Source organism: Amblyomma americanum, chromosome 5 (assembly GCF_052857255.1).
Source record: "Amblyomma americanum isolate KBUSLIRL-KWMA chromosome 5, ASM5285725v1, whole genome shotgun sequence".
In the NCBI taxonomy this organism is placed as follows: domain Eukaryota; kingdom Metazoa; phylum Arthropoda; class Arachnida; order Ixodida; family Ixodidae; genus Amblyomma; species Amblyomma americanum.
This window is the reverse complement of record NC_135501.1, coordinates 112343466-112415554: the sequence shown is the minus strand read 5'-3', so window position 1 is coordinate 112415554 and position 72089 is coordinate 112343466. Positions and strand designations below refer to the sequence as shown.

Here is a 72089-nt window from a genome sequence, read left to right as displayed (position 1 = left end):
TTGTTGCTGCCTTAGTGACATGGCACATACCCACGACGGGGGATAGGCCATGGGGTTCAGTGAGGAGGGCCAAGAAATGAGGGTTAACCATCCAGCAGCAACGCAGTACGAGTGTTATGACTATAATTATCTTTATTATCCTCATAATTATAATTCCAGTCGTCAATTATTCGTTTTCTTTGCGGCTTAGAGTGGAGGTCGCGTGTGGAGCTAATACGCCATGCAAACGCAGAGCAGTCGTATCAGCCGCAGTCAGCCGCGGAGATACGGCGTCCTGATGAGCGTGAGAAGTGTCGGCTACGGCGAAACCTAGCCGTACACAAAGCATACATGCTTCGCGGTCATGCCGAACATCGCCGCCAGATGACGCAGCAAATGTTCGAAAGTACCGCGAGCGTAAGAGGAATGCATAAGGAACAGTTGCCTCCTTGGCCGTGCCAGGCCCGTGGATATAACCGCCGCATGCTAAATGAGTTCTGATAGACAGTGAGCTTTCTGTTAAACAGCAGCGCAGAAGGCGCCGCGGGGACAGCTTTTCGCTGATTTGATCGTGTTAAGCAGTACAGATTAGACGCTGTAAATTTCTTGCTACCAAAGAGAATGAAAAAGTTTTTTTTGTTTTTAAGTGCCTTGATTTCATTTTTTTTAGGTTAGGGCGCTCGACTACTAATCCAGAGTTCCCGGGTTCGAACCCGACCGCGGCGGCTGCGTTTTTATGGAGGAAAAACGCTAAGGCGCCCGTGTGCTGTGCGATGACAGTGCACGTTAAAGATCCCAGGTGGTCGAAATTATTCCGGAGCCCTCCATTACGGCCCCTCTTCCTGTCTTCTTTCACTCCCTCCTTTATCCCTTCCCTTACGGCGCGTTTCAGGTATCCGCTGATATATGAGACAGATACTGCGTCATTTCCTTTCCTCAAAATCCAATTATTATTATTATTTAATTTTTTAAATAAAAAATTGGTTTTGAGAACAGGAAATGAAGCAGTAACTGTCTCGCATATCTCGGTGGACACCCGAAAACGCCGTAAGGGAAGAAATAAAGGGGAGAGTGAAAGAAGAAAGGAAGAAAGTGGTGCCGTAGTGGAGGGCTCCGGAATAATTTCGCCCACCTGGGGATCTTATCTTGCACTGACATCGCACAGCACACGGGCGCCTTTAGCGCTTCGCCTCCATCTAAACGCGGCCGCCGCTGCCAAGTTCGACCCCGGGTACTCCGGATCAGTAGCCGAGCGCCTTAACTACTGAGTCACAGCGACGAATGTTTAATTCCTTTGTAACCCGTTCGGGGCAATTGCGCTGACGAGCACAATCATTTCAACGCGACAGCGCTAAAGGTGCCGTTGTCCACAAAATCCAATGTTGGCGTTGTCGGCGTCGGCGTTGTGAGCGAAAAATCACAGCTCTGGAAGGTGGTCCTCAGACAGCATCCTAGGAGGCAGGTGGGGCACCTAGTTCACGTAACCCTGCGGCGTCATCACAACCTGCCCACCGGAGAGTGAGTAAACTGCCCACCATGGCAGGCAGCAGATAAATTAATGATTGGACTGTCAGGAAGAATGACTGGGCCGCACAAGGCCCACCGCTGGCAGCACCTGCCATCGCAGGGCATTCGTGCATCGCTTAACCCTTGCACCACTGCGCCAGGAGGGGTATGAGGACTCCCAGGGATCTAAGAATTATAAAGCAGGAAATGGCCTTCTGTATATATGACAATTAATTACGCTATCTATCATAATCTTAAAGCGTGGGTTAAGCGTCCCCTCCATTTCTCGGAGAAATGAAATTTGCAAAAACTGCTGCCTCGGGATCCCATCATTGCGATGACAGCGTTGTTGTTTCGGGAGCATTGTTGGCATTCCTGCCCCCTCCCTCTTTCCCACGCTCACCGGTAAAGTTGTAGCTCAAATAACTTCCTCGAAAGACCAACCATGCTATGAAAATTTCAGAAGCGACAGGGTATTTTGCGCCTCTCATTTTGTGAATATTCCGAAAAAAAGGCCGGTGAACAATGCTGTCTGAGGTGCCAGCCTTTGCCAGCCCTTTTTGGATATTCCGTCGGCAATGTAAACGTTGCGCTTCTGATGAAAGCAATCAACCCCTCCCATCTGCTTAATATAGCAAGACACAACTTCCGGGTACGTGGCGCTTATTTTGCAGCTATGCATCAATGTAAATTTCTTATTGTATGAATATTTTGTGCATATTACCTCTCCCCCTATCCACTCTTCCTGTCCCCTCACCTTTTTCATTTCATTTCTCCATTCTGCCTGCTATCCTTTATTTCCGGTGCCCCAGCTCAGGTGCTCCAGTATCAGTGGCAGATGCCGGGCCTAGCAAAATTGTTTTATTTTCTTTTTATTATTATTTTAATAAAACGACTTACACCCGCATTAAAAGCGTCTGTTTCGCTTCCACCAATTCTGATGGCTCATGAAAGATTGGCAACACTGTGGCGTTCCAGTTGTCACGCCACTGGTAAGCAGATATCTGTCCCTTTGCTCGCCAAGCATACTCTCGCCTCTTCAGCGGCTGGCCTTTCACAACGTCCTTCAGGAGGCTTTTCGGTTGGGGCAAACCGTGGCCGTAGCATCAACTTTTTTGGCACATAGATCATACAGGAGCATTGTGGAAGTAAAAAGTTGGAGTACAGCTCAGTGACTTCCTCAACTTTGCTGGAAAGCGGGAGGACAACTTGCCTAACGCAAGGCCGGGGTCTCGCTCTGTGGACTTTCCCTCACGAATTTTAAATTCACAAAAGTATCCTTTTGCACAGTGGGCCTGGGACCACATTTGTCATCCTGAACGGGTAGCCCGGAAAGCTGGAAAGGAGTTCCACCACCTCCTCAATTGAAAGTGACTTCCCTGTAAAAAAAAAGTCGTATTGTGAATTTCAAGAAATTACTCTCTGAGCAACCTATGTACGGCGGTAACATTCGGGAACCTAGCGTGCGTTGTAAAAGTAGCGAAATACCCACCGAATCCACATTGAACGCCACACTGGTAAAATTTTAAACTAGACTAAGAACATGCTACATGAAGACCGGCTAGATTAACTCTGCAGTCTATTCTAAATAGGAAATAAACTTTTTACATTTTCCCTTTATTCGGAAGTATTGCACTGAAGTGACAAAAAAAAATTAGTATCACTGCGGCACCCGCATTGGAGGAATGCGTAGGCATTAACGCCTCCTCAATTATCTCAATTAATTGTCATAATTAATCAAGCTCTATCTTCCCGATTTCAAATTTTCAAACTTGGCGCCATGCTTCGTTTCCAAATTTGGCGCCGCGCTCTAGCTCCACCCACTTCCTGTGTTTTCAAATTTGGCGTCACTTTTTCTGCAACCCCGACCACCTTTTGGATATTCTTGGTTCTAATTAATTAACTAATTATCCCACGTGCGCCTAATGATTTACCCTGCGAGTTTTTTTGATGCTCTAATGCCACCATTCTTTTTCTATAACTGAATTCGTTCGAACGTTATCATGATGACAAGCTCGTGATGACACGAAACTGTAAACATAGCCATACAATGCTTACGCATTAAACCCACCACAAAGTTCATTGGAACGCAAAGGCCAAAACAAATTTTCGGGCTTCAATCTACTGAGGGGGAAACTAATCACACACATATAGCTTTTGTGAAGAAGGCGGGCATTAGCCTAGCCGGGCTGCCATCGCTCAGGACGAGAGCCTGCTGTCCGTGACAGACGAGGAACTGTGTTTCGCCGCCGCGGTTACGACCCTTGACCTAAGCCCTGACCTAAGCCACCGTTACATTTGGTGGAGGTTCGGTCTCCCATACGCGTACCGCCCTGGAACTCCGCAGCCGTACGCTATACCAACCCCCGGTATGCCGGAAACGCCAACCACCAAACCGTGCATGCAGGTGGGTTTAACAGTCCTCTCTTCCGGCTCCCTCCGCCAGTGGGACCCCGCCCTATTCAGCGGGACCGACGACCACGATGCTGAAGACTGGCTTCCATCATACGAGCGGGTGAACACCTACAAGTGGGACGATACTGCCAAGTTTAACAGCGTCATCTTTTATTTGACCGGCGATGCCAACCTCTCGTTTCGAAACCAGGGTTGTTGTTTTATTCAAGCTGCCAAAAAGTGGGACGCTGTTGTCCCGCTGTCCCGCAAAGGGCCTACACCGGCAATGTGAAGAAAAAAAGATAGAAAGTTGGGCACCGCGAGCTTTTTGGCTATCAGGGAGAAAGCTGACAACCCGGCAGGCCTCCTTCAGTTCAAAAGGATGATGGTTCAGCTTAGTGGTTCGTCGATCCACTTTGCTGTGGCCGGCAGCTTCGAGATGGGAAAATTGTGCAGAAAACACGAGGTAAGTCATCTGAGGCGAAATGTTTTGAGCGGTATTATAGGTATCTCTGTCAACACTCCGACAGTGGCCTGCGATGAAGGCGTTCTATTTCGGCCTTGTTGTGAGTGAGCATAACGGCAAAGTAAAATTAGCACAGAGACATCCGTTCAGCAATGCACGTAGATTTAACCGCATTGCACGGCACTGTTCTACCAAGTAGCCTCGCGTTAAAACATACAGTGCCAGGTGTATAAAACTGAGCATAACAAGAGTGAACACATCCGACGGAGCTGTTTAGTATGCGTTTCAGGAAAGTTGGCAATTCTAAAGCAATTAGGGGTATTTAAATGACGAGAGAACTCAAAGTAAGGTCAACAGGCCTAATAAGGAGACAGAAGGAATGAGAAAATTCAGCACGCAAAATTCGGAGAAATAGCAAAAACAAAGCCAGTTTCGCGTTACATCCGCACAAAAAAAAACATTCTACAAGCTAAAAACATCCAAAACTAAAGTACATGTATCGCCGTCACCGAACCTTTTTGCAAAAAAGGTGCGGGTTTTGGACCAAGGGATCAGCGAGAAAGAAGCTGTCTTGCTGAAAATTGTGGTTTTTAGGGACGGAAATGACGCAGTAACTGTCTCACATATCTCCGTGGACACCCGAACCGCGGCGCAGGTGAAAAAATAAAGGGGAGAGTGAAAGAAGAAAGGAAGAAACAGGTGCCATAGTGGAGGTCTCCGGAATAATTTTGACCCCACCAGGGATCTATAACGTGTACTGACATCGCACTCCAGCATATGGGCGCCTTCTGCGTTGCGCCTCCATTGAAACGCGGCCGCCGCTGTCGAGTTCGAACCCGGTACTCCGGCTCATTAGCCAGGTTCGAACCCGACCGCGGCGGCCGCATTTCGATGGAGGCGAAATTCAAAAGGCGCTTGAGTGCTGTGCGATGTCAGTGCACGTTAAAGATCACCAGGTGGTCTAAATTATTCTGGTGACCTCCGATACGGCACCTATTTCTTCCTTTTTTCTTTCACTCCCTCCTTTATCCCTTCCCTTAGGGTGCGGTTCGAGTGTCCGCCGATATGTCAGGCAGATACTGCGCCATCCGCCCGCAAGTTTGATCGCCGAGTCCCATTTGGCTTTGGGGTCGCCAGTCTCAATCTGGTGACGGAGAAAAGAAGACATTTCATTTTTTAAAGGCAATTTTCACAGCAAAAAATACGTATTTTTCTGCCAGAAAAAAAAACTTAAGCATCGAAAGAATGAGCCCTACATCGATTTGCATTACTAATGAATATTGGATGTAGTTGTCATCATTCGTCCTTGCACACGCCACCCAAAAGAGTTAGGACGTTAGCACCCAGCGCGTGCATCCCCCACAGTGTGATTTAATTTCTTAGTTTCTTTTTATTTCCATGCAAGCTGTGTTTAATGGTGTTGAGAGGGAACCTGTCAGTGCGTATGAACTTTTTAGAAGAGCATCGGGGTCACTTGGCGATGAATGTCATTACGTCATCATAGAGGGGCTCGCAGTGAGGACAGCTTGAAAGAGTGAGACAACCTCTTTTTTTATCCTGCTTTGCGGGCAGTAACCCGAAACTTAAACCCAGTTTGAGGAAGTTTCGCCCCGTGTCTTCATGTTACCCTGTCAACTTACACGGAGTTTACTCAAAAAGCAAATACTAGAGCATTGGACTCCCGACGGGGTGCTTAATGGGTGCATTTTTTTCGGTATTTTATGTTTTTCTAGTCTTTACACAGCCCAATTCCTCTGAAGTAAGGCATTACGGCGTATGCAACTCGTTCTTTTCACTCGACAGCACACACAAGGCCTTGACTACAGCAACCTGATCAAGTTCCACGCAACCCCCCCCCCCCTAATATTACTCTGTCAACGTCTTCTCGAGTGCGTAAGTTTTAACAAATTTCCAAGCATAAGTTCTGGCAAAGCTGTAATCATAACGGGGAATTCATTATGTAAGTTGCAATGATGCGTGCTCATCGTGCCCTGCTTTTTTGTTGGTAGCCTCCCTGGGCATACACCACCCAAGCGCCGTGAAGCAAACAATGACTTGAGTACTGAGGAGGCGTGCGAATGCTTGATACTTCTTTTTCTGGATAAAAACCTTGTTTACTGTATTGGGCTCAAGTTGGGCACACACACACAGCCTTTTCGTTACTCCTACAGCGTTCCTCGAGTTAGCTAACAATGCTTGCACGGAATTTGCGTAATCATGACGGGTAACTGGAAAGGTGTTTCGTAACGAAGTATTCGCGTTATATGCATATTTTTAGTGTTTGTAGCTTTCCCTGGATGGTCAGCAACCTGACCCCCCTTGAAGTGAGGTACGACGGCGCACGCAAACCCTTTTCCTCTTTTATGTACCGCACAAGGCCTTGCTTACTGCAGTGTGTTCAGGTAGAACACCCACACACTGAGCTCCTATGTGTTAACGTGTACATTTTTCTCGAGGTCACAGGGAAGTGATATTCAAGTGGAAATAAGAACTTAATTAGCTTGAAGACGCACTAATATCTCAAGCTTCTCGTTACTGCAAGTGAGCTTGCCCGAATGGCCGTCATCACCATCATTGTCGGTCCAACTACTTCCATTGCAGGATAACTCTCCCTCATTGTGGTCTATTTAATATTGCCCTGTGTTAGCAGCGACCAGCCTGTCCCTGCTATCTTCAAGTCCTATTCACCCACCCGAATTTCTGCCGCCCTCTGGTCCGCTTGATTTGCTTTGGAACCAACTCTGTTACCCTGAGGGACTATCAGTTATCCCTTCCAGTTGAAAAAGAAAAACGACAGAACTGTGCAAAAAATACGAAAAATTATTTCTAGTTTTATCGTAACTAGAGATTTTGTTTTGTAGTGTTTTCCTGTAGCACTGTATTATTTCCTACAGTACCGTTCTGTGGTCTGCAGTTTTGTAGTAGTTTTCTGCAGAGATCACACAAAATTAGGCTCTTGCTAAAAAAAATTCTGTCGTTACTAGAAGTTTCTGGTCAAAAACATTACCGAAAATCTATTGTGACGAAAAAAACTTGTTTTTGGGCTGAGTTATTTCGCATTATATGCTCTGCCAATTTCTTTTTATTTTCGCTAAGATGCCATCAACTTGGAGTTTTGCTCTAACCCACTCTGCTTTTTTTCTCGTCTTGTAACGTTTACAGGCTGCATCAACGCAGAGCCCGAAAAAAAAAAGACTCGCAGGCCGTTACTATGATTTTTTTCGTCAATTTGTCATGTCTACAATTTGCTGTTAACCTACGGCGTTTTTTTTTTTTTGCATGTCGTATGCCTACCCTCGACAAATCAAAGAATAGTTTTTGGTGTTACGTTTAAAAAATTGCGATCTAGTGCAATTTCCACGCAAATAAAAAAATTAATGTGGATTAGCTCAGCTAATCCAGGGTATACAAAGCGAGAGATGTCGGCGTTCACAGTGTTCATTGGCGTTGGCGTTGACAGTGTTCTAGACGGCGATGGCTTTGAGGAAAGGAAGGGCGCATAACTGCCTCTCTGGATATGCGGACGCCTCATTCGTGCTTTGATACATGTGGCGGTGGTGGTGAGAGAGATGTGGCCGGAATGCATTAGCGCTGACAGCGTTGTGGCTAACATGCGGCACTGCAGCAACAGCTAGGCCGCAGCGTTCATTTGGTGATCAATCTCTCGCGATCAACCATTAACGGCATGCCATCTCACAGGGTGCCATGGAGGGCGCTGTCTACCCAGTGTGCGGAACGCAATCAAAACAGGCTTTTGCAATTGGACACCAACGCCACGTACATGAAAGCGAGATTGAGGTCTCCACTGACCCACGGAGCCAGTTGAGCGCCTTTCCTTTGGTGAAAATGAACGGCCTTTGCAAAATTGTCAGCGCCAATGAACTCTATGAACGCCGTCAGCTCACTTGTTTTGTTTGGGTTTTGAGAAAAGGAAATGGCACAGTAACCGTCTCACATATCTCGGTGGACATACGAACCGCGCCGTAAATAAAGGGATTTATTTTATTTATTTATTTATTTAGTTATTTATAGATACTGCGATCTAATACAGATCATAGCAAACAAAATACAAGCATATAAACACTCAAATTCATAACATTTGCAGGCACTTTTCAAATATAACTAAAGATTTATGATTAACAGTCTCGTTATTAAGTTCATTCCATTCAGTAATTGTCCTCGGAAAAAAAATATTTAAAGCAGTTATGTTGTGCGTTCAAAGGCGTTATTGTTAGTACATGCCTTTGTCTCGTTTTATAACCTGAGGAGTAAGCAAAATAATTAGAAGTAATAACTTTATAATGACCTTTTACGAGCTAAAGGATAAAGGAGGGAGGGAAAGAAGTAGGAGAAAACTGAAAATCCAAAGTTGGATTTTGAGGCTGCGCAGGCGGAACACCTGTTCCTCGGTGCTACTAGTGGCGCATGCGCAATAGTGACTAGGGAGCGAGAGAGAGAGAAAAATATCCGCGGCGAGGCGCTCGTTGTGACGTCGTGTGCCTCTTCGGGGCACCGCCAAGGCGAAATCGCAAGTTCGCGGCCAGTAAAGATTTCGCTTTAAAAAAAACGCAATCCCAAGCGCTCTGCACAGCCAGTCCATGAACGCAGCCCCTGTACGCACGAGCGGTGGCTTTCCCGCACAGCTTAGAACATGATGGCGGACCTTCGCGCAACTCTGCTCCCTGCACGAGCATATACAGGAACACTATATCACCCGAACCGCACGTCACATGCGCAGCAATGCATATAAAAATCGGAGATGTAAAGGGTGTCTGCATGCGAATGTCCGGACCCCGTAGAGTCTTTGTTATGGGTCTAATTGGAATTATTTTTGGAAATGTGGCGGAGAGTTTGAAGGATGCTTCACTCCCGCCATCGGTTGGCCCGGTATTGCACTGCCTCCGGGATCGGCCTTGTCTTTAGCGCGTCTTTACTATCCTGTCTTTCCCATCTTTCAACTCTCCTACTATCTGCACGTGGTAGCGATTGTGGCTCGGCTAGAGCCAGTGAGCAGGCCTGTGCACTTTCTTTTTCTTTCTTCCTGGCAACAACAGGGTGTCTGCATCACAATGTTTCATATGCATGCAGAGAAGGAGAGTCCTGCCGCTGCTAAACGGCGGTATAGACAAGAGAAGATTAACTCTTCCCATCCGGAGGCTGTCGCCTGGCACTTGGCTACTCAACAAAGAGAAAATCAGAGTAAAAAAAAGTGAAGAGAAAAGCGGAGACGCCCGAACAGAAAGAGGAACGCCTTGCCAAACGGAGACGCCAGACTGCCGAGCGTAGTAGACGGCGCATAGCCGCCCATATAGAGCCTATGGAAAGCGTCGGTCAGTGGAAACCAACAGAAGAGTATAAAGGCCCGTCGAGTGACTGATCACACTATTCTAGTTTCCGAAAGACTAGCTCAGCCAGGGAAATGTACCTCTCGCTACGTATATCCTGGCATAACCGAGCTAAGCCACTGCCAATTTTTTCATTAGAGAACTTCTCGGAGCTACGGCGAACATTTTATTCGTCGGAAAGAGCTAATAAGTCACGCTAAGTGGTCGAGAGTACATAGCCCTCGACGACTTTGTCAGCCTACTCGGCAGCCAGAACTTGCGTTCGGGGGTCAGAGCTAGCCAGCACGGTCTCCCACCGCTCGAGAGAAGGAGCTGTAACTAGATCACCCGGAGGTGGCTCTATTTTGCAGTCCGATAGGATATGATCATAGTCTGCTCATCGGCAACATTGTTTAGAGTTCGGGTTCTATTGATCAGGATAAATGTGCGCGAGGAGTGATGGGGTGCATATCGATCTCGTCTGCAGACGACGCCACGTAACCTCTTGTTCGTTAGTCAAGCTTTTGTCCGGAGGGGGCAAAAGTTCTCCTCTCTAGTTTACAATGATCGGTGAGATCATGATATGTGATCATGGAGTCCTTCGTGAAATTCAGGGAGCCAGACTCATCCACTGCCCGGTCGACGAAACCTCGGGCTTTATTGTGGGCTGCCTCGTTGCCGGGATTCCCCGAATCCATGTCACCAGCCAGGTGTTGCTCCATGAGGAGCTAAGCCACCACTACAGACCCGTATCATTGGTTCAGCAGTTGCGGCGCTCAGATACTGAGAAACAATCCGCACGCTCGATCTTTAAGATTCTTATATCGGTGAATATTCCTTTTCGATTAAGGTCGAACGGAACATTAATACCTGTGTCGTGAGATCTGGTTGCCCGTGAACGAACCTCAGGCAGCTGAAATTATTACTCAGCCTAAGATATCAGGTCTCTAGCACTCTGCGTTTCTTTCGCAAGTAAATGAAAACTTTTAATTCAATGTTTAGCGTTCAGTTCGCGCGTGGAGGTGCTGAAGCGGCAAAAACACACGTCTCAGAGTTCAGACCCCGGCTCTCTTTCCATATGGCTATCATCCCTTCACTGTTCTTTTATTCAACTCAACTTCACTGAGCACCAAATGAGTAGCAGTGCCTGAGTGAATGAGTATGCTTTCGGATCGCCACCTTTCTCCGCCCATGTACTTTCGACGTGTACACGGTTCCCATATATAAGAGCTAACTGCAAAGCTTTTGCTGTAAAAAAAAAATTAAAGAAGGCTGCAATTGTTGCGCCACCAAAAGGGAGAACTTACTCACCACTCTACCCGCCGCGGTGGCTCAGTGGTTAGGGCGCTCGGCTATTGATCCGGAGTTCCCGGGTTCGAACCCGACCGTGGCGGCTGCGTTTTTATGGAGGCAAAACGCTAAGGCGCCCATGTGCTGTGCGACGTCAGTGCACGCTAAAGATCCCCAGGTGGTCAAAATTATTCCGGAGCCCTCGGCTACTGCACCTTTTTGTTCCTTTCTTCTTTCACTCCCTCCTTTATCCCTTCCCTTAGGGCGCGGTTCAGGTGTGCGCAGATATATCAGACAGATACTGCGCAATTTCCTTTCCCCAAAAACCAACTGTTGTTATTATTATTATTATTATTATTATTATTATTATTATTATTATTATTATTATTATTATTATTATTATTATTATTATTATTATTATTATTATTATTATTATTATTCACCACTTTAGGTGTTTCATTTGAGCGCATGACTCTAGCTGAGCGCCTTAATCACAAAAGTTTTCTGATATTCAGTGCCGACCTTGGCAAATGAAACTTGAGACCGTAATTAACGGCATCTGACAGTCATCACAGTATGTATGCCTCCGGGCAAGGCTACCCGGAATACGCTGTTGTTGCTGTCGCTGGTATATGCTATTGCTTCTGCTATCCGTCTTTTATTAAAAAAAATTTTTTTCGCCGACACTGCAGGCATGGCAGGAACTAAGCCGCACAGGAAGCTTCTTTTTTGTATGCGATTAAATTATTAAAAGACAAAAAAAAAGAGAGTTCTTTTACTCTACATTTTGGACACAAATTACTTTTTGAATGCGTCTGTTTTCTACAGAGGAGCATGGCAACAATTTGAACACTATCAATACCGCGGCGTCATCCACTGAATCTATTCAGTCAGGCAGCAAAGATGGGGAAAACTATTGGCAAGGTGCAATATTGTAAGCTGTAAAAATAAAAGAAAAACTCCGTCATTCACTTACCCACCACAAGGGCATATATATTTGACTTACAAAAAGTGGAGGTTCAGCGATACACGACTCTTCGCTGGAAGCCCAACGCGGAAGCACAACAGCAGGAAAGCTTCAGAAAAAAAAAATTTAAGAATCGTTGAAAACGTTCCGCAAACCTACCACACGAAACCGCTTTTCTTAAAGTATAATATAGTTTCAAGTACTATAATTTACAACTAACGCTTGATAAAGAGTATGAAAAACGGAGTCTCCAGCAAATCACCTTTTCTTTCAGAATTGGCTGGTCTAGAAAAACGAGATTCAATATACAGCACAAGACATATTGAGCGCTGGAGCGTGAAAACTTACTGAACTTCGTATGGGGATCAAACATGAGAAAATAAACTAACCCGACTTTTTAACAACCTTGCACAAAACGTTATTGTTCTTCAACACTCTACACGCCGGAACCTGTTTGAGCACTTTTTGCATCTATTTTAAACCTCTTCTTTTGTCACTCGTTTAACCTGCTTTCTGTTTTTGTTTTTTAAGTCGCAAAGATTGTGAGCTTCTTCCCACTTGTATTCGAGGAGCTAGTGTTGGTGTGATAATTGTTATAAACTGTAGAAACCCTTGTTTCTCTCTCTCTTGCTTTTCCTTGTGTTGCGATGTACATTCGATGTACTTTGAATTTGGGTCCGCGTGCCAGGCTACTGCACTGCTGCCAAAGTGGGGGCCTTGTCAAGCTGTCAAACCAAAGCTTAATTACTCTCGGCTCCCACTATCCTTTGCGCCATGATAGCAAAATAATTTGAATTGAATTGAATGTTATGTTTCGAACAGGCTACTTCTCGGCTCGCCTGAGGAAATAACTTTGGAGATATTAGAAACAAGAAACTCTGTAGGCTATGCACCATAGAGTCGGGCCTTCGGGCCGCGGCACGAACTATAAGTAGAGCCATAAGCGCCGACTGGGGGGGGGGGGGGGGGGGTTCGAGCAGCATATCTTCTGCTACGCACAGGCACATTCACACGGGCGACGGGGAGTCGCTAAGAGCGATGTCGCTGTTTCCAGCCGCACGGCCGCACGCTTCACGATAGGAACGGCCAAGTACACTAGAGCGAATAAAGCGTGCAGCAAAGTAAAATAAACAAACTCGCCCCGTCAGCCACTTTATATCAGCGCCAACGTATCGTTCGTCACTTGTTGATCACCAACACAAAGTTTACGTGAGTCACTGCCACACAAACACTTATTTTAATTCGATCATGCCACTTACGTTGCATGACTGTAGAACCCCCTCCCGTGGACACTGCATAAATAAGCGATTTAGTCGTTTTTTTTTTTCGCCAGTCACTAGCTGTCTGCATTTTTGTTTCGTGATTTGATTTAGTTCTGTTCACAAGTATCCTGTTTTATTCTTTTTTTTTGCCATGATACGTTTTGATCGTGTTTGCGTGGTGTCCTAGATTATTGCTTGAAAATTTGTATTACTTCCATAAAGCTATGATCAGCTTTGCCCTCCCCACGGCATACTGAAAGCTCGGCGCCTGTGGGTAGAGCGCAGCGATTTCTGCGCCTTGCGAATCAGCGCTCGCCCTGCAGTTCTTCAGATCTCGAGCTCGCGAGGCGAGAACAACGGTTAATGCAGCCGCTCCCATTATCTCTACCGCCTTTGGTAGCTGAGAAACCAGCGTTGGTTTTGAGGTTAACAGCGCAGAAAACGAAGACGAGGACGCGAGAGGCACACGGGCGCGAAAACATGTAAATCGGGGAACGGTTTAGCAACGGTAACAACAACAGCGATTACTATACCACGCAACCCACACTTCACTAGCCGCGCGCTTCGAAAAGAAAATACTGCACGTAACGGTGCCAGTGATAATAGCCAATACCTGAAAGAAGCGAACGACCGGTAATTTTCAAGGGAAAACACAGATTCAAAAGTGTCCAGTTAATGGTCAAAAAGACAGCCGTCAACAAATGTCATGTTTTATGGATGCAAGTGTACTTTTTCGGTGAGAGGTGAAATGACCGCTGTTTTTTTCTTCCGAGTACTACACAAGAATGAAAAGGTAACGCTGTAATCCGTACTACACTGTCACAGACTGCTCGACGAACGGCTGCCAGACGCAAACCGAAGAGGCGCAGGGGCCGCTTTACGATAATCTGTGTGCTCTAAAAGTGAACACTGGGCAGCATTAATTACATAAGGTTGGTCAGCCCGTGCAGGTTGAGCGTGTGTTGAGTTCAACAAACCACATTTAATTACCTGCGGTGAAGAAAAAAGGTAAAACGCAAGCAAGCAAAGACCAAAGGAATCTATACAAACTTCAAAACAAGGTACAACCAAAAGAACGAGCGGGAAGCTGATCCAAGCTTCAGCAATTACGCGATTAAGCACAGATTCTACACAAAAATACACAAGTTAAGGATGCTACAAAATAAGAAAAATGAACACCCGCTAGACAGTCGCACTTGCAAGGCCGAGCTGGCGGCTTCGGAGCGGGTCGTCGTTGTAGCGGCGAAGGCTCCGTGATGGCGGGGCATGAGGCGAGGAGTCAGCGTCCCGTCCCGGAACTTGGGCGTTACCGCGCATGCAACCACCCACCCGAACCCCTTCCGCCACCCCGCGGATCTGCCGGGCCGGCAGCGAACATTACGGCCGGACAGTGATCAGGATCGGGAAGGCTAAGGTGGAAGCGAAGACGATGTACCTTGATCTCCTCGCATGCCTGCTTGTGTCATAGGTGCCTCACACCACAGGAATATGCCCCCAAAAGACGTGGTCTGTGAGAATTACCCCACTGTAGGAATAATGCATGCGTCCTGGTCCCGTGTTCTTAGCCCATAGCGACATAGTTTGCGAGTTGAATCTTCAGATATTCAAGGGGTCCTTCATCTCGAGCACCGGCCGAAATCTGAGGAACTTCCGACCAGCATGAGGAGAGGAGTCAGCCTACCGTCCCGGAACTTGAGCGTTACCGCGCATGCAACCACCCACCCGAACCCCTTCCGCCTGTCCGTGGCTCTGCCGGGCCGGCAGCGAACATTACGGCCGGCCAGTGATCAGGATCGGGAAGGCTAAGGTGGAAGCGAAGACGAAGTACCTTGATCTCCTCGCATGCCTGCTTGTGTCATAGGTGCCTCACACCACAAGAATATGTCCCCAAAAGACATGGTCTGTGAGAATTACCCCGCTGTAGGAATAATGCATGCGCCCTGGTCCCGTGTTCTTAGCCCATAGCGACATAGTTTGCGAGTTGAATCTTCAGATATTCAAGGGGTCCTTCATCTCGAGCACCGGCCGAAATCTGAGGAACTTCCGACCAGCATGAGGAGAGGAGTCAGCCTACCGTCCCGGAACTTGAGCGTTACCGCGCATGCAACCACCCACCCGAACCCCTTCCGCCTGTCCGCGGCTCTGCCGGGCCGGCAGCGAACATTACGGCCGGCCAGTGATCAGGATCGGGAAGGCTAAGGTGGAAGCGAAGGCGAAGTACCTTGATCTCCTCGCATGCCTGCTTGTGTCATAGGTGCCTCACACCACAAGAATATGTCCCCAAAAGACATGGTCTGTGACAATTACCCCACTGTACGATTAATGCATGCGTCCTGGTCCCGTGTCCTTAGCCCATAGCGACACAGTTTGCGAGTTGAATTTTCAGATAGTCAAGGTGTCCTTCATCTCGAGCGCCGGCCGAAATCTGAGGAACTTCCGACCAGCATGAGGAGAGGAGTCAGCCTACCGTCCCGGAACTTGAGCGTTACCGCGCATGCAACCACCCACCCGAACCCCTTCCGCCTGTCCGTGGCTCTGCCGGGCCGGCAGCGAACATTACGGCCGGCCAGTGATCAGGATCGGGAAGGCTAAGGTGGAAGCGAAGACGAAGTACCTTGATCTCCTCGCATGCCTGCTTGTGTCATAGGTGCCTCACACCACAAGAATATGTCCCCAAAAGACATGGTCTGTGAGAATTACCCCGCTGTAGGAATAATGCATGCGTCCTGGTCCCGTGTTCTTAGCCCATAGCGACATAGTTTGCGAGTTGAATCTTCAGATATTCAAGGGGTCCTTCATCTCGAGCACCGGCCGAAATCTGAGGAACTTCCGACCAGCATGAGGAGAGGAGTCAGCCTACCGTCCCGGAACTTGAGCGTTACCGCGCATGCAACCACCCACCCGAACCCCTTCCGCCTGTCCGTGGCTCTGCCGGGCCGGCAGCGAACATTACGGCCGGCCAGTGATCAGGATCGGGAAGGCTAAGGTGGAAGCGAAGACGAAGTACCTTGATCTCCTCGCATGCCTGCTTGTGTCATAGGTGCCTCACACCACAAGAATATGTCCCCAAAAGACATGGTCTGTGAGAATTACCCCGCTGTAGGAATAATGCATGCGCCCTGGTCCCGTGTTCTTAGCCCATAGCGACATAGTTTGCGAGTTGAATCTTCAGATATTCAAGGGGTCCTTCATCTCGAGCACCGGCCGAAATCTGAGGAACTTCCGACCAGCATGAGGAGAGGAGTCAGCCTACCGTCCCGGAACTTGAGCGTTACCGCGCATGCAACCACCCACCCGAACCCCTTCCGCCTGTCCGCGGCTCTGCCGGGCCGGCAGCGAACATTACGGCCGGCCAGTGATCAGGATCGGGAAGGCTAAGGTGGAAGCGAAGGCGAAGTACCTTGATCTCCTCGCATGCCTGCTTGTGTCATAGGTGCCTCACACCACAAGAATATGTCCCCAAAAGACATGGTCTGTGACAATTACCCCACTGTACGATTAATGCATGCGTCCTGGTCCCGTGTCCTTAGCCCATAGCGACACAGTTTGCGAGTTGAATTTTCAGATAGTCAAGGTGTCCTTCATCTCGAGCGCCGGCCGAAATCTGAGGAGCTTCCGACCAGCGGGATTTATGCAACGAGCCCTTGTTTACAAAGAGCGCTTGTCACGTGCGGACAGCCTGCTTGACGGGCGCAGAGCACATGCAGAGAGAGAGCCACGGAACTCGCACAAAAGGCGGTGGGCTGGTAATGGAAATGTGCAACGAGGCGAGGGACGACGTAATAGTGAAAGGAATGAGTACGCTAGCGATGGCACAGTTAAAGCCCCGACTCGATGGGCAGTGCGCCGTGCTCCGGGGCGTACGCGCGCGCGATGTGCCACGCCACGCCAGACGTCAAAAATAATCAGGCACCTCCATGTTCCCGGTGCTGGCTCGCTCCCCACCTCGCAGCGACTGAAAGGGTTTTAAGTCGCGAAGAAAAGAGCAAAACTCTTGCTTGTTTTCATCCTTGTTTGTTCATCCTTGAAGATGTAACGAAAACGGCGCGACGAGCGAGACCAAAAGTAGAAGACACAGGAGAGCGCTGGTCCTGTCGTGTGAGTTCCACTTTCGTCCTCGTTCATCGCGCGATTTTCATTACATATTCGAACGAAGGAGAGAGGCCGCGGGAGCTGAAACTAAACAATCCACGAAGAAAAGAGTGAGAGCTTCGCAGTCCTCCGACTGTTGTAAACCGGGCTCTCCGACTCGCCACGGCCCCAGTTATCTGGAAGGGACAAATCGGAACGTCGGAACTCGCGACGCGCGAATGCGCAGACTGGCGTTGGTCATACGCGAGTATGCCCCGAGGGCGTGGAGGTTGCAAGCGCACGCGCCGAATGTTCCAGCCGTGGTGAGAGCACGATAACCCTCACAGTCATCAATAATAAACAACTCCTCAAAATAAGTGCCTCCATACTCTCGGGCAGCCCAGAGACTGCAAAGGAAGCTGCCATAGCACTGGCTTTTGTAGGCACAAAAGCGAGGTATACCATCAGTGACTCCAGTTGCCATACTAAATTTCAGCTGGGGCCGGGTCTCTCCCCCGAAGAATACAATTCTAAGCCGTCATGTAATAGACTGAAAAAATAGGCTATTCTGGACACAAGCACATGCATCCCTGCCTGTTAATTAGAAGGTCCACGAGTTCGGCCAAGGCTTTTCCTTCCGGGCGGACCCGAGCGAGGTGGTCTTCACAGACAGAGATCGCATGGTGGGAGGCAGAGAAATTACACAGCACTATCGTTTGAAACGCTCCAGACAACCTCGCGCGGACAGATCTTTTACCAGATACTAAGCCATCAACTGGCGCCGGATACGAACTTATACCTTCCCAAACCCGGCCCTCTGTAGTTTTATGTACCCACGGCAATTTTCAGACAAATGCGCTAACTGCGAACTTAGGGCCACCTTGGACCACACACTAGGGGAATGTCCTCATGCGAGGGACGAGGCATAAAGACGAAATACCAATTGAAGGCATTACTACTAAGCTCCGACCCTCGACTAAGCTACAACCCATCCGACTCGCCGAAGCCGCCGCCGAGAGTCAAGACCTTTTGGCCGTTGTGTAGGCGGGTGGCCCTCTGGATACCCTCTTTCTGTAGGACAATAAAAGTTTTCCTATCCTATCCATGCGTGGCAGGCGTGCAGCCCGTTCGCCGGCACGTTGCGTTATCTGGCGCCCTCACGGCGGACTGGCGCTGCTACTGTACGGCCGGTCTCGAGTGGGGGGGCGCGCGCGCACTCCTCGAGACTGGCCGTGGATAGTGCATGGCTGGTCAGGATAAAGCTAAAGGGGCTTCAGATAAAGCACCTCAATGAAGCAAAACTAACGAAAAGCCTTGAAATTACAGGCTTCCCTGCTCTCCTAGCGCACTGCTGGATAACCGAGACTTCCATTGGCCGACGCACCATGGTCCCGTGTTAGCGTGCGCTTTCGGGCTGCGAAGCCCGAAGCAGACGCCGGCGCCATTGTCAGTGGTAGAAATCGAGCTTCGTTTTCTTTTTATGCGACAGAGTTTTGGCGGCAAGCGTTTTTCCATCTTTGACGGTGTCTACACGCTGCGGCAACGCCGAGCTCCTGCTGCGCTTACGGGTGCAACAACCGAACAGGCAGTGAGAAAATGTATTTCGTCATTCCGTCCGGACCCGCCGCGGTGACTCAGTGGTTAGCGCACTCGGCTACTGATCCAGAGCTTCCGGGTTCGAACCCGACCGTGACGGCTGCAATTTTATGGAGGCAAAACGCTAAGGCACCCGTGTGCTGTGCGATGTCAGTGCACGTTAAAGATCCCCAGGTGGTCGAGATTATTCCGGAGCCCTACACTACGGCACCTCTTTCTTCCTTTCTTTCACTCCCTCCTTTATCCCTTCCCATACGGTGCGGTTCATGTGTCCCAACGATATATGAGACAGATACTGCGCCATTTCCATTCCCCAAAAACCAATTGATAATAATAATAATAATTCCTTCCGTTTAAAGCAATGCGGCTCGCCGAAAGGTTTGGCTTCGTGAGATCGGCCAGGAAAATATTGATAATGTGCTGGATTCGCGTCTTTACGATATGAGTGGCCGTTGTTAAGTTGTCATTTTTTTTTTGAGGATTTTGTGTGAAGCGCGAGAGACTGTAGTTTTAATGCCTTCTAGCATGGTTGTAGATGGATTCGTTCGCGCGCGGGCTACGAAAGCCGTGCTTCTCGTTGTCTTAGCCCCGCCGTTCACGCTGCTGGCTCTGCTACGCTCTGCAGGTGTAGCTTTGATGTCACGAGCATTACGTGGCGTGCTGGTTTGGTTGTAGTCGGACTCGTTCGCAGGCTCGACTCAAGACTTGCGCTTCATGTTGTTTGAGCTCCGCCGTCTACGCTGCTTGGTGTGCAGGGATAGCTTTCATGCTGCGCTCATCGCTGGATGTATTTTTTTTCTTGCGGTTGGACTGCTTCGCCACGAACTCGATACTGAAGAGGCGGTTCTCGCTGTTTGAACGACGCTGTTCATGCAGCTCGCGGTGCAGGTCCAGCTTTAATGTTACGCGCATTGCTGATCGTATTTTTTCTGGTTTGTGTTCATACCAAAATCGGTCGTTACTGTGCCTAGGCACAGTAACGGCAGTTATCGCTTGAATACTCCATTTCTGCGGTGATAATACTTGAGAATGCATGTCAGGACCTCCGTTAAACGTAGTTGCATACATTTTCTTCTTGTGTTTTCAATTTTCGCGTCAAACTGCTTTCTAAACGAACAACGGTTTGCTTCAAACACGACTGAGTAAATTCGAGTTCTGGTTTTTCGCCGCACTTGAATTTTTTTTTTTCACGCTGCTTCGACCGAGAGCGATTAATTAACTGCGGCTGTCCAGGCTGCTGCGTGTTATGCATGGAAATTACATTACACGAGGGAAGACAATGTCCTCTTATCAGCCCTTATTGCATATGCTGGCCCAAGATGATAATCACCTAAACAAACAGCATTCTCGTAAGTCGTGCAGAGCTGTAGCTGCGCGCGAAGCAGGGGCTAACAGCCTTTTTTGATTGCTGCTACTCAACCCAAACAATTAAGCCTGCATCAAAATTAGTCTGCTCACAACCGTATTACAGTACGCTATTCGGGCACCGTATTCACCTATTTACAAACAAACAATAAGGAACCACAGTCAATCGTATCCTTGTAACGTGATCCTGCGAGGTGTCCGAGGTATAGTAACTCCTAAATAACCGCTAGCTTTCCTGCACTTAAAAAAAATTAGCATGAGTAGGCGCCTACGCACAGCCGACTGCACGAGCAAACGCGCCTTTCAGAAAATACATAATGGCGGCATTACACCTCCACACGTTCAAATAAAGCCTCCGCAAGTCAACCCGTATGTCGATCAGTCCACTTTCTCTTGGCGGAGTTGAGTTTTGAAAAAGATTGGACAAAAGAAGGTGGTCCAAGAACAACACTCCGAAGATGTTCACTGCTGTGCCGCGAGCGAGCTCACTCATGCCACTTCCACCGTGTGCACCGCGATCAAGCGATTGCAGTACAAAAAGTTCCGATAAAGCAGTGCAACATGGGTCGGGGCAGCTTTTTGGGTAACTATAATTGTTGACTCGCCCATGCCATCTTCTTACTGCAGCGGAATCAAAGAAAGAAAATGCCACAAACAACTGATTCCAGCGCGCGATCCACTGCGCGCCAAAGAGCGAGCGTTGGAAACAACTCTGCGGATGTTCTGCAAGCTCGGTCGCGCGCGCCACCTCCACCGCATGCGCCTCAATCAAAGTGATCGCCGTAAGGTAAGGTAAGCAAACGTCATTAGATCTTTTAAGGAATTCGCGGCTGCAGGACCCGCGCCGTCCTCGTCTCAGGCGGTCCCGGGTCCTGTCCTCGCAAGTTCGGGCCCCTATTCCAGGGCTCCGCTGAGCCGCGCTGCCTCACAAGCGTGCTGCACCAGGGTCCTTTGGACTGTGAGCTCGCTGCTGACGAGCCGGCTCTCCCATTGTTCCGCACTCGGGTGTTCGTGTTGGTGGAATGTTCTGTTTCGCTCACACTCCCACGTGATGTGGTAGAGTGTCGGCACCGCCCCGCACCAAGGGCATGTGGCTCTGTGCTGTGTTGGAAACATCTTGTTCAGTAGGTGTAAGTTGAGAAAAACACACGTCTGCAGCCTGCGCCACCCGGTCGCCTCCTCCTTTGTTAGCGCCCTGTGTTGCGGTGGGTACATATATCTCATGTCCCTGTATAGGCCCAGGTGCTGCGCGTACCCCCCGTCGCAGGCCTGGATGTAGAAGTCGTCCGGTTGCCCCGCTCGGAAACTCAACTCGCGAGCGAGGCCATCCGCCTTCTCATTCCCCTAAATGCCTGCGTGCCCGGGTATCCATATCAGGTTGTGTATGTGTTTTCTATCCAAGCATTTTACCTTACTGAGTATGTTTAAGGCCACGCTACATATTCTCCCTCTAATGTAGTTTCTGCATGCCTCCTTCGAGTCAGTAAGTATATTTAGGGATTTGTTTTCCCTGGACCCATTAGCTACCGCCAAGGCTATGGCGATCTCCTCAGCCTGCGTTGCGTCCGCAACCCCGGCTGCTGCGCAGTAACCAGGTCTCCCTTGTGATTGACCACCACCGCTGCGGCCGTGCGTTTCCTCCCGGTTAGGTACAGTGACGCATCCGTATAGACTGTGCTTCCCAGTTGGGCCAGTCCCAGTTGGGCCAGTCCCCGTTCCACATACTCGGCTCTCGCTTTCCGTCTGCCCTCGTTCAGGTTCGGATCCATATTCCTAGGCAGGGGGCTACCCTAAGTATTCCCCTGATTCCGTCTGGGACGTCCTGGTACCTGTCCATGTGACCTTGTGTATCCACCCTTATCCTTTTCAGTAGCGCCCGGCCTGTTGGCGTGCCGGAGTCTCATAGTTTGCGCTCGGATCAGGGCTTCTCCGAGTTCGTAAAAGGTGTTGCTGATTCCTAGTTGGAGCAATTTTTCGTTTGATGTATTCCTGGGTAGATGGAGAGTGATCTTGTATGCCTTCCTATGGATTACATCTATCTGCTCCCTGTCTGTCTTCGTTATCACTTGGTAGGGCAAGGAGTATGTGACACGGCTGACTATCAGGCTGTTAACGAGTCTGAGTGTGTCCTCTTCTTTCATGCCATATCTCCTGTGTGAGACCCTGCTGATCATTCGTCCTACCTGCTCTGCTGCTTTACTTATTAGGCTAATGATGTGGCTGCACTTCCCACTCCTTTGCAGCCACATACCCAGCTTCCTTATCATGTCCTTTTCTGGGATTTTCTGCCCCTCTAGACGAACTTCTAGGTCTGCCTTGGTGGGGTGCCTTCCGACCCTCAGAAGCTCTGACTTCTCGGTCAAGCATTTGAGACCTCTTTCCCTGGTGTAGTTCTCCACACAGGAGGCCGCTTCCTGTAGCCTGTCCTGTTTCTCCCGGAGCGAGCCTTGGGTAACCCATACCGTGACGTCGTCCGCGTACATCGCGTGTTGAATTCCCGGTATTCTTTCCAGTTGGCTTGCTAGCCCGATCATCGCCACGTTGAATAGGATTGGTGAGATAACTGATCCTTGGGGTGTGCCCTTGCATGGTGTGGAGAAAGGATCGCTTCTTAGCTCTCCCAGACCGACCGTTGCAGTTCTGTCGCTTAAGAAGGCCCTGATGTAGTTATGAACCCTTCTTCCGCAATTGGTATTGTTGATGCCTTCCATAATGGCCGCGTGGCTGACGTTGTCAAAGGCTCCTTTGATGTCTAGGGCCATGACCACGTTTTCTCCAGCCCTAGGCATTGTGGTAAGGACCTCCTCTCTGAGTTGTAGCAGTATGTCCTGAGTGGATAAATTAGCTCTGAAGCCGAACATGCTGTCTGGGTATAGCCTTTCTCTCTCTAGGTGTGTATGGATTCTTTTGGTGATTATCCTTTCGTAAAGCTTGCCTAGACACGATGTTAGGGAGATCGGCCTTAGGTTCCCGATCGACAGCTTTTTGCCTGGTTTCGGTATCATGACCGCCACTGCGTGCTTCCACTCTGCTGGTACTACACCCTCCTGCCAAAGCTTGTTGAGGTACTCGACTAGTTGGTCTATGGCTTTGTCGCTGAGGTTTCTGATTAGCGGGTTGCTGATCTTATCTGCCCCCGCTGCCGTGTTCTTGGTGGCGGACCTCATCGTCTCAATCACGTCCTCCCTGGTGATGGGCCTATCCATGTTCGCATTCTCTTCGCCTCTGTATTCCTCCTTGTAGCTTTCTACCTGTTCCTTCCCAAAGCATTTGTTCCGGACCTCTTCTAGTAGCTGTTCTTAAGTGCCGCTGTACTGATGCACTGGCCTTTGTATTGATTTGTTGTTTTCCGCCTTGCTTTGGGTCGGATCGATGAGAGCCCTTATTATCTGCCACGTCCTGCGTATCTGCCACGTACCGAGCGTGCCGTTCAGCGAGTTGCTAAACTGTTGCCAGCCCTGACTGTTGCCAGCCCTGTCTTGCCAATTGTGCTGCTGTGATGACCCCCATAATGCGCAGGTCCACACGGGACGGAGAGGCAAAGAGACACCGTATGGCTCAGTTTAAACAAACAGGTATATTCAATAATTACACATGGTTAAGGTATACATCAGAGGCTGGGGCGTCCGAGCTTACGTGCCGACGACTTCATGGGGGCGATGGAGTGGCTCCGGAGTTGGGCTCGAGCGGTTGCTGGCAGAAGCTGCACGCCGTCGGGCTTCGGCGCTGAAGGCCCTCTTCGCTAACGATGTCGTCCTGAGCGTGGATGCAGTAGAATTTCAATAGTCGTCCGTTTCTTCGAGGATGGATCACAAACCCTTCCTCTAGTGTCGTTCGGCTTGGAAGATGAACAGGAGGCGAGCTTGTAGATGATGACAGCAGAGCATAATTTTACAACAGAACAAACTTTGCACTACTTTACTCATCGACCGGGCAGGTTAGTGCCTAAGTAGCATCACATTACATGCTAAGCATGGAGCCCCAGCTCAGACTGGACTGCATCCGTTTACATGTGCTTTTAAGCACTTGATTAACAAAGGACTAAGGGCGGTCATTTCCAGTGGCCCGCCCAAAGCATCAATTCTCCAATCCAAAATAACATGCGAGATGGGGACCACCCCTTGGGTTGGGCTTAGCCTCGAACCCAGAGTCTGTTAACAATACAAACTAAATAAACAACAAAAACGCCACCACTCTCTCTCAAGTGAGAGTATACACAGGCTCTCTCTTCGGAGCTAATTCACTAGCGCCTGTCTTTCCACATTCTTGGCGAGTACTGCCTGTCCGCATGACAGGTGTCCGTCACGGCCCTTCTGGGAAGCTGTGGGTGCCTTCCCGGCGATAGCCCACGACAAAGGGGGGGGGGGGGGGGGGGGAGGGAAAGAATGTTGTCTTCGCGGTAGCGCATAGCGTCGGCTGTGGTACGGCGCGCTCTGGCCTGCTGACAGCTCCCTTGTCCTGGAATGTGCCCGGAAATTGGGGAGGATAAAGCCTGTTTCCCCGGGGCGGCGGCGGGTCCGGTTGTTCTGGTCGTCACTCAAAGAGCATGGCTGGGTAATTGATGATGCCGCTGTCACGGGTCTCCGTCTACGCCGCGCCGTCGAACGTGGATCCTCGTAGCACACACGGAATGTCACACTCGCTCACCCTCCAGAAGAATGTTCTCCGAACATTTGAGTCCACGCAGCTCCCCTTGTCTTTCTGAATCGCCTCGCACAGTGCGTCCGACAAAACACTTTTCGCTGCACTCAACACCACTGCACAACACCATATGCCTCCGCTGTCAATACTGGCGTCTCCAGGGGCAGCACTGATCTTCTTTTACAGATAAACATGAAACTCAGCACCCAAGCCTCTCCTTTCTAGTCCAAACTGGACGAAATAAATTTACCACAGTTACAAAGGAGCTCCCACTTCTAGCACGATCACGGCACAGACAAAAATATAGATAACGAAAGGAAGTAGGGCAGGTTCTGCATGCGCTCCGCATGCTCTCCTGTGAAGGTGTTACTTAATGACAGAAAGGTTTAACTACCAACTCCGATAACTTAACACATAAGCACATAGCAATGTTATGAGCTGTGGCATTACACAATTCTAACCAGTTCAAAACTCCGCTCTGTTTACGCCATTAGTCCGACTTAGCTTTCCGATTTCGCAGCGGATATCGGCCTTCATGAGTCATACTAAGTAAGTCTGTGCCCCTTTGTCTGCTTTGGGCCTCGCGAGGGCTCGTGGCAGTGGCCTCTCCTGGCGTTATCTGCGCGGCAACCTCGCGCGCTTCTTCTTCTAGCAATGCATGAAGTAAATCCGGTGGCATTCTGGCCGTCACCTCTGGCGCCTGCCGAACAGATGCAGGAGAGGGCGTTTCTTGCGAACTATCTGCGCGCTCCGCTTCACTTCTGTCCCCATCAAAATCCGCGCTTTCCCTTTCCTCATTTCGTGAATACTGAACCGGTGCCGACTTGAGGCGATTTGCGTGTATCCTTATCAAGCGCCGGTTCACGTCTCGGACTCTGAAGTTTACCGGAGAAAGCTTCTCGACAACCTCGCACGGTCCTCTCCACTTCGTCTGGAACTTACGAGCTAGCCCAATCTGCCTTTGGCAGTTTTCAATGTACACGCTGTCCTCCACATTAAACGGCGCGTCTCTAGCACTGCGATCGTGCACCTCCTTCCTGCGCTTCGCCGCTTTCTTTAAGGCCTCCATTGCGATGTCCCTCGCCACTTGCAAGCGCGATTCTAGCTCCACCTTATAGTCGTCCAGTGAAGCGTATGGGACACGACGGGGGCCCTCTGGCACTTCACTAGGCTGGTCCGGGTCTCGGCCGTAGAGAAGAAAGAATGGCGATTCGCCCGTGCTCTCGTGTGCTGCGGAATTGTAGGCAAACATTGCATACGGGAGCCACAAGTCCCAGTCCCGCTGGTCGCGCGAAACAAAATGCGACAGGAACCCGGCCACGGTTTGGTTCAGTCGCTCCACCGCGCCGTTGCAAGCCGGATGGTACGGTGTTGTCTGCTTCTTAGCGATCTTAAGCAGCTCGCAAACTCTCCTCATTAGCTGCGACACGAAGTTCGTTCCCCGATCTGTCAAGAGTTGCCTCGGGGGTCCATGTCGGAGCACGATCTGTTCGACAAATGCTCTTGCAACCGTGTCTGCCTTCTGATCTGGGAGTGCTACCGCTTCCGCGTATTTTGAAAGGTGATCGACAAATACTAAAATGTACTTGTTTCCGGAAGTGGTCGTGGGCAATGGGCCCATTATGTCCATACCTGTCCGCTCGAAGGGAGCCGAAACCTCAGGGAACGGCTGAATTGGAGCTGGTCTTCGTCCCTTGGGTGTTTTTCTTTCGAGACAGGAATGACACTTCGCACAGTAGTCTCTAACATCCTGTCGCATGCCACTCCAAAAGTACAAACGCTCCACACGCCTGCGTGTCTTCGCTACGCCAAAATGACCGGCGCATGGCGCATCGTGAAACGCGCGAAGAACCCTTTCTGTCCACGACCGAGGTATGACGACTCTCTCCCAAGCGGTTTTCTCTGGTCTCCCTTTCCTGGTTGGCCTCGTGCGCCGACACAGGGTGCCGTCTTTGCCAATGAAATAACCTAGCTGTTCGGGGTGAGACGGTGCGTCCTCTAAGCTTTCGATTATTCGCTTCAGGTCCGGATCTTTGCACTGCTCTGTGCGTAATTCGGCGGGGTCGACTACGGGGACAAACTCATCTATAGCTGCCACGGCAGCTGTGCGGCTGAGTGCATCAGCATTCAGATGCGTCTTTCCTGACTTGTGCTCAACTTCAAAGCAGTATTCCTGCAGGTGTAGATTCCATCTAGCGAGTCGCGAGCTAGGGTCCCTGACACTCATCACCCATTTCAGAGGATGGCACTCTGTGACTAGCTTGAATTTGCGGCCGTAAAGGTAGCATCTGAAGTGCTTTACTGCCCAGACAACGGCGAGGCACTCCCTTTCCGTAGCTCCGTACTTTTGCTCTGTGGGGCTCAGCTGTCGGCTAGCAAAAGCAACGGGATGTTCTTTGCCCTCGATAACCTGAGATAGCACGGCACCCACTGCGAACTTTGACGCATCTGTGGCCATAACGAAGGGCAAATTAAAATCCGGGTGGCGCAACAGCGGTGCACTCATTAGCTTCCTTTTCAGGGCCCCAAAAGCATTCTCCGCGTTTTCGTCCCAGCGAAAGGCGACATTTTTGACTGTTAAGGCGGTGAGCGGCTTAGCGAGCTTGGCGAACTCCTCTATGTGCCTTCGGTAGTAACCGATCAGGCCGAGAAACTGCCGGACCTGGCGGACGCTAGTCGGGGATGGAAAATCTGAGACACACCTTAGTTTCTCAGGGTCCGGTCGCACGCCGTCAGCTGAAACAACGTGCCCGAGGTATTTCACCTCGTTTTTGAGGAATTGGCACTTAGAGGGCTTCAGCTTGAGACCCGCTGCTCTTAGTCGCACCAAAACCTGCTCAATATCGCGCAAATGGTTATCAAAACTGTCACTGTATATGATAATGTCATCCATATACACGAAGCACAGCCTTCCCAGAAGACCTGCCAGGATAACATCAGCGGTTCTCTGCCAGACAGCAGGGCTGTTGGCCAGACCCATCGGCATTCTTTTCCATTCATAGTGCCCTGAGGGCGTGTTGAATGCCGTTTTCTCGGCATCTGCCGGATCCATTGCTATCTGCCAGAATCCCGCCGCCATGTCCACTACCGTGAAGTACCTGGCAGAGCCCAGCTGAGAAAGCGTCTCCTGTATATTGGGGATGGGGTATGGATCGATGCGAGTTACGGCATTTAGTTTGCGGTAGTCCACTACCAATCGATACGAGCCATCTGGCTTTTCCACCAATAGTGCTGGTGCTCCCCAGGGTGACTTTGAGTGTTCGACAATGCCGCGATCAATCAGGTCCTGCACCTGCCGCTCCATCTCCTCACGTTGGGAGTAAGGAATCCTGTACGCACGCTGGTAAACGGGCGATGAAGTGCCGGTTTCTATCCTGTGCTTTATAACGCCACAGCAGCCCAAATCCAGGTTGGACGCGGCGAATACCTCCGAGTAGTCGTTCAGCAAACCAGCCAGAGCCTCCCTCTCCCTGGATTTTACGTGAGAAAGATCGAACGACACCTTTGGAGCAGCCGAAGGACTAGCATGCTCTACAGTTGCGAGTACCGTATCGGTGGGCTCACGTTGCTCTATCGCAGAGGTGAAGAAAGCCAATGTTTTGTTCTTGGGAAGGCTCAGTGGCTGCTGGCTACAGTTAACCACCCGTAGGGGCACTCTGTGGGCGTCATTAACTGTCACGAGGCACGCGGCTGCCTTCAGGCCATTGCTGAGAGAGTCGACCGGCTCAAGCACTCCCACGGCGCCGCTCTCTACATCTGAAGGCACAAACGCGTACAAAATGTGCTCCGACCAAGGAAGGACGACCGCCTCCTCGACCAGCCGGACGGCAACCCGCGAATATACCTTCTCCAATGATCCCACTGTTTGACGGGTGTCAATATCGGTAATGCGAATCTCAGCCCCTCTCCTGTTCAAAAACGGAACTTTTGAGCCGCCCGCATTAACCTCTTCCTCAGAGAATGAGACTACTACCTTCCCTTTTCTCAAAAAATCCTGCCCTAATATACCTGACACTCCGTTTGGCAGAGACACCGTGTCCGGGCATACGTAGCAGGGGTGCTCCAATGCAATTCCGCCGAGAGAGAAGTGTAACCGGTAGAGTCCACTTATGCCAAGAGGATCCCCCGTTATGCCTACAAATTTGGTTGCCATACCACCAGACGCTTCCAACACCTCGCGGTCCCCCTTCCTTCGAAGCGTGTTAAAACTGCTCTCCTTAAGCAATGTCACCTTTGACCCCGTATCTATCAACAATTCCATACAACAACCATTTAACTTGCAACGCACAACAGGGCATGCCTCGTCGGCCACACAAACTACCACCACCTCATCATCTACTGCTCCCTCCCCACGCTCCTCAGGCTGGGGAGGACTAACTAGTTTTTTGACTCGGTATCTGGAGCCCCGCTGTAGGCTTGCTTAGGGCGTGTCTCGCCTGCTTCTCTTTGTGGCTCCCCACGGCGCACGTTTTGGCAGAACCTGGCGATGTGTCCGCGACCCTGGCAAGCGAAGCATACGATTTCTTCAAAATCTCGCATACCGCGCCTGTAGCTTTGTGGCGGTCTCCGGTTTCCAGCGAATGGGCGCTGTTGAGCGCGCGCTTCAACCTGGCATTCTACCTGCTGAGATAGCAGCTGTTCTAAGCGATCTAACCGCTCTGTCAAGAGAGCAACCTCAGGGTTGAGCACCGCTCTCTCTATGACGCGTACTCTCGCTGCGGCTGTCGTTAACGCCTCATTTTGTTCCTCATCCAATGCGGCCTCCACGGCTTGGTCGAAATTGCTCGGCTTGCGCGAGAGCACGAACCGGCGCACGGGGTCTTGCAGACCAGCCACGAACAAAGCGGTCATTTCCTCTTTAAGTATATCCTCCGCGTATTTCTTCTTAAGCTGGTCTCCTTCCTCCTCCCTGCTTAAGTATCGCGCGCTAAGCGCCGAAGCCGCGACGCAAACGTTCGCACGTCCTACCCTACCATCTGTCCGGCGTCACGGAACCTCTGTACTCGCACGTGACGTGGTTCAGTGTCAAAATGCTCAAACGCGAGCTTCTTAAATTCCGCAAATGATTTTGTGGATTTTACTTTTTCGTCTCGCCATGCAAAATCATGAGCAGCTCCTGCCATCTTACACCTCGCCATTCCCAGCATTTGAGCATCGGACCATCCCCCCATTTTCCCAATCTCTTCTAGCATGGAAAAGAAATCGCAGATTGGAACCCCTGTCTTATCTCCCGTAAACGTCGGAATGACGCTTCCTAATGCCAGCATGCTTGCTCCGAGCGACGGCTGTGGAGTGGGAGCTCCCTCAGATACAGTCATTTTTTTTTTCAAGCCCTCCAGTGCCTCAAGCCTCTCAAATGGGGGTAAAAGTCCCACAATCAGTCCCGTGATTCCCTTTTGATTACAATTTTGAAGTCATGAATGTCACAGCATTCAGAGGACATTTGCTTTTGAGACCCCACTTCTGACATCAGTGTGATGACCCCCATAATGCGCAGGTCCACACGGGACGGAGAGGCAAAGAGACACCGTATGGCTCAGTTTAAACAAACAGGTATATTCAATAATTACACATGGTTAAGGTTATACATCAGAGGCTGGGGCGTCCGAGCTTACGTGCCGACGACTTCATGGGGGCGATGGAGTGGCTCCGGAGTTGGGCTCGAGCGGTTGCTGGCAGAAGCTGCACGCCGTCGGGCTTCGGCGCTGAAGGCCCTCTTCGCTAACGATGTCGTCCTGAGCGTGGATGCAGTAGAATTTCAATAGTCGTCCGTTTCTTCGAGGATGGATCACAAACCCTTCCTCTAGTGTCGTTCGGCTTGGAAGATGAACAGGAGGCGAGCTTGTAGATGATGACAGCAGAGCATAATTTTACAACAGAACAAACTTTGCACTACTTTACTCATCGACCGGGCAGGTTAGTGCCTAAGTAGCATCACATTACATGCTAAGCATGGAGCCCCAGCTCAGACTGGACTGCATCCGTTTACATGTGCTTTTAAGCACTTGATTAACAAAGGACTAAGGGCGGTCATTTCCAGTGGCCCGCCCAAAGCATCAATTCTCCAATCCAAAATAACATGCGAGATGGGGACCACCTCTTGGGTTGGGCTTAGCCTCGAACCCAGAGTCTGTTAACAATACAAACTAAATAAACAACAAAAACGCCACCACTCTCTCTCAAGTGAGAGTATACACAGGCTCTCTCTTCGGAGCTAATTCACTAGCGCCTGTCTTTCCACATTCTTGGCGAGTACTGCCTGTCCGCATGACAGGTGTCCGTCACGGCCCTTCTGGGAAGCTGTGGGTGCCTTCCCGGCGATAGCCCACGACAAAGGGGGGGGGGGGGGAAAGAATGTTGTCTTCGCGGTAGCGCATAGCGTCGGCTGTGGTACGGCGCGCTCTGGCCCGCTGACAGCTCCCTTGTCCTGGAATGTGCCCGGAAATTGGGGAGGATAAAGCCTGTTTCCCCGGGGCGGCGGCGGGTCCGGTTGTTCTGGTCGTCACTCAAAGAGCATGGCTGGGTAATTGATGATGCCGCTGTCACGGGTCTCCGTCTACGCCGCGCCGTCGAACGTGGATCCTCGTAGCACACACGGAATGTCACACTGCGTACTGTTCTGCCCGGTCAGTTACCTCAGCGATCTATCGCAGTAAAAAAAAAAATTCGATAAAGCAGTGCAACGTTGCTCGGGGCAGTCATCTTTTCTGGGCAGTGGTTGAGCATCCCCCTCGCATGCGGGAGGTGAGCGGTTCGATCCCCTGTGCCGTCAGGTGCCCACCGGTGATATAGAGGGTACAAGCTTTCCCCAGGTCTGGTTCTCGGTTTATTTAGGGTGAAATGCTTGAGAAATGGGTATTTGACCCCGCAGCAGTGGCCTAGTCGTTTGAGCATCTGGCTCGCATGCGGGAGGTGCGGGGCACGGTCCCGAGTGCCGCCCTAGGCGTAACGCCGCGGGAGTAGTTGCGTGCTCCTGTAACCCAGTGAACTGGGGGCGATTGTCATTGGTGAACCTGGGAAAGGCTGTGGCGACCCTGTCCCTATGACCTGAAGCGAGAGAGTTCATACATCATGGCAGCTTAGGGATAGGCTACTGTGGCTAAGTCTCAAGCAGAGACGCTGCAGGGAAATCCCCGCTGACTAAAGTCATCAGGGGTAGGGGCGTCCCTGTGTAACCCGAGCCCTACCATCACTCGGCAGCGCTGCATGGGTCTGCCCTCGGTTCCCTCCAGGAAACCAGGGCCATCTCTGGGAAAAGCTGAGGCCTACGGGCGTCTCAGTAGGCTAAGAGAACGAGAGCGAAGAGAAAGCTCAACTGGCGCTTGCGTCCTTGAGTAGTACCGCTGTGAGACCATAGGGGTGTGGGATGAAGACCACACTCACGCTTCGCGGTACGTAGGCGGTAGGTCCTGAATTAGTACACCAGGGCCGGCGTCAAATCCAAGACGCTTAATAAAACTGGGTAGAATCGGGCTCTCGCTTGGAGCGCGGCACGAAGAGATTACCCGTAGTCAAGGGCGCTTCGGCGTCTGGCAGGGGTGCGCAGCACGGAAGCGCACCACGGGGAGTAGCGACCCCGTCTATCCGATGCTCCTGGGTTGGACCCAGATACGACCAACGGGGTGGCAGTAGTGGATCAGCCCGCCACGCACGATAGGAGTGCTTTCGAGCCCGATGATGACCAAACCTAAATTGGTACAAGAGCAGTCTCTGGTGTGGGGGTCCACCAGTTGTTTAGCTTGCTCCAACTTGTGGGACTCGCTTCTTGGGAAGTGGTCTGGCTCCGGCCTACTCCGTGTATGGCTGGGGGGGGGGGGGGGGGGGACTTTTTGGCAGACCGAAAACTTCAACAACGTTAAATCCGCCTCGTGCGGTAAAAGCCCATTTGTAGCCATTTTTTCTTAGGTGGGGTCAATGACCCATTACCCAAGCATTTCACCCTAAAGAAACCGAGCACCAGGCAGGGGAAAGCTTGTACCCATTGTGTCACCGGCGGGTACCCGGCGGCACGGGGGATCGAACCCGGCACCTCCCGCATGCGAGCCAGATGCTCAAACGACCAGTACATCTGAGTACATAATTTTTTATCTCCAATGAGGCTGGCAGAACCGAGGCCCTCGTTAAGCAATTACGCAGTCAAAGGAAGGGAAATGAGGGGGCTTGTTATGCATATGAAAGCTGCCAACAGCCACAGAAACCAAAGAGCAAAGGGGATTTTTTTTTTTCGAACTGTGGCGTTGATCAAAGGAGACCTGCTTTTCTAATCAATTATCTTTAGCGATAAAATATTCAATAATACTCTCCATTGATCAAAACGACAACTTAAACATTTCATAACATATTTCATGCTACTATCTGTGAGTGGATTCAAGTCACTTCTCCTTTGTGATGGGTGGACTTTTTAAGTGGTACAACATACATAGCTTTGTGTGATGTTGCCTTAATACAGTTACGACAGAGCCAAAAATATTTCACAAAATGCACAGTTTCATCCATAGCTGAGTACATGATAGGCACGTACCATTCAGGAATGACATGTAATGCATGAAAAGCTTTAAGACTGTTAGCCAGATTTTGAGGAGCAGTTCAGAAAACTAATAAAGCAAAGTTCACAGAGTTAAAGATTTGTGCCTTGTTTGATGAGAGTCACACAGGTGAATATCCTGCATAAATAGCCTGTAGCACAGGCAACTGAACCAGGAGAAAGCAATAACTCCAGATAACTCCAGTGGGGTACCTCTCTTAATTGATGTGACCTTGTTATCGTTGATGGGCTAGTTAAAGGTAGTTCGTGTTGCAATTTCATGGGTGCCACTCTTGGTGACCGTATTCAGGAAAGTGCTGCCCACACCAGCTCATAAAAATGACAAGGTACTCTCAACAGGGGCAGCTCCCCTAATTTTGTTCGGGCAGCCTCGGCTTTGGCAGTCTTGGCATTGTTCAGCCAGCCTTTGGGAGTTACATTCACCTAGTGCAGAGCTCTGCTTTGTAGCCCCATCACTCACCTGCTATCATACAGCAGTCACAGCAGAAAGCAGCTGTCAGAAATCCAACATGAGTATTTATTTACTTGGTTAATAGTTAATTCCTTAAAGCATCGAAAGTGAACTAATCGCGGGAGAAGCACAGAATTCCTCAACACATGACAACGAGCATGTAAGAGACAAAAGTATGCGGCAAATGAGGCAATAAAAACAAAAGAAGCTGCAAAACAAAACAGCAAAACACTGCAGCTGGACATAAACAGCTTAATGCACTACCACTGCATGCACTAGTGCCCTATCACAGACACACATGGAAGCTTTGTGAAAGAAACAATAAGCATGTGTTATGGTAAGCAATGAGAACTTTCGAGTGGTGACCTGCAAAATCTTATACGAAAGTAAACTGAAAAATTGGAGGAGACACTTAAGCTCTGCCTTAAGGTTAGGAATGGATTAATTCTCATGTAGGTAGAAGGTCATTCTCTACTTAACATTGGCAGATCCGTGGGAGTCCTCATAACCATCCTGGCACAGTGGTGCAGCGGTGAAGTGATGCGCCACTGCCCTTTTATGGCAGGTGCTCCCAGCAGTGGGCCTTGTGTGGCCCAGTTTGCTCTTCCCGAGCAACCAATCAATAATTTCACTGCCACCTGTCACGATGGGCAGCTTGCTCACTATTCGGTTGGCAGGCTGTGATGATGCCACAAGGTCAAGTGACCTAGGTGGCCCACCTGCAAGAGCCATGCCCATGATTTTTTGCTCACAATGCCGACGCCGGATGTTTCTCTGCCTTTGATGTTATCGCACTAAAGAAGAAAAAAATTCACAGAGGCACCTAATTCCATTAGGTGTTGGCAATGCGATTGCATTACCAGCTGTTGAAGCCTTTACAGAAAGTGACGTCACTTGCCCCTAACCAAAGGGAACACTCCCACCTGGTGATGTCACTTTTGTCCAGCCAATGGGCGACGATGCATTTTGGCCTCATAGGAGAGCATAATACTATCGCATTAAATATCATACATGACAGAGTTGGGCTAGTTTGTATACAGGTGGACAGTGCTACACAACCTGCCACAGAGACCTTATTGTACTGCACCTGCTCTGAGCAACGAAAATACATAGGAATATCTTGATGCACAACAACCTTTGAAGGAAATGAGGCTTTGTAAATCTGAACGCATTTACTGCATACAAAAACAGTTGCACTGAGTGAAATGCATAGCGTCAGCCATTTTGTATGCACTGTCATCGAAGCAAATGAATAAATACTATAATCCCGTTTAGTGAACGGACTTGCTTGTCATTTCGCCTCACTGGCTTTCATGGCCGCTCAATGCGCTTCATCGGTTCTCACCCCAGCAGCTGCAGTGATACTTCACACCTGCGAGTCGAGAAGGACATGCAGTTGGCTGCAACTTTCGACCGAGCAGCGGGTCGACAATGTGGATGTCCATGTGAGCATAGGGAACCTGTGGGTTGCTTTCTTTGATTGTCTCCTTTGGAATGAGAATTGTCAGCCTTGACTGTTGCCAGCAACAGGAAATTGGATGTAGAATAAGCTTCTGTTCATCCAAAGATTTTAGGCAGACCGCCCAAGTTGGAGTAAATTTGTAATTAGGAAGCAATTACTCAGTAGCACAGCTAATGAGTAATTATTTTTTATTACAATTTATTCTGCTCCAAAGAATCCCCTAAACTCATCAGACTAACACCGTTTCCGCTTCGGGTTGTGAATAAATTCGGCCTCGCCCTGCCATCAGCTAGCTCGGTTGGTAGAAAGACAAATGGTCCCACGTTTGAACCCCAGTGCAGGACGAATTTTTCTCCACCTGCAAAGCTTCTAAGAAAGCTGTACAGCTTTCCTCTGTATCCATGTGGCTACACTTGGGTGGATGCTAACGAATAATTACTCCCTTATTACAAGCTTCTGTTCACTTCCAAGGCAGCATTAATTGGTTAAGCAGTCAAGGTTTAAAAATCGAGCAGTATGAGTTCGTACATCGAGTGTTGCTTTTCGACGAACACTGTTGTACAACCTCTCCGACTTGCAAGTGTGAAAGAGCCTTTACAGAGAGTGCCACACTATGCATCATTTGCAAACAGTCTCAAATAAATCACAATGGGGAGTATTAACAACACACGCCAATGAGCAAGTTTGACAAGTTCACTCGATACGCATGCACAGCTTTATGGGCAGTACTCCAAGAGCACATGCCTCAAAACAGCATGAAAGCAAAGCTGTTGGTATGATATTAAATAAATAGTATTAGATCTCAACTGCAAAAATGTGGTTCTGGAGGCTATAGTATTGTTATTCACGTAAAAAGCACATGCCACTGATTTTTCTGACAACACATGTACTGCATGTGATTCTTACGATTCATAGCAGCCAGGTTACACAAAATGTTTAGTTTCTCTCACCCAAAAGGCTTTTTAAACCCTTTGCTTATCTATAAAAGCCCTATCTCTCCTGAAAATTCAGAGTACATTCCTGGCACTCAGCATGACTCAGTGCACAAACTACCCTCGAGGCAAAGTGAACTAGATGAAAATGATTAAGCATATAAGGACATAAGCATACACGGCTGACTGCTGTTATGGTACAACAGCAGAATATTTACATGCCAGCGACAAATCTGCTGCCCTTTGCAAGCATTACACTACCACGCTGACAATGCCTAAGGCAACAGGTGGTGAACATTTTTATCTTGCAGTTTTATTGTCCACCTCAAGCTTGTTTCTTCTGTTTCATAAATACAGCTTGACAGTTCATATTTGCAGACGATAATCACTGAAAGCCTATATTTGTTTCACAAAATGTACTTGTACCAAACTTCGACGTATCGTCATCAAGTTCTTTAAAAAAACGTAATCTGTATGGTCTAACATCCCAAAGCAACATGAATTATGGGGGCTGCCATAGCAGAGGGCCCCCTAATTAATTTCAACTACTCCTTCCTGGTAGCATAAGCTATTTTTGAAAAGACAAGAACATGAAAGTGGCAAATAGTAACAAGAGCACCTGTTCACTGGTGCAAATCCTACATGTTCCAGAAAGCTTTTCATTGCCTGTTAAAATATAACATGGACTTTAAAGACTGTGTACCCAGCCTAGTTTAAGGTCTGAATTCAAAAGTTTAAGTTAATTATCCTTGCTCTGGTATCGATGCACCAATTGAGTGCCTTAATATATTGATAATAGAAAACATATCTTACAATACGCTTTGACTTGAAAGACTATACATGCAGTCAACTCAAATGTGGAGGAACATGTGAGAAAATGTGGGTTAAAAAGGTTTGGCTGCTTAAACATGTGGCGTCATGCCCAAGAGTACTTGCACTGTTGAGGAACTAAGTGTCATCAACCACTGCGCCACACTTGGTGCCTTGTCTGTGACACTGGCAAGTGAATGGCATGGAACAGAGGTCTGTAAGTTTACACAGCCACCACGTGCAACAGCTCAGACGCACGGCGACATCGTGGTGCATCTGGTGCTCTCTACATTCGAAACTCAAGCTGGCCTATGATAAATGACAGCACAATTACATATTCATTACATGCTGTAACAAATCGTTTTTTTGACTATACATATTTGGTTAAGGGTTCATTAAATCAGGAAAGATGAAACCCAAAACAAGTTTCGCATAGGGGACCATTACAATTCGTGCATCAGTGTAATGATGAATACCAGCCTGTAAAACACAGGCAGCATGGCCACATTTCGATGGAGGCGAAACACAAAAAGCACCCATGTACTATGTGATGTTTAAAGATCCCCAGGTGGTTGAAATTATTCCCGAGCCCTCCACCACGGGCACCTCTTTCTTGCTTTCTTCTCTTACTCCCTCCTTTATCCATTCCTTATGGGTGCCTTCCAGTGTCCATTGAAATATGTGAGACAGTTACTGCACCATTTCCTTTCCTCAAACCCAATTTTCATTTTCATAGCCTATGATGCAACTACAGCAAGAAATGATTACAAGCTGTGAATCAAAAGGTATGAGCCATGCACATTACAAAAGTTTGATGACCAAAGTCTACCAGGCTGCAGTACAGCAGATTAAGCACATTTTAGTGACATCATGTTGAAGGACATTTTCCCAGCCCCAAAGCTGAAATCAAACTCAATATATAATAGGAAATTTAACAGCCAGAGATATATCCCATCAGCTAATGGGAACAGTGGACTCAGGAGCATGTGGGAAAGGAAAAAAAACTGGTAGGGTTTTAACGTAATTAAACCAAGTAGACATGCGAAAGCATCTGTTCAGCCTAGTTGGCTCATGGTTTAGCTTTGCTAGGTTGTCGGCACATCTGGCAACGATATTACTCATGTTAAGCTCTTATAGAGGTTAAGCTGATCTGATCTGTTCGCTCTGCATATGGAAGCTGATGAAGACAACGATGTGCAATGCACAGTGCAAGAGTGTGTTGCAGTATAACACGAGGCATGATCGGCTGCAGCAAGAGCATGGTGCCCCCGTGCAGTGGCCTGGGAAGCTGACCTGTTCACGCTGCAGCGGTTTCGAAACCCAGCCGCGGCAATATTTATTTCTGCACCTTCAAGGTCAGGAGATGGCACAAGTCTTAGCTGGGTTTGACCCCATGAAGCAGTGCTTTTGAACTAAAACATAGCCATCTCTTTGGTTCCTCTCAAAGGTATCTTCCCTAAGATATTCCTGAAAGGACGTTCTTCAGGGACACTGAAGTAAACTCAATTTGATTTTCGTGCTAAGTAAAAATCGATTTGATGGCTATTTCTGGGTAAGCTGATGTTTGACAGTCAGCAAAACATTCATTCATTGTAGAGAAAATTGCATTTAAAAATTTTTCCACCTCCAAACTCATGAAATCTATGCTGAAAAACACTCCACAATCATTGGATCATTCTCTGCAAGTAAACAGTGGTGAAGCCTAGCCTTCAAGATCTGTGCCCAAGAAACTGTTGACTTAGTCTATGTGCAAAATTGGGCAGTGGTATAGCAGCACCTATGCTCTACTTTTTACCTTTTCTAGTTTATGAAAGCTAAACTTTCATTGTCATTAGAATGTGGTTGTCTATTGATACAAGCCTCGGTGTCTAAAATTTTCCTCCAGCAGCTCCCTAAAATGCTTGCATTTAATAAGTCCCCTGTGACCATCAACTATGAAGGAAACAGCAGCACGAGCATTAAAGGGTCCCTAACCCACCCTTGGGATTTATTAATGAGTTTGTCCAACGCAGTCCACATTTTCAGTCTCATTAGCATGCTATTCTGGTTCGTCGCTGAACAATCTATGAGTAATACACTAACTGACATCCAATGCACTACATGCATGACTGTACTACTAATGCATTCCCACAAAAATGCAGTGAAGACAATCAGCGTTCTGCCATGTGAGCGGCCTAATGCACTGCACTGCACACTCTTGATGCTTCAACCATGTTAGCAACCCTCAGAAGAGTGAAACCCCCCGAAACAAACAAAAAAAGGGGGCCTGGTTTCAGGAGCTCTTTCAGGGACATGGTTCCTGTGGTTTGGTTATATGCTACAGTATAATTTATTTTTCAGGACACCTCTATTCAGGCTACATACACCAAACAGGGGACATCCACCAGGGAAGTGAACAAAGTTTGCCCTAGGAGTGTTTAGCATTTAAATATGGATTTAAAAAAAAAAACTAAGTTAGGACCAAACATAGATCCAGACTGGGAGCCACACGAGTTGTTCCCGCACAAAACTTCTCGAGTTTGGCACAAAAACAGAGGTTTCTAGTTGTCAAAAGGACTCAATCAGAGTTCGACAAGCAATAAGGTATGAAAAACCAATTTTAAGCCATAAAGGGGGGAAGAGGGTCTTAGAAAAGATTTTTTATTAATGAAGTCATAATTATGAAATCTTCTTTTGTGTGCTGATTCCAAATATGGAATTTAATTTCATGTGCAACAATTTCTTGAGCATTTATGCAATATGTTATGTAACTTTTTGTGGAGAATTCAAGAAATCCTGCTGCAGGGAACTTGCTAACATGCACGCCATTGGTTTCTCTTGACATTAAGCTATGCAATAAAGCTAAAATTATCATCCTGCCTGTCATAGATGAGTTATAGTATTTTGCGGTTGTCACTTCAGAAACAGGAAGACAAATTTTTCTTCCCGTTTGTGAAGTACGAAGTTCAAAACCATGTAACTCAACTTCTGTGATAGGTAGGATAATAATTTTACCCTTATTACATAGCTTGTTGTCAAGACAAGCGGACAGCATACAATCTAGCAAGTTCCCTGCAGAAAATTTCATTAAAGCTCCCCACAAAAAGTTACATAGCATATTGCATCAAGTGCACAAGGACTTGTTACACATTAAATTAAATTCCCTGATTTGTAATCAGCACGCAAAAATACATGTTCCCTGAAGATTTCATAATTGTGACTTCATTAATAAAGATTTTTTTCTAAGACCAGCTTCCCCCTTAAGGGCCAAACAGTGCGAGGACTTTGGTACATAAGATTTGGAAATTTCCACAGATGCTCTTGTGCAGACTGGGTGAGAATTTTACACTAAAAATGCAGCTAGGGAGTGAATCAATGATCAGGAGCACGGAAAACAAGCAAGCAGCAGCCACCATCTACAACATGCGAAGAAAATAAAACTTGAGTTGCCGTGCATCAAAGACACATCGACGTGTTTCACCAGAAATGAGTAATTTGACTGAAATGTTAAGCAGCCAAAGTAACACACAAACAAATTTAAAAAGAAATCAATGCCACCGGACATTGCCCCTGTGGTTTGAGCATAACTGCAGAGAGCAAACATGGGCCATAGACAGAAACCGTTGATTTCAAGGATTTCACTGCTTTCAGGGAACACAAAAGATGGTTCACCTTTCTGTCTACAGTGAGCACTTTCCCACTGACATCACATTTTAGCATTAAGAGGACCATGAGGGCGAAAACAACTGTCCGGGGGAGTTGGTGTCTGTGCGAAGCCTCCACCTGCTGGGTGGTGTCTGAGGGGATCTGCCTCTTTCCACCTACCACCTGTCAACCATTCCCATCTCCCGCTCCTCCTCTACACCTGTACATGAGATGAGAGAGACTGACAAAGAATGACTCAGAAAAAATTAAAAAGACTAAGAAGAAAACGACTCTGACAACTGCAGGCCTAAAACAAAACTTACAGCCTCCCAAAGAACTACCTAGGCAAAAAGTTGCGGGAGCTGTTCCTTCTCGCATCAATCGACAAGAGCAACTTGGGTCTCACAAGCCCCACCGGTGGCTGTGTTTGAAACAGCCAACTGTTGGGGCAGTGGTGCATCATTTAATCACAGCGGCACTGTGCCAATGCCCATATAAGGACTCGATGCGACCTAACAATGTCGCGTATTCTGCATAGTTATGTAGTCGAAAATTGACAGAATCAGATTGCAGTACATTGGGTAGTGAAAGCAAATGGACTCAGAACTGGAATAGAATAAGAACACGAATAGATTGGCAAGTGAAAGAAGCATGCTATTGCATTTCCTCCGCATCAATCCAATTCATCGGCCCTAAATTTTCTGAAAGTACCACTACAAATGCCTACAAAGGCTTCCAGTACTCTAAGCCAAATAGAAATAATCTCGATATCACCTTTGAAAATACAGTTGGCTCTCAATATAATTCAACTTTGAAGAGGATTAAAAATTTCTTCTAACTATGTGAAATTCAAATTAACGAAAGCCTTTCCAATGCAAATAACAGGATCAAAGCATCAGTTTGGGAAAAGAGAGTTCCTGAATAAAGTGGTTACAAACATTAACGAGAAATCACTGTAAAATGTTAGTGCTTCTCTATATGTTGGGAGAAAACAGAACAGTTGGGAGTGTGTCACCTTCACAAATCTCACAGTGGAGTTAATGGAAAGGTACCTGCTCAAGTGTTTTAATGCGAGGTCATTAAGGACTCCAATAAGCTTCCTTTAACATTCTAAAAAAACAAAAATATAACGAGTTTGGAAGTGACAAGCGATTAGGACCCACCAAAACATCGAGTGAATTCACACCTCCAGACAACCAGCGCACAATAAATTAACATCCACAGCCAGCTTAATCTAACCGAGTGAAAGTAAAGTCTCTAAAATTGGTTTAACAGTACCCCTTGGTGGGCTAGTTGGTGTAACATTGTGTAAGAAAAGTAAAAACGGCGCTAATTTTTACACAAACCACACAAAAAGACTAGACAGGACAGCGCCCGTCCTGTCTGGTCTTTCTGTGTGGTTTCTGTAAAAATTAGCGCTGGTTTTACTTCGGCCTCTAAAATTGGTTGCGCTGATCTGCCAGCCCCGCACTTGCACCACTAAGTATGCTTGACTTTAGCCCTATCGTCAAGTCAGCAACGGGGTATTGGCAATTCGACGTGAAAATAAAAAGTCGATACTATTAACTGCGATAGCCATACCTGGCTCAGATCAGTACCACAAGAATATCTCACTGAATTTTCAGCAAAAATGCTTTGCAGCAAAAGATTAGAAAAAAGGCTGCACATGAGGCAGGCAGCATCAAAGCAGACACCGCGCCAATCTAATAGTGCATAAGAAACAAGTTGGACTGCCTTCTAGTGTCGAAATGAAATGAAGACGACCAAAAATGCGACACACAATTAACATATTGCCAGCCAAGACGGTGGACAGCTTGTTAGCTGTCCGACATGCATTAGACATTAACGTTCACATCAGAATACAAAGCATGCCTTTTCATCACCCTAGTGAACATAGAAACATTACAGTGGATGTCTGTGTTTCCATCCAAAGTTTACACTTCATTCCTATCGGACTGCAAATGTCAACATGCAATGCAATGGAAAAATTTTCGAATGACTTTGGCTATTTGTGAAAGCCAGCTGCCGTGCGATCATTTTGTTCACACCAAGCGCACAAACCTGCCAGGTTGGATACACAGCCCACGCTCAGCAATGAAGTCCTGACAGCCTTGGCACCGCAATTCCACTGAAAAACCATCTTTCCAACATGCAGTTGTGCTGCTGAAGCCACTTGTGCTTAAGTCCAGCAATAGATGCCAGCTCACTGAATCCAGTTGCACAGATACAGCACTAATCCAGACGCATAAGACTGGTGACAAAAGTCTGGACACACAAATCTGGCAGCATGGACGCAGAAGCACAAATTTTCATTCAACAAGCGATCAGGCTTGCAAATTCAGCTGCCGAAATACGGAGCCACGAGATGTAGTCGCACACACACAGAGTTTTGAGAGTCTGGTTGCGCTAATCCAGGTGTGCATATTCAGCCACACCAATCAAGCGGCACAATTCCGGATGAGCTAATCTGGTCACTTGGGTTCAGTTCCGACCCTGCAGCTGCACATGTTTTTGATCACTGCACGCACGCACCAACAGACACACACACACAGTACGGGAGACACCGCCCACTAGAGGTGGTCCTCTGTGTTCTTGAAGAACTGCCGGATGAGGTCGTTCACCCGCTCAGCCTTTTCCCGGTGCACCCAGTGTCCCGCGTCGGCCAGGTACTCAACGCGTCCGAACGCCTGCAGGATGCTGAGCTGTGCCAGCTTGAGTGTGAGGAACTGGTCGCGCTGGCCCCAGACGATGAGCGTGGGCGTGTTGAGGTAGCGGAAGCGGAGATCCTGGAGCCGCTGGTCTCGCCGCCAGAGGGCGCGGTAGTGGTTTAGCGCTGCTGTCAAAGCTCCTGTGGCAGGGTGAGAGGAAAGGCACACATTTAAAAAAAAGACCGATCAAGCATTAATGACACAAATACAGCAGACAGATACTAAAACATAAAAAAATATGAATCACATAGGGGCAGAGGAGACCACATAACCTGCTTTAATAGTGTTCATTTAATGGCTAGTTTAGATGGCATTATTCTGGCAAACCTTTCTTTGGTTATTGCTGGCTTTTTGTGTTTGCCATTCCTTTGTACATACAGCAATTCCTCGTTATAATGAATCGCCTTACTCACAATATCGCTTTATTCGAAATTTCTTCCGGTCCCGACCCAAGCGCATGCATTTTAAGCCGCATTACTCGAAGTGCACTAAGAGCTTGACCCGCTTAGAGCGAAGTGACGAGCAGAGGTATCGCCGAGAGGTATCGCCGCCGAGGTATCGCCGGAGGTATCGACGAGAGGTATCGCCGGCGGCGGCGACCCTTTTTCGCATGCAGTGTCAAATTAATACCACCAACGAATTAGTCTCATGCAGGCACAGAACAGGCCACAGGCTACAAAAGTACCAAAACCACGATCGATGAACTACCTAGTAGCGAGTACCAAGCGAGTGCTGAGCGGAGTGAACGGAATTGCTGTCAAATTCCATGGTGCAGCGCGCCCAAACCATTAATCTCGGTCGCAATCACATCTCTGGTGTCCCCCGTGACAGAATCCAGACGAAGAAAACAAAGCCTTCCTGATGCTCTCTGATGCCAGAAAACCGCGGTTCTCTTGGATGCGGAAAAGTGGCCAAAAGACCGCGGGCAGACTTGCGCAGTAGCATTCCATGGTGTGCGCTTGATGAAAAAAGTTTTACAGCTCTAAAGAGCACTTTTGGTGCTGAAGCATGCCAAAAAGCAGAAACGAAGCGTCCCTCCGACGGGCCCATTCATATGTATGAGTCGCGAGTCGTAGAGGTTGTCGAAGAGCGACAGTCGCAAACTGTAGCTCGCTGCTCGATTCTCCAGCAGAACTGCGACTGTTGCAAACCACTGAACCAATCTGCGAGCGAACCTTCGGCAACAACACTGGCCAGAGACGCGCCGGGCAACAAACTGAGCTGTCCCTGGCTGCCGTAGTCGTCGCTAAGCCCAACCATTGCACATCGGCCAGATCAGCCGAAACTCTCGAAAGCGCGCGAACATCATTCCCGAGAGTTTTTGCTTCAAACGAGATGGCGACCCGCAGGTCGCACTTGCAATGTGAACAACGGTGTTGTTGAGCTGCTGTCTGGTCGCAAGCGACCACTGGTTGCATGCCCTTTGCCATGTTCAACGGGAGGAGCTACGTTAACAATCCGGGAAGACAACTTCAGGGAAGCTGGTCTAGAAATTTGCTCGCCGCTCGCCATAATCGACCTGCATCGCAACAAAACACCACCCCTAGCTTCGTTGCACTTTTGACGATGCAAATCAACCAATAACTTGCCGAAAACATGAAAAATCCTATCCCCAGTGGCGAGTCAGGCTGTCAAAATGGCACAACCACGGTGTTTCCCCAGCGATTTTCTCGAGCTGGTCATGCTCGATTCACGCCATCTGACTAGACAAATGGTCTAAATGCGTGGTAGTGTCGTTGAATTTTGTTCCTAGACATTTGTCAATGGCGCGGCCGCGACGCTGCACGGATACCAACACCGTAGAATTAACACAGTGTCGTCGACAACAGTGCGCCGAAAAACTCGCTTCGCGAATTTCATGGCTGCATACCGCGAGAAAAAAATTGATCAAGAATCATGCAAAGCCCCTACTGCAAAACCTTTCAGTTTTTTTGAGCACAACAAACACAACCTCAGACTCGAGTTTTGCGGTGCTTTCCAGCACGATACTCTTGTAGTCTTCCGTGACCCGACCCCCCCAATAAAAGCGGCCACTGCCTTCGAGATACCCCCATAAAAGTGGCACACTGCCTTCGCGATTCGAAATACGCCATAGGTTGAATGCATGGGCGGTGACCACGGCCTCGTGCAATGCTTGGACAGATTAGAGCTGGGGTTACAAGCGCCTGGTAAGAACTTGAAACAGCCAAAGCTCACTGCCTTTTTTGTACATGAATAAAGTTTTGCTTCACTGAATAGATTGTATTTTGACTTCCTCGTAGTTGCAGCGCAATTAAAGCTCGACTGCTTTAGCTTTCTTGAGGGGTCACTTATATCGAATTACCAGTTACAACAAAGTAACAGCCACCCAAGCGCACGCTGATGGCCTACAAGGTCTATCATTGCCTGCGTGTTCGCCAGCTGAGCAAAGCATCCCAAGTGGAAGATACATTCTGTGCCATGAGCTCTGCGCTACTTTCGGCGCTGCATAGGCCAAGGAACGATAGATGAAGCTCTCGAAAACACGTGAGATCAGACACATGTAGATTGGATGCAACGCGTCGCAGATGCATAGCTGGCCAGATGTTTCCTCACATGACTATGTTCGTGTGGACAACATCACAGAGCTGGCAGTGCTTTGCCAAAGCCATTGTACGCGAAGTATGAACTTTCTTTATGACTATAGGAATCTGATAAGGCTGACCTGCCACCAGCTGCCATGAACACTTCAACCACGATTTGTTCTATCTCATTGGTAAAGCTGACTTTTGGCAACAAGGGTCTCAGCGAGAGCATGACCACCCTGGATAGCCTGGAAAGAGCCGAGGTAAGATCTGCTTTCAATAAGAAGACATGCATAACGCAGTTTTTTTTTAAGAAATAAACAGCCCTTTTGGCGAACTTAATATTTTTGGCTGTAATAAGACACCCACTTACTACGAAGATCGGATATAACGAACCAAATTTGAGTAAGCATCAGGTTTGTTATAAGTGGGCTCGACTGTAATTCCTGAAAAAAAAAGAATGTCCAATTTCCAATAGTTACACACTCCCCAACTTACACTGAACAAGAAAACATGCTCATCTCAATATCATTTTACCTTTAGAGCAAAATTCCAGGTAGTTATACATTTCATGACCACTATAACCACTTGATACAGGAGCCTCAGAACGAAGAAATAAAAAAAGAACATAGAGGAAGTTGCATCACCTGGCTGTGAGATGGAATGTTTGACAACCTCCTTGATGTCTGTCTCATATGGCCCGAGGGCTTTGTCAATGAGCTCAAAGTCGTTGACCTTCAGAATTGCTTCAGGTAGCTTGGGGCTTTGGAATGTGACCATATACCTGCGATAAGAAAGAGAGCAGTGAATGCGCTGACACAACGCAGGTAGATTATCGGTTACATAAAAGGTGAACACGCGTAAAATATTTCCCACTGCGAAAATTACCACAGCCCCATTTGCAGGCCCATGATTCACAACAATCATATAGACGATAAAAAAGTACTGCCTTTCAAGGGAGCATTGATAGATGGGTGCAGTTTGTCACTAATTGGCTGCAATTAACTACTGTTGTGTCAAACCACCTAAGGTACAGTCAGGCCAGAATGAAATGTGAACAGCACCTGTGAACATGTATAAAGTATTTCACCTGCACAGTTTCAGCCGGAGTGCACAACTAGCCTGATTCATGTTTCTGGGAACAAGGTCTACCGAAATACACATTCATATTTATTTATTTTATTTATTTATTTTACAGGTACTGCCAGCCTTATTATCAGGCCTTAGGCAGGAGTGGACAACACAAATCAACAAATTCAGAAACAGCAAAATCAGCAAACAAGATACAGGACGCTGAATGATAAATCAGAACAAAAACAAAAACACAAGATAGTATTTACAACATGAGTGTCATTTTGATGAGGGGGAGCCACATGTCACTCAGGACTTACGCGCAAGTGCGCAGACCGGTTGTAAAGGAATATCTCGCGGCAAAGTAGAAAAATATGGCATATGTGTGCATGTTCGCGTTTCATTCTGGCCTGAGTGCACTTCTGTACTGGCCTTCTCTTCCGAATCATCTTTACGTATGAGCACAAGATAGCCACATTCAGCTAGATCTCTACATATGAACGATCTTGCAGTCTGATACTAGTACTGTTATTAGACAGGCACTCTCAGTAATCATCAAAAGCATTCTCGCATATCCGGTGGGCGTATATGCACACTGACATCAACCATAACTGCTGCGTAGCGATACCTCAATAAAAACAGAGCAATGCAAGGTAGAGGTGCAGCTCTTACAGCTAATACAGGACTAGTACAATAAATTCAAAAGCAGCATCACTAATGACTGTCGAGTGCTGCTTAGCTGACGTCAATAGTAAAGCCTTCAGTGGTTCCATGCATCTGGTGCCAAAAAGCCAGCTGCCATATACAGCAACACCTAGATAATTTCAAAACGGTTATTTGGAAACCCAACATCATTTGTAGAATTTCTGCAGCCCCGCAATTTGCAAGGTAAATTTTACCTGACATTCGAACCAGCAGCTTCCAACAACTCGGTTAATTTAGAAAAGACCTGGAGTGCAATGCGAGGAACGGCCGAGTTCACCACAAAACTGGGAACACCCAAGTTCAAATGGTAACACATTGTCGAGCTGCTTGTAACAGTAGGCACACTAGTCGCGCACGCATCAAGCAGTGCGACCCTTAGTTGGACTCAATGATGATTCATGCGCCACCATGCAGACACTGATGGCACAGTGGCTTAGCGTGCAGCACGGTGACTTAGTGCACAGCACAGTGATGTCACGGTGGCCAAAACGACCCTCTGGAGTTCGCCAAAGTCTGACAGCCATTCGGTGGAGTCAACTTGCTTGGATCATGCAGACACCCCATGCCACGCCGAATTCTTCAATATGAAATACACCACACCACGCCTGGATTTCCCGGACAGATTGCGTGCATGTTCTTCTTGTCACTCCTTTTTATCCAACAGCAGCCTTTCTGCACATGCGCCCTGGAGCTGAAGTTGAAATACTCGACCTTGGCCGCTGCCCTTGTGTGCACAGAGAGCATCACAGCATGTTAAGCTCAAGCAAACAATGCAGACCTTTGCCAATTTCCAAGTTATGCAGAGAGAGATGCACTATCACCATCAGGCTTTCAGCGAGAGGAAGCGAAAATGGTTTCGATTTCAGCGCTATTTTACTGTGCTGAACTCGCAATGCCCATGCTATCGGAAGCAGGATGACCGTACCCCACACAGTGTTGGGACGCGAAAGCAGTACTCGGATGCTTTTCAACAAAAACTCATCGCATAACTCGCAGTCAAATAACTGGTGTAACAGGCCATTTAAGCTACCTATGCCTTTTCCAAACACGCTTGCTGTATAATTCACTTTTTCATTCACATTTGACTGGCTGCACAGTCACATACTAAGTGGCAGTAAGTATGCGGCAACAACATGCACCAATCTAGAACATATATTCACATGTTACAGAAGAAATATCTTCGACACACACCACACTTCCTACACAGTATAACTAATAACTTTCTATAACAACTCTGGAGTGATTCCAGCTCACAATTTCTACAGATATCTCCCTTGCCGTCGCCCTCACATCGTTGGCCCTCCCACACCCTCACTAGCAGTCGTTTTGTAACACTAAGTTATTTTTTGTAGTCCGCAACTTCAGGCGACGTTACTGAGCAATAAACATAAAAGACAAGCCCTCAAGGCACTATTGGATGAGATGTTAGATGCTTATATTGCTGTGTGTGTACGTCTGTGTGTTGTTTGAGCTCATACGTGAAACAAAACCGAGACGGCTATGAGCTGAGCCCCTAAATATCACTCTGCCTTTAATAATTTTGTCACACACTGCATCCATACATGCGCCCTGCACTTGTAACATTTCATTGTTGTCTATATGCACTGCTCAAATGAGTCAGTGCATTGTTGTGTCTGTGTGCAAAAACTGATGTACACGAAGAATATTTAGAAAACAATGCAGTAGCGTTTACCACTACAATTACAATAGGTGCCAAGCACAAAATAGACTCAGAACAAGGAAAGTTTGTAGGTTGTTTAATTAACATTACCCGATCACATTGCGATAGCACTGCGTCTTCTGAATTTCACTGCTTCTAATATCACTTCATTTCGTGCAGTTTGCTGCTTGCTCATCGGATGATGCTTCTTTACGCACGGATGAAAGATGATGAAGACCACGCTATCAAACTACAGCCTGAGAGACTGGCTCGCACGTACTCGCATTCACGCCAGGCGTGAATGCGAGTACGTTAAGACGACGACTGGACTGCAAGACAGCTGGAGAGCTTGGCAGTTCGAACAGGCAGAATGTTAATATTTCTCCCAGCTGACTGTTCATCTGAGATAAGTGTATGAACCAACCTACTTTAAACCAGAGTGGCAGCCCTCTTGGTGGTGTGCTCAGCCTTACCTCTCGTCTAGTGCTTTGATGCTCTGTCTTTTTGCGATGTGTTTCTCGGCATTTCCTAAATGCTTTGTAAATAATATAGTTAATGTAAATAGATATATTTTCAATGTAATAAATACCATGATTAAAAAAAGAAAAGCTGCGGCAATGGCACAGTGGACTGAAGCAGCGGCCAGCGGAACTGATTTTTTAGTGCAGCCGCAGGTTCGGATCCTGCTCCCTCAGCTATCGTCTTTTTATTTCTTTACTGTTTTCCCCTAGTCCGATGCTGGCTATCCACTGTAGTGAGGCTCTTATGCTGTCGCTTAAATTGAAACATTATTCACGCCACTTCAAAATCAAACTGGTTGCTATAATGCAGCATTTTGGCTGAATAATGGTAATCACTACTAACTCCCCGAGTCTGGAGTGAACGATTCCTGTGGTTGCCATTTTAGTGCCGTAGCGCTTCCACTCCGCCGAAAAGAGCTTGTCTGTCTGTCCGAAGCCTGCTTATAGCACGTGGGCCACCTTGGTCACCTGACATTGTAACGTCAATACAAGCTGCCCACCGGATTGTGAGAAAACTGCCCACCGTCGCAGTTCGATTAATGATTAGTCGCGAGAGATTCCTCAGGAACATCATGGATCTCACAAGCCCCATCGATGGCAGTACCTGCCATCGCAGGGCAGTGGCGCATAGCTTAACAGTTGCACCTCTGCGCCAGGAGGGGAATCTTGACTCCTAGGGATCTGTGAATGGAGAGAATGACCAATTCTACCGCAGTACAAGTCTGAAATGATGAAATATCACACAAACTGACATCATGATATATCAACCAAAGTAAGTCAGTTCAGGTCAAGCAAAAGAATAGAAAGTCAAGATAAACCATGCAAAGCCAGGGCTAGTGGTGCTAGAGCATGATAATTCGTGGCTAACCCCAAGGTATAACATCCGTGATTTTTTGTAGCAATAGCTATACTATGCCACCTCTTCGAGCCTTCAGCGTGGCAACTGCTGGTCACGTGGTGCGGAGCAAAGCTCCAAATTACATCACAAGACACTTTGAAGACCAGTTAGTAGTCACGTCGCAGTCAAACTACGAGAAACAGAGCCTTAAGTAAGTAATACCACCACTATTAAATTATTATTTCACATCATCATAAAGGACGCTCCGGCTGATGTATGTGTGTTATTTTTTCGTGCATTTAAATCTGTTTCACTGATGCTCTGAGAAATATGTGAGTGCGAAACATTTGAGTGATGCATACTGCTACGTATATGTATGTATACTAGTGTACAGTGCAATCCACTTATAACAATATTGAGAAAACCAGAACTGATTATCGTTATATCTGGACCGGCACAAGAAAGCAAGAAGAACACACCCACGTATTCTCCTGTGCATGCAAGTATTACCCCACGATACAGCCACCACCACCGGCGTCCCTGTCAAGGTCGCACAGTGTCTTGGTGCTCTGCCAAGTTCGCGGAGTGAGCCACACCCACCAGCTTCCATCAAAAGACAAAACAAGGCGTGATGTCACAAAGCATCTTGACGCACTGCCAAGGTCTGCACTGCGGACAGCGGAATGCGGGGGAATGGGCATTAGTAGAGCTAATGCTTAAAAAAATAATAAATTCTCAACGACAAAGGTGCGGAGGATGGATTCAGAGATATTGCCTTGCATTTAGTCACCCCCCCTTTTACCCAGTTCACAAAATGCACAGACAGGTGGAGACTGTATGTATGTGTGAGAAAGCGTTGCACGGCAGCAGCCAAGCATGCTCTTCCCTCCTTCCTACCTCCAGCGATTGAGACAATCATAGCACTTGATTCCAAAAGCAGTACGCAACAGCCTCTCGCGGATCTCACCACGCCAGTCCAGTTGTGAGGTTTTCAAGTCATTCACTTGAAGGATTTTATTTTTGTCAAACTTTCAGACAAACTCCGGTGATAACTTTCCAGGTGGCCAGAATCCTATCGTTGTATTCATTTTTTGCAGATTATTTTATCTATGATTGGTTTATTTTTACTAAGGGGCAATGGAAGAATTAGTAAATCCAAACAATTAGATAGTTATAACTGATATATGATTATATCTGTGTCGTTATAACTGGATTACACTGTGCATTCATGTGCACGTATGCACATGTGGTGCTGCCTCTCTGCCAAAATAAGAAACTGTAGCAAAAATAAGAAACTGAAATAAGAAGCTCTGTAGCTTAAAAAACTATTCCTCCTATGGGGTGGCCCCTGTCCTGCAGCAAGCTCAACGTGAACCATGACTGCGGGTAATGACCGTGACTGACCATGACTTGAGCATCTGGGCAAAGCTGTTCTCCAGCTGGTAGCGGAAGGCCAGCGGGTGGGGCCCGTTGATGACCACCAGCCGGTTGACCAGGTCCTCATGCTTGGTGGCCAGCACCCAGGCCACAATGCCGCCCAGGTCATGGCCCACCACTGTCGCCTTTTTGCAGCCTGCAATCAGTGCATGACACACAATCAAGGCACGGCACAATGCAGCTGAAGAGAGAGTGAAACACGAGACACATCTGAAATGTGGTCCTTGCACTGGTATGAGTGCAACACAGCACAGGCACTGCGATGCTGCCCATAAATGCCAATGTTGCCCATGAACTGCAACACTGCACATTAGCGCAAAACGGACGAAAGATGGAGTAGAAGATCACACGGACGAGTGCTACACATTGTAACACTACTACACTGCACATGCACTGCAACGCTACTCAAAAGCCAGTAGCAGACATATAGCAACTAATGGCCCGGTGAACAGGTGTCCAAAACACGAGGATGTGATCTGATCATCCCAACAAGATGTGCATCACATTCCTTCAGCTGAATGACTACACCTTCTTTAGCAAAGTTACCTTGCAGCCGTCGCGGTGGCTCAGCGGCTATGGTGCTCGGCTGCTGACCTGAAAGACGTGGGTTGGATCCTGGCCGCGGCAGTCGAATTTCAATGGAGGAAAAGTTCTAGAGGCTCATGTACTGTGAGATGTCAGTGCACATTAAAGAACCCCAGGTGGTCGAAATTCCCGGAGCCCTTCACTATGGCGTCCCTCATAGCCTGAGTCGCTTCGGGACGCCAAACCCCATTAACCAAACCAAAGTTACCTTGGACATAACATCTGCATCAAAACTTGGGGCGAAACCACCTAAGCATCAAAAAAGGAGCACGCATCAGACATGTCAAGCACAAGCTGATAGCTTGTGTTTTGGGCACTGATCACTCTAGACATACGAGTGGGAACTTTTTTTTATCTGCATTGTAAATACAGAGACATGAGTTAACAGAGTAAAAAGGTGAGCTAGTTGGTGGCTCATTGTATGGAGAGTTGCCCACCTGACAGATACCAAGAACACAGGACTAACACAAAGAACAGAAGATGAATGGAGTGTGGTCTATCAAATGGTTTTATTACATGAGGTATGGTGGTTGTATACAGAAGGAAGGAATGGCAGGGAAATGTCATTACCACTACATGACAATCTATAGAATAAAACAACAAAGTTACCTCACCGCCCTGACTGCGCTCGACAACACTAACCCTTATATTTCGCTACCTTCGGAAGCCCTGAATACAGTGCTGACATTACTTTTTGTTCTGGCTGTCCTGATCTTGAATGCTTTGATTACCTCTTTAAATTTTTGTTTTGCATGACCCAGGATGGTGATTTCATCGAGGTGAGGTTCCCATTTTTTGCAACGGTGACAATGTGCAGCTGAGTTGCAGGGGCATACGAACTGATCATGTGTTCAAATTCTATTGATTGTCACGTAATGTAACCCCATTTCACTATCATTCTTTCTGAATGATAGTGACGCTGAAGCAAGGAGCGCCTTCAGCAGTGGCCTGCGTACAGCTGTACCGTTCTCTATAGTGGACCCAACTTGTCTGCTTTCGGAATTGATGAGGAGGGCGACGGCTAGGTACTGGGCCCTGCCAGACACCCGCCACATCCGCCTTAAACAGCTAGATCCGACAATGACCTTTTCAGTTCCTCGCGGAATACCTCGCCCTATTGCATGCGTTATCCGTAGACTATGTTTAAACATGGCATTCACGCGCAAATACTTGCACTTAATAGGACAAGCGGACTCCCCGGAATGTACCGCATGTGGCGTGCTAGAGACTATCGAACATGTTTTAGTGGCATGTCCAGCGTATGCACGTGAAAGACTCATACTCGCATCTGCTCTGAAGCCTATGAACACATCGCTCCTCTCTGAGCATTTGATCCTCGGCACTTGGCCAGATAGTTTTAGAACTGTAAAGGCAACGCGAGCGCTCTCACGCTTTTTGAGCGACACGGACCTTGTCTCGCGTTTGTGATGTCAGAAAGTGTGCCGTGTTTTTTTTTCTTTTTTTTTAAGTAGTTTTTCATCTGCCTCCTCCCATCATCATCGTCCCCCATCGTGACCTTCTTTTATCTCCTCTTCCCGTCCCCCAGAGCAGAGTAGCAGGCCAGATATTTATTTTTCAGGCCAACCTCTCTGCCTTTTCCTATCAATAAACCCTCTCTCTCTCTCTCTTTATGTATAAAGACTGCCATATCCCATGTAATAAAACGAGTTGAAAGTACATACACATTCGTTTTTTGTCCTCTGTGTTCATCTTGTGTTCTTAGCATCCTTCAGGCGCGGTATCTGTACACTGATAAGAGCCTTCTTTGATGGTTACTACAAAGCAAAAGTAGGCCCATGCTAAAAGAAAGTTCACTATGTGCAGTGCCAATCAAAATACCCAAGGAAATAGCAGTAGAAGTGGTCTAAAATAAGGCGTAAAAAATTTGGTCAGGCTTAATTTTCTGGTCACAGAATATCACGATGTCTCATGATGGTAAGGAAAGGTAAACTACCACAAACCCATATAAATGCCGGAATACGGCCAATTAGTCCACCGTGCTGCAGACTAACAAACATTTACTACTACTCATTGCCATCGACCAATTCTAATATGCTTATATTGAGCGCCATGCAAAACTCGCAAATTAATCATGACAGGAATTGGCAGTTGATTTTTGTGGCATCACAACATGGGAATCGGGGACTCTGGCATTATGTAGACATGCGATTCTAATAATGCACATGGTATTTAGCTTCCTTCATCACACTAGTCAGCCCACGACTTAGCATAACTAATCTGTCTATGGCTGCAATGTGCTGTAGACCACTCACAGCACAATGACCTATAAGCACATTCCAAGATGCAAGCACTAGGTATTCATATCTCCAGTGCCCTATCCTGGACCAGCCATATTACTCGCATAGCTAACTCTGCCAATTGCGTCTTGGGTTACTTACAACGCAACATTGCCATAGCACCCCCTTCAGTCAAGCTAATCGCTTATGTATCACTTGTCAGACCTAAACTAGAGTACCCACATTCTATATTCGATCCTCACCAATCCAACCTGTCTAATTTACTAGAATCTATTCAGAATCGTGCTTCATGATTCATTCTTTCAAAATACTCTTATTGCGCCAGTGTAACAAAGCTGAAATCCCAACTTGAACTTCATACTACAGTAGAATCTCGATGATACGATTACGGCTGATACGAATTTCGGGATGATACGAATTTTAAGAATGCTTTGAACAGACTACATTGTATAGAATACGTTAAGATTCGGGGTGATACGAACGGTTTCTGAACCCGCCGCGGTTGATACGAACGTGCAAACCAGTGGCGCATGCGAGCGGGCCGGCGCGGCCGCCGCGAGTCCTCCCCACCCCCCGCCCCCCGCCGCGACGAACGTTGTACGAACACGCAAACCTTGCCACCGAGCGGCTCAGCGCAACACTGGCGCTCACAGGGGGAGAGGGTACCCACCGCGCCCCGCGGCCTCTTCTCTCCCCCTCCCCCCCACTAGCCACCCTACCCCCACCTCCCTTTCGTAGCAACCATGTAGCAACCCGACCAGCACGAACCAAGGACGGCCAAGGCGAGGCACGTGCCCAGTCGTGTACGTCACCCATTTGCTGGCAGCTCATTGGTCTATCGAAAAGTTGTCTCGCCGGCTGTTCCCGGGAGGGTGCCGCCGCCGCAGGGACCGCAGTTCTCCGTTCGCCGCTTCTTTCTGTGCTTCGCTGTGACGTGAACTGCCGAAACGTGACAAGGACGCAAGCGTTCGCTGCTGCCGACATGTCGCGGAAGCGTAAAGCCCTTTCTTTTAAGGAGAAGCTCGATGTGCTGAAGAAGGTTGACGAAAACCCTAAGAAGAAGCGTGTCGACTTAGCAAAAGAGCTAGGTTTGGCACCGTCGACGCTCTGCACCATTGTTGGGCAGCGAGAAGTTATCTTAAAGAATGTGCAGCACTTCGGTGTGAACGTGAAGCAGGCGAAAACAGCGACCCATGTCAAGCTGGAAGAGGTCCTGCTGACTTGGTTCCGCGAAGTGACAGCGGCCGGCGTCAACGTGGACGGCAAGGTGCTGCGTGAAAAAGCCGACACCATTGCGCTTTCGCTTGGTATTGAAAATTTCCAAGCGTCTGGGGGATGGCTGCACCGGTTTAAAGAGCGGCACGGACTTGTCTACCGGGTCGTCTCAGGTGAAGGCAAGAAAGTGGACCAGTCAGCTGTGGACGAGTGGCTGAACACGCTGCCGGCGCTGATTTCGGAGTACGCGCCACGCGACATATTTAATGCCGACGAGGCGGGCCTCTTTTTCAATCTTCAACCGGAAAGGAGTTTGTGCGTAAAAGGCCAGGCATGCCAGGGCGGCCAGAAAAGCAAGGAGAGAGTAACAGTACTCTTTTGCTGCAACTCGGATGGATCCGAGAAACTCCAGCTTACCGTCATCGGTAAGTCGAAGAAACCGAGGTGTTTCCGATCGGCGGAGCGTTTGCCTGTCTTTTACAAAGGTAACCGAAAGGCGTGGATGACTGGAGATTTTTTCCGCGAATTCTTGACAAGCCTTGATCGGAAAATGGCGTCAAGAAATCGGAAAATTTTGCTTTTCGTGGACCAGTGCTCTGCCCACCCAAAGGAAATTACGTTCAACAACGTGACAGTCAGGTTCCTGCCGGCGAACACTACCAGCCATCTTCAGCCACTGGATGCTGGGATAATTAGAAATGTTAAACATCATTTCAAAGGACTTCTAGTGAGGCGTCTGCTGGCGAAAATTGACCGTAAAGAAGCAAACTTGCGGATCAGTCTCTTGGATGCTTTGCACTTTCTAGCCATGTCGTGGGATAATGTAACTTCAGACACAATCTCGAACTGTTTCAGAAAGTGCGGATTTGCCATCGGACTTGATGCGGCTTCGGCGGGAGATTGTCAAGAGCCAGGTGAAGACTTCACGATTGATGGCTGGGACAATCTGGAAACTGAAGCTTCGGCCCGAGACTTCGTTACCGCGGACGACAACGTCGCGACCTGTGGGCTGACGTCTATTGAAGACTTGGTCAGCGAAGCAGATAACTGCGAACATGAGCCTGACAGCGATGGTGACGCTGACGACGAGTGTGATCAACCGCCGTCAACGGCAGATACTCTTAACGCTCTGGACGTTCTGCGCCGCACCGTAAGTGCCGGCAGCGTGAGCGACGAAACAGCTGCACGGTTTTATGCCTTTCAGGCGGGGCTTGTCCGCGACATCAACGGCAAAAAAGTGCAGGCAAGCATTACGGACTTTTTCAGCCGCAAGTAGTTCGCCGTAATAAAGTTTGGTTCATTTTTCGGTTGATTCCCATGTGGAAGTTGGCTTGTTTTGGATCATACGAATTCGGGATGATACGAATATTTTGCATGCTCCCTTGGAATTCGTATCATCGAGATTCTACTGTATAGCATCTCGCCACAAACTAGCTCGTGTTTCTCTTTATCATAAGTTTTTTCACAGGTTACCACCCGACAACGTGCTCATCAGTCCAGCCCATCGTTTATCCCGCCATAGCCAATCCAAAGCCGTCTACGCCCAGCGCGCGCATACGACAACATTCCAAAAATCATTTTTTCTCTGTTCTGCCCTGGACTGGAATGACCTTCCCGGCCACATCGTTTCTTTAACAGATCTTCAACAATTGAAGACTGCCATCGAAAACCATTTTTTGTCATAACTGCCGTACTATAACTGCTTTACTCCTCACCCACCCCTCATGTAATACTCCTTAAGTGGGGCCTTTGAGGGCTTAATACATAGTAAAAAAAATTCCCCTCAGCTCACTCTTTTGGGGCTTTCACCACAATTTCGCACTGCCCTGAAAAAAACCGAGTGCATGCGGTAACAAAGCTGCCTTGTGTACATGTGGAACAACTCGTTTGGCTCATGTGTTTGTTCTCTTCAATGTTGCCCTATTTCTTTAAGGAAGCCTTTAGATCATGTACTGCAGTTATAGCCTTTCTAAGGAGAAGTTCCCGGAAAAAGCGCTAAAGGTCATATGCTCAAGTCACAGAAATTAACACTCTCACAGCCATAAGTGTAGTTCCACAAACCACAAACACTGTACGAAGCAATGCCAAGACACATCAATGGTACTTTCTGTACACCAACAGACAGTTTTTTTAGTGCATACAAAGGTGCCTCTTCACCTTGGGATAAAGAGCAACAGAATAAAGATAAACTGATACCTGCAACAAAGTAGAATATATAACGTCTTGACCCTTTTGTCTGCCACGTCGCTTAAACTATATGCAAGGCATCATCCCCCCCCCCCCCAATTGTGGGAAGTGGCTGGGAACCAGCCAACAGGACAGAAATCATGGCAGCTCACCTAGGGAGAGGATGAGGCCCTTGATGTCCTCGACCAGGTGTGACATGAGGTAGTCCTCCACCTCCTGCGGCTTGGTGGACTGGCCACAGCCTCGCATGTCTACCGCCACCACCCTGCAGGGGCAGGAGGAGAGGGCCAAACAGGGGAGCTCAGAAAAAAAAAAGTGGCTCTCTCTTCCTCACTTTCTTACGTCCCAAAGGCATTCTAGATGCTCACAACTTGTACGGCCTCTGGAAGGTGCGCACTTCCAGAAAGTTGTAAGATAGCCATAAACTCGTACAAAGATAGGTACTTTTAGCCCATATAAGGACGTGCATTAAGCGGTATTCACACGGGGGACCTCGGTGCAGATGGACAGGGAGAGGAGGCGCGCTACGTCACTGGCCGGCCAAACTCCTCCAGGGAGCCACTGTGGGGGATCCAGACGCGCGAAGCGGCTGGGCTGCGCTAACAGGAGTGGCAAGGGTTAAAAAAAGGGGCCGGATGGCCGGTTTTGCTGATCTTTGAAGACGGCGAAGGCTAGAAGGAAAAAAAAAGGAACAGATGCGCAAAAGATAGGAGAGAAGAAACTCAGAGAGAAAATGCAGACAAACACAAAGACGACGTATGTCGCAAAACGCACCTTGCTCTAACCAGTTCATCAAATATTGAACTTCAAAAATGGTTTCTATTCATACATTCTCAGCACACACATTCTCCTTCGTCCAACGTGCACGAAATCAATGGCAAGGACCGAGAGCGAGCTGCCGCTGCGTCTCCCATGGACGCAGGGACTCAACGTAGCGGCAGAGCGAACGGTCCCCTCCCCCGTCAGCGGCGGCCGCTGGACCAAAAACGGAAACTGCCTAGCCACAAGCACTCTCGAAGGCATGATGTGTATGCATCTGCCGTCACTTAGGGAGGGATAACATCGCCCAAGTGAATACCCCTTTAACCACAGTGCTGCTCCCTTCAGCCCACACTCCTCACATTGTGGCTTTGCCGTTCACAATGTTATCCCAAATGTACTTCTTTCACGCCAAAGCTCCTCTTCCTCCTTGAGGGGCCTTTCTTGGCAATTCAGTGCATATGCATGCGAAGGCTTTTTAGATTGCATATTCATGCACCCAAGTAATGATGCTCCATTCTCAACCATTGCCAGCATTGTCGTTTTCTGTTCCGTAATGTTATCTTTGGGTGCTGAATGACTGCTTCAAATGATTCTTTCTATTTCTCCTGTTTGTGTTCTTATAGTTACTATGTTCAATTGTTAACTTTTGAACAGGCAAATATGCAAACAAATTAATTCTTTCCTTGCCCTGCATTATCTGATTGTTCAAATTTAACAATGGCACTACATGGTGCATTCTGCATGATCTGGGTTGCTGCTGGACAACCAGCACCACTCAGTATGTTGCAAAAGAACTATACTTCAGTTTCAAAATTTGTTTTTTTCATCAGTCATGTGAGAGTATTTTTAAACTTCAAGCGAAATCTGTCAACGTGGAGCAATCACAGCAAGTATGGCATCCGGGAGGGGGGCATCCTCATCTCACATCAACCCCAATCAGCAACGGTGGTGTTCTCATGATCCCGCAGCTTCAACACTTGACTTTGTACATGCAAGTGTCGGCTTTGAGCGAAAAGATGACGCCCATTCGTCTGCCCTTAATTCGGACAGGGATGACTTCTCCCACAGCTACAACTATGATCTGTAACCTTCGTTTTCATCATTGCCGAGGAGATTGGCATGTCTTCACCAATATACACGGTTATTACGACACAGTAAAAAGAAATTCTTTCATCAGGACTTGAAGAACATTATTCGTAATAATCCAAAGAAATTTTGGTCCATACTGGCACCACACACTCACCGTTCACGAGACATCACCTTGTTTGACGAACGTGGTGCATCTGTTCCCACAGAACTCCGCTCAGATACAATGAATTCATATTTTTCATCGGTGTTCACCCATGAGCCCCCTCAAAATATACCACCAGTTCCCAATTCAAATTTTCCTCAAATGCCCCCCATTCACATTGCAGCGGAAGGCATTGTGAAAATAATTGATGGGCTTAAAACGTCGAAAGCACCAGGCCCTGACGGAATTCCTGCAAAATTTCTTAAGAGCACTAAGGAAAGTTCTAGCCTATTCCTTCAAGTTATTTTCGAGCAGTCATTGACTACGGGTTTGCTTCCGAAAGACTGGAAAATAAGCAAAGTTGTGCCGGTGTTTAAAGCAGGTAACAGATCAGATCCCACAAATTATCGCCCAATATCTCTTACATGCATTGCCTGTAAGCTTCTAGAGCACGTCATATATTCACATGTTGCATCACACCTCGATCAGAACAATTTCTTTTTTACTAAGCAGCATGGTTTCCGTTCCGGTTTTTCGTGTGAAACTCAGCTATTTGAATTTACCACTGACCTCCACTTAAATATGGACTCTTCATTCCAAACTGACATTATCTTTTTAGATTTTTCTAAAGCCTTCGATCGCGTGCCCCATCTTCGCCTCATGTCTAAACTCTCCGGACTGTCCATTGATCCTCTCGTTTTATCATGGATACATTGCTTTTTAACAGGTCGCTCCCAATACACAGTAATCGACAATCATCCTTCAGGCACTACTAACGTTATCTCTGGCGTTCCCCAAGGTTCCGTTCTTGGCCCACTTCTTTTTCTAATCTTCATTAATGACCTTCCTTCCGGTGTTTCATCCACTATTCGGCTTTTTGTGGATGATTGCATCCTTTATCGTCGCATTGTCACTAACAGGGATCAACTATCGCTTCAGAACGACTTACACATAATAGAACGGTGGTGTTCCGACTGGCTTATGCAGCTGAATGTCTCAAAGTGCCAATTCATGCAAGTATCGCGAAAACGTTCCAACATCAGATCTGCTTATTCACTCCTGTCAAACACGGTAACCCAAGTCCAATCATATCGGTACCTTGGAATCACCATCTCCAGCAAATTAACCTGGTCGGAACACATCTTATATCTAGCATCTAGAGCATCAAAATCACTTGGCCTCATCCGAAGATCCCTGTACCTAGCCCCTCCTTCTGTTCGAAAATTAGCATACGAAACATTCACCCGTACCATACTTGATTATGCAGCGGCTATATGGAATCCTCACCAAGCATACTTAATTAACACCTTAGAAGCCGTTCAAAACAGAGCAGCCCGTTTTATATCCTCAAATTACAATAGACACAGCAGTATCACCAGTATTAAATCTTCACTTAACATCCCGCCACTAGAGCTCCGACGGAAAATTGCACGACTCTGCCTCTTTCATAAGTTATATTACAATTTTCCTGATCTTCGTGACACATTATTACTAGCTCCCATCAGAACATCGCGCCGCCTGTTTAACCTCCTCAGCATTCAACGTATACATGGATCGACCTTGGCATTTAATAAATCTTTTCTTCCAACTGCAATAGAAAATTGGAACCTGCTACCCGACTACATTGTTAACGAGCGCGACGCTACTAAATTTCGACAGGCATTAATTAATCACTGTACTGAATAAAATGCACTTCTCAAACTTCACCCAGTTAACTTATTATTTTTCTTGTTGTTGTTGTAGTTGTTACCGCCTAATTCAGCCTTGTGCCCTTCATTATTGACCAACGTTGTATTGTGATGTATCGTTTTTCATTTTATTGTATTGCATTATGTTTTGTTGTATTAACGTATTATTCTTAGTTGCATTTGCTTTGTCCCCCCCCCCCCCCCCCCCCTTATGTAATGCCTCAACAGAGGCCTTTAAGGGTATAATAAATGATGAATAAATGATGATGATGATTCACTGCTCTCCATGCCTATCCCAAGGTAATTCCTTGCCACCAGCAGTGTAGAGGACTGAGTTTTCTCCAAGGCATTCCGGGGCCAACCTTGGCACAGCACTGGAGAGTAGCCCAAAGCGCTTAGTGCAAACAACTAATTTTGCTCTTTTTTACTTACCGAAAATTAATCATGAAGAGTTTTACAGCTTTGAGTACTCATTTCTGACAGAGTAATGCATGAAATTTATATTTACAATTTTTTATTTTCCTATTTTCTAACTGAATATATAATATATTTTGTGAATTTTCGTGCATCTCAAATTTTGGCAATGAAACATTTCTTTCTTCTTAAGATATACATATTCTGTTCTTTCCTTTACGTCATTAAATAGAAAGCGCTATTAGATTCACTGTGATGTGCTGCAACAAAGTAAATTTTTTAATTTACGAATGAATAAAGTTTTTTAGCCACACAACCTTGAGATTAAATTTTCCTGTGGTAAGGAAAGGGTTTGGAGAAAAATGCACATGACCGCCTTTTCAAATGCACCCCCCTCCCTGCCCCCAACACACACAATATGGCCTAAAAACGTAAGTTGTCTTCAAACAACTTCGAGTTATTACACTTCTTACTGCACTTCTGAGAAGAGGTGGCTGAGATTTGCCAAAGAAGAAATCCCAATCTCTGATCAAAAGCCCATTCTTTGAGCCCACTTAAGAGCACTCCCTCCAATCTTCAGCAAGACAAGGGTGTTGAGGTCCAAATCAGTAGTGTGCACGCTCTGAAACAGCTGTTTGTATTCCTTCAAAACTCACAAGCTGCCATTTCCTACACAGACAGAAAGTTCCTTATCAGCAGTGGAAGACTATTCAGTCAGAATTTTGTAGCACATCACATGACAATTAAATATAAAATCAGGGTTAAAGACACACTGCTCCCCCATTCTTGCACCCTTGTAGTAAAGGATTTTGTCGCCAGAACAACACATAAATCCACATGAATGTTTATGTATGCCCTGCTGTTCCATTCACAGTTTACCAATTAACTGAGCTCACAAATGCAGCTTCTGACACAGCCCTTGCAAAAGTGTGCATGCAGATCTAATGAGGTCCTCATTTCACTTTGGTCTTCATCACTAATTGTACTTCTGTAACTTTCCACTACATCAGTGATGAGCAGTTTTTCCCCAAGCTGTGTTGAATGTTATCCCTCGGTTACACATGTATCTCTATAAAAGCTAAATAAAGGGAAAAAAATGAACACCATCACAATGGACTTTGCAGTGCTTGAAAAACAGGATACAATAAGCGCACTTATAAGGAGATAACGCCTGCATACTTGAGATAAAGCAACTGGGCAGGGCCCTTATCTGAAGGCTTGGGGAGAAAAGTGCCCCAGAGCATTTTTTTTCTACCCCAATTGCAGTACAACAACTTCTCGATCAGGGCACAGCCTATGGACATGGCACCCATGCCCGTCCTTTCCGGCTGTCTCCCTGCCTCCACTGTGTCTCTTCAAAGTACAAAACTAAAGTTTTTACTTTCTGCACACACTGAATGAAAGAAGAGTTCAAATTCTGAATGTGTGTGAAGCTAACCACTGTACTGCCTTTTGCACTTTTCCTTCTGTAAGTTATACTTAAAATTTACTATAAAAGTGAGTTTGAGAACTGAATTCATTTCACAATACGTAGTTTATGAACAGACTGCGCTCGGTGAACTACAACTGAGAAATCAAATTTTATTGGCAAAATTGAGAAGCTGGTAATACTGGGACTGAAACTACAATTTACAGCCACATGCACACTGCAGAAGTCCAGCCACACAGCCTTTCCAATTTTCTTTTGCAATATCATCCAGATAAATGCTCCAGAAGTTGGAAAGACTCCCAGAGTTTTCGCACCTGCCTTCGGGACAGACGACAAGGCTTTCCGCCCTCCCCCTAGAAGCGAGGCCTAGGAATTCCACACCTTTTAGAAAGGAGGGCGTTTTTACACTCCTTAGAAGGAAGCACTAGTGTGCATTCGGAATCCATATAAAGGGAGGACCACAGTGTTCACACCCCTCTCAGAAGGAAGGACTAGAGTTCTCACACCCCCTTAGAAGAGGAGGTTCAAAGTTCTCACACTCCCTTCTGGTTATAACAATTGACATCATAAAAAAAAAACACCAGAACTACACGACCGCCAAGAAATGAAGCATAATATCACCGCATTAAGTTAAACTCATCAAGAAACATCCAATAAGAGAAAAGCTATACTCCACAACAACTTTTCCTTGGCAATGAAGAGAAGGTTATGCAGGCGGAGCATCCATAACTGTGTCAGTCACTCCACTAGTAGGTCAACCACGGGGCAGTCGCCTGGCACAATGCTTGCTGCATGTTGACTTCGCTCGGTCACTAGTGTAACTGGCACCATCTAGGGAAGCATCTTGTAACCGGACGTGCCTAAAAATTCGTTGTAACCAAACCATCGAAACTGTTCTTGCCGTGAACCTCTAACATTGAAAATGGACAGTTTTGTGAGAAATATACCTTAAATAATGAGTATTACCCATATACTATGTTTTGAGTTAAACGCAACAGGGGACTCACACCACAAGAAGAGAGGGCATATTTAGTCTCTGTAGCTTTTCTTCCATTGCCAAAACACGATGCCGCAGAGTATAACTATGCAGTGAGTTCCAGTCCGAGCTCCCATTGAATTTGTGTGAACTCCTGTAACACAGCTGTGACCTGGAAAGTTCCGCCAAGGCATTGCCCCTGGGAAGCCAGTGGCCAAGCCCTGTCCCTCACCAGTGGTCTTTCTGGAAGTGGCGGATCTGCTTCTCCCAGGTGTACCACGTGTCCGGAAAGCCATGCAGGAACAGCAGCAGCGGGTTCTCCTGGCTCCCAGCCGAGACATAATGCAGGGTCACAGCCTGCTGCGCAAGAAGAAGAAGGGAAGGGAGGAGGAGAAGGGGCGCCAATGACTAACCACCACCTCTGGTTTAAATTCGAGGTCCACACAACAGTGGGTACCACAAGTAGCCACTTGTTATTTCAGTTAAAAAGAAACATTCTTCACCTTGACAGCACATCCAGGCCTCAAGAAAAGCAATTTTTTTGTATTGCAGTGCAAAACAGAGACGGTTAATTGCTTATAGGCACATATGAAACTTCACACAAAGTGTCACAACAGCTTGAAGTTTAACACTGAGATACATGGACCTTTGAAATAAACATCCGAGGGATTCTGGTATCACATTTTGTTTCAAGGATGTACATGACACTTGAAAGACACAGAAAGAAGATAATTACAGCTGCCACAATTTGGACGCTTGAAAACAGAAAAGAAGTGCAACCAAAATTAGCACTTCACAAAATATTAATTAACTTCCTGCGTTCACTAAACACATAAATAAATCAAATGAGTGGGTAGGTGAGTGAGCAGGCTCTATATGCGCAACATCAAATTGCCTGCCCTCTGTTGAGCATTAGATCGGGAAAGTCGCAATCTTCAGGCCCTTTTTTTTTCCTTGCTACAGACTCGTACAACTCAAGGGTAAAGCAGCAAATGCTCTTTCAAAGAAGGCCTTCCAGACAATGGTGCCGACCTAATGTTATAGCATAACAGTCAACTGACTTGCACATGCTAGCGGCTATTACACATGCAAGGCAGTGGACAGCAGCGTAATGACAATAGGTCAACGCCACTGGTTGGGAGGCCTCCTTTGAAGGAGCATTTGCCATTTCACTCATGAGTTTAAACGACTATACAGCAGCATATAACTTACAGCCAGTTATCTTTTGCAACAAAACAAAAAGGAAGAGATTGAGATAAAGAAGAGAGAGCTAGAAGAACACAAACACCCAGCTAGACTGAATTAAAATTTGTTTGTGCAATGTCTCCCAGGGCAAATCGATTGTTCTTACTTGTGTAAGAACAATCAATTTGTTTTATTTCTACCAAAGCTATGCCCACACTCTTTGTGTTGCCCAAACATGGCACCTCTTGGACAGCAGAGTTTTGTCACCCAGCTGACAGTGAAGGCATTCATAAAGTAACAGACGATAGGATTGTGAACCTCAAATTCTTTGCTAATCCAGCATTCACTAGTGATATATAGAGACCCCACTGTCTCACTATTCATTTGTGCGTCCCTCATAGCCCGAGTCACTTTGGGTCATTAAACCCTCAAAAACCACTATTCAGTTGTGCTCTCTGTTTGGCCACATTCCACGGGTAACATATGCTAGCCGGAACCAAATACAAAGCACATGTACATATGCACAAAGCTGTCTTTACTAAGCGCGTGCACAAAACAAGCACACTGTTTTATCCATGTCACCCCAAATTTTTGTGCCATTCATGTATTTTTGTTTAGGTGTATCACAACTCACACAGAAATCCCAGCAGGCATGAACTTTTTAGGTGCTTATTGTTTGCCTTCTTTGAACTGCAGTAGCTATATTTTAGTCGCGAATGAGTATTGTAATAGCTATAATAAAAACCCACCGAAATGCATGCGGCGGCCGCGGAACCCGGTGAGTGAGACTGAGCGTTTATTGCTACAAAAACCATTTCCTACCATTTCGTTTTTTACTCAAACATCGACAACCAGATACCTGCGCGTGGCCTGCGCTCATGCGCAAACAGCGCGGTGCACTGTGCACTTCTGCGCATGCGCAAACCTACGGTTTTCCGGCAGTCGGAACAAAGCTCTTGCAGAGCGAAAGGCGACTTCAAAGGTCATTAAAGGCCGCAGTTTGTACAGGCTGTCGAGGTAAAACAGGAGGGTAGGGGCGCGCGCGTACGTGCATGTCACGCTAAGCTTGTTCTTTACCTCGGCAGCTGAGACAATGGCGAATGAAAGATTAACAACAAGGAAAAAGCTTCACGCCCGCACCCAGAGATTTTCCAACAAACTGAGCGGCCTAAAAGCATCAAGACTAACAAAAAATATACATAAAGGCGGGCGTATACATAGAGAGGGGCCTCTTAGAAATGTCTCGCAAGGTGTCCAGTATTCCACTTAACAATTGAAACTGCGCTCGCACGCTGTCTTCGCACACGGAAAGCTGCCAAGGTCACCAGCGGGAATTTTTTGCCCTGAATCGCCGCCATTATTCTCGCTGACAAAAGGAAAAAAAGTGTCTACACGTGCAGGCCCATAAAGCAGGCCCATTCTCTTGCGGTGCCCGTTAATGCATTGTCCTGTAAAAGCTCCGCGTGCAATCAGCGAGCTCATGTAATACATCTGCCGTGCGTATACATGGGCGCAGGTCGAAGCGGAAATAGGCGTGTATAATGCGGCAATTAAGACGGAATGACAAAACAAAGAGAAATAACTAGCTACAAAATGCGTACACGCTTAACTGATGCGCTAGCTGTTCCATAAGCTGCAGCACACGTTCTGAAAAGCGCAGCTGACCAATGGCTCAGAACTGGCGCATTCAAATTTCGCGCTGGGGAAGAACATGCCGGCTCACTCACTACGCCACCTCGGCTATGCAACTAAAAAAACATCGTCACAAGAGGCACCGGGGCCGAACGAATGAATGAATACGAGCCAGCTGCACGCACACACAGTCGTGCCTCTTCGCAACTGACAGGTCACACCCAACTTATTCACCTGGCAGCAGATGCACGTATACACTTCCCACGCATCTAAAAAAAACGCACACGTTGGCGCCCCGCAAAGCAAACCAACAACACGACAGAAAAAGGACACACCTAAACATCCGCCGGCAAAAAAACATTCAATCCGCAAAAAGGCAGCGAATCCAGTTGGGCGCGAGGACGCGTTCGCATTTTTGTACAGTCGCGCGCGGCCGGGTGCGGTTTGTGTTTGCTTGAATTCGTCCCCAGCCTGACAGCGCCCGACAGCCGCGATCGGCGGTTTGGCAACGTCTCATCTCAAAACAAGCAAACGAGACCGTCACGAGAGCGGCTGCGGAGAGAAAGCTGGCTGCTCCGGTGGTTCCGGGGCATCAATAACCTCATCGGACATGCCTCGTCAGAACGTTGACAGCGCGGCGGCGGTTCGAGTTACCGGGGTGCCACTGCTACGTTTCACGTGAACTGCCGTGCGAAGCACTTGACACCGGCCTCAGAGCTCCTGTGCGGACACACTTATCGCGGAGGTCGGGTGCAGCAGGGTCAAGGGATCGTAATCGCGCGCGCACTCCGCTGTCAGAAAATGCAGAGGGACACCTGGGAGCTCCTCTCTCCGCCGATGCTAATCAGGAGCTACTCCTCCCAGCTGAGCGGCGATTACATTTTGATAACACCTTTACTGTTGACAACAGGGGCGACCTTTCTGCCGACGTGACGAGCGAAGCGTATTCTCGGAAGCGAGATTCGGGCGTAAATCACAAGCGAGATATCAAAGTGGCAGTCAATATAATTAGGCGCAACAGTAAAGCAGAAACAGCGCGCTGCAATCAACATTCGAATCCGGTTTGTGCCCAGGATGAAAACTGACTCATTGAAGACGATGCTCGTACGCGTGCAGTAGCCAACTCTCATATTGCTGTCAAGACTCGTTCTATGCATCTCAGGTTCGAATATAATTAAAAGCTATTATCACGACATCCAACTCGTTCGGGCTAACAGCGTTCGGTCTTGCGAGCGTATAGAAGATAAAAAGTTACACCAAGCGCAGACATCCAAGATGAACAAAAAAAAGGGTGCGATCTTGTTCACGCAACAAAACCAAATTAGCGAATCTGAATATGTCAGCGGCGCGATATCATAATCGGAAGAGAGAGCAGAGAGGCGCGTAAATTTGCGCACGACTGATAAGTCCGTGTTAACAACTGAAAAGAAGAGACCGAAGACAGTGTCAGCACGAACCTCCAACGTGACGAACTTGTGGGTTCCCAGCGCCGGATCGCGAAGGCAGGCCGGCTCCTCAGGTCGCTGCTTGGGCGTCAGTATGGATTTTCCCTTGAGCAGCACCTGCACGCCGATCCTAAGGCACGTCCAGAGGCCCATACAAGCTCCAACTGTCACCAGCAAGATGCGGCTGAGCGCACGCCGCAACGTCTTGAACGCCATCGCTGCCGTCTCGATGCTGCGTTGGCTGCGTGAGCTGCTGCGGCAGTGGGCTGCTGCTTGTGCCAGTTGGGCTTCCCTGCAGCGCCTCATCACCACTTGGAAACGCGCTCGGCAGCAGCTCACGTGGAGCGCGAGATCGGCGAGATCAAAGCGGCAAAACCGGCAAATATGAACGCAGTCAGCGCATGCGCAGTAAAAAGAAAAAAAAAGAAACACTGCTCTGCTGAATATGTTTTACAATCTGCAACCACCAATAAAATTTTCTTTTTTAACGGCAGATTTTAAATTTCATTGTGCAGACTTGTCAAGCTTGTGAGAGTAAAAAAAAAAAATAAAGCAGGCTCGACTTCCGTTACTTCTGGTCGAAAATGGCGGCGCCCTGGGATTTCTGGTTTTTGGCATGTTTTTGACCATGCACCAAATTAATGTGTTCTTGCGCCTCTCTTGGTTTTTTGCTGTTGTTATCGAAAGCTCCGGCCTTTACAGCGTGACTTCGCCACCAGAGCTCTCATGCAAGCCTACGACAAAAACGCGCCTTGCTCGTCGAATAGGGGCTCCAAGTCATCTGTCATTGACGTTCATCTCATCTCGTTTACATCTTTCTTTGAAGAAACGCAGAGGAACTGAGCTGGAGGAAAGCGCACGTACTGCGGCGATCAGAAAATCAGCACCAATTTGCCCCTGAACGCAGCTGCGGAAAAGGTGGAGCAGCTGCCGTGCTCTTCTAAGTCATCTTGATCTTGATTGACACGAATCAACTGGCCCACAGTTGCGTTTGAATTTTGTCATATGACTCTGTGGATTGCCGATCCGTTGACCAAGAGTGAATGAATGTAGGGAGCACATACGTGGACAGGCTTGCCTAGAGCGCTCGAGCTGTGACCGGCGCAGCAAAAAATGCGAAATTTATTGTACGTAGATGCTTTGGCAGGTCATCACTGCGCTCAAGCGCTTCCGAGTAGCTGCACGAATGATAAAGCGCGCAAGCGCAGTGCCCGCAACACGGTAGGATTTCACATTATTTGGCCCGCAGCGCAATGCTCCAGCGCTGTCAATACGGACGGCAGAAGGCATTTTGTTGCTATCAAAGGGATCGGCGAATAGGTAGAGCCGTGTTAGAAGGAAAGACTTGTAGAGCACTGGAAAATTGAAAATTAGTTTTTGGGGAAAGGAAATGGCGCAGTATCTGCCTCACATGTCGGTGGACACCTAAACCGCGCCGTAAGGAGAGGGTTAAGGGAGGCAGTGAGAGCAGAAAGGAGGAAAGGCGTGCCGTAGTGGAGGGCTCCGGAATAATTTCGACCACCGGGGGACCTTTAACGTGCGCCGACATCGCACACCATACGGGAGCATTTTGCGTTTCGCCCCCATCGAAACGCGGCCGGGTTCGAACCCGGGAACTGTAGAGCACTAGCCTTTTTTATGTGCGCCATGCCTAAGTTTTGTCCGACGCGGTGCTGCCATCTAGCCAGGCTACATATTACCATTTCGCTAATCCTTAAGGACACATGCGTAAATCTCTTATTGCTTGATTGTCGGCATGCTGAAAAGGTTAACAGCGGCCAGCAGCAGCTCAAAGGGCGTGCGTGTTGAAAGCGCAGCCGTAGGTATGCACTGGAGTTCAAGCAGAGAGAGTTTTGTTAGCGATACTCGCACTTGTCAACTGTGCAACTAGTTTCTGTAATTGCAGCCAAGGATTGCACGAGGCTTGGGTCCAATGACCCTCATTGCCCAGCTTCTATAATTGCATAGTTTAGTAACGCATCCCCAACCAGCAGCTAGTTGTCAGCACACGTGAGGCGAATCATTCTCTGCTGCGCTCCTCTAAGAGCACATGTCAGATGATAGTTTATAGGTGTTTAACGTCCCAAAGCGACTCAGGCTATGAGGGATGCCGTAGGGAAGGGCTCCGGCAATTTCGACCACCTGGGGTTCTTTAATGTGCACTGACATCGCACAGTACACGGGCCTCTAGAATTCCGCCTCCTTCGAAATTCGACCGCCGTGGCCGGGATCGAACCCGCGTCTTTCGGACCAGCAGCCGAGCGCCATAACCACTCAGCCACCGCGGCAATGCGCATGGCAGATGAATAAAATTTATATTACATTTTAACAGGTGAAACTTTTTGGGTGCTCTTAGTGGAGCAAGTAAGGCGTAGTTGATGCGAACCGGGTGTAGAAAAAAACGTCCCCGGGAAAAAAAGTCCCTAAGCGCACACTAGCAAAAGTCCCCAAGTGAAAAATTACCAGAAGAATGAATTCCCTGGGAGCCCAGTTTTCAAAAACTTGCCCTCTTTATTGGACTCTTCGTTGACTTCTAAGAACAGATGTAAGCATGAAATGTTGTAGTACCAGATCGCACTATGATTGCATAGTGCAGGTGATGCCTAGTAAAGCCACACCACAAATCACTTTCGCCGGTGACTTCACTGAAGCGCTGAACGATCCAGAGGCTCACTTGTGCTCGGCCAGTCTCTTTCCGCAGCCATCATTTTTTTTTTATGGATACGCATGGAGGAGGATCAACCAAATTTATTGTCAATATATATTGGGTGTGCTGGTTGCAGTACTCAGTGTAAATGTACAAGTGGGATTGCACTTAAAGTGGCCTCTCGGCAGTTGCTCCACCTGTGTCATGATTGTGGCTCTACCACTGTTCCTTAAGGCCAGTGTCCTCTAAAAACTTGCAAAAGTGATT

At 47.7% G+C, this 72089-nt stretch overlaps 1 protein-coding gene across 2 annotated transcripts; it reads right to left on the bottom strand.

Annotated features, from left to right (window-relative positions):
• Positions 1 to 35455: 35455 nt before the first annotated feature.
• LOC144132610 (AB hydrolase superfamily protein YfhM-like) lies at positions 35456 to 69562 on the bottom strand. 2 transcript variants are annotated; one of them, XM_077665143.1, is made up of 6 exons: positions 69188 to 69526; positions 65146 to 65273; positions 58566 to 58678; positions 52136 to 52304; positions 46584 to 46720; positions 35456 to 43533 (listed from the first exon to the last, which is right to left on the bottom strand). In XM_077665143.1, the coding sequence occupies exons 1-6, from the start codon at positions 69479 to 69481 to the stop codon at positions 43256 to 43258; spliced, it is 1119 nt and encodes a 372-aa protein (XP_077521269.1). In that variant the 5' UTR covers positions 69482 to 69526; the 3' UTR covers positions 35456 to 43255. The 2 variants fall into 2 exon arrangements, with proteins under 2 accessions (XP_077521269.1, XP_077521268.1); XM_077665142.1 differs by having other exon boundaries at positions 38432 to 43533; positions 65146 to 65270; positions 69188 to 69562.
• Between the last annotated feature and the right edge of the window lie 2527 nt (positions 69563 to 72089).

Coding starts and splice junctions, on each gene's coding strand:
- LOC144132610 (XM_077665143.1), bottom strand. CDS start 69,481: ATGAGGCGCTGCAGGGAAGCCCAACTGGCACAAGCAGCAGCCCACTGC. Junction 52,305..58,565: donor GGGCCTCATCCTCTCCCTAG/GTGAGCTGCCAT, acceptor CACTGATTGCAG/GCTGCAAAAAGGCGACAGTG. Junction 43,534..46,583: donor ACATTCCATCTCACAGCCAG/GTGATGCAACTT, acceptor ACCCTGCCACAG/GAGCTTTGACAGCAGCGCTA.